Here is a 72,089-nt window from a genome sequence, read left to right as displayed (position 1 = left end):
TAAACCTTAGAAATAGAAACAGATATATGAATGTGAAAGGTTAAATGTATCTTAGACATAAGTATTATGTTTAAATATGAAAAGTCTTCAAAGATTTTTTTTGAAACTTTAGATATCGAAACATAATTATATATGTGAAAGATATTTTTATGTATTGATTATTTAGGTCATATAGTTATGAATTTGTTTTTTTCATAAGAATATGAAGTTATAATCAATATGTTACATTGTTTGAAATTTATATAATATAAAAAGATTTTATATTACAAGAATTTCCAAATAATTGTGAAATGAGTATCTTACTGCCTCGTTTCATAATGAATGCTTGTGCTCTGATAATTAATCATAGTTATGTATCTCAGTCATGAATAGAGGGGGAGTACATGAGAATGATTAATTGCTTTAATTATTTGATCATAGTTGTGTATCCCAGTCATTAATTGGGAGGGGGGGGGTACATAAGAATGATTGTTGTTATAATGATTAATCATCGTTATATTTCCTAGTCATAAAATTGAGGGGGAGATATAAGAATGAAGAATCAATTTTATAACTATGTATATTGTAAAGTACAGTTGCAAGTGTGTAAGTTTGCAAATGGTACAGTTACAATTACATTTTATGAGTGTTTACAAGTGGTACAGTTCGGGAAAGCTCATTTCGAAATTGTTTAAGAAAGATTGATCGTGGAAAAGTTAAACATTTTTGGTAACTTTATTAACTTTTCAGGTTTAAGACGAAGATCGGGGAAAAGATGAATATTTGATGGCTACAGTTTTGGTCATCATTTTGATTTTTCATATTTCCAGGAAGTTCGTAATAAACATTGATCAATTATTCAGAAACTTTGACGAAAATTGAAGTTTAAAGTGTGCAGGTGAAAATTACGACCTCGTAATTGGCAAGAGGCAGAATATGACCTCACAATTGGTCTATTCGGCCTTATGCAGATACGACCTCGTAATTGGGTGGATCGGGTTGACCCAGACCCATTCAGATCAAATGGGTATATAAACCAATTTTACCCAAACACGACCTCACATATTAAAATCAATTTCAGAGCAAATACGACCCCGATAATACTACTTTGCTACCCCGATTGTGATTTGATATATACAAGTAGATCGAGTTTTTTTGAGTGATATTTTTGTGTTCATCTCGAAAAACTAAATCTAGGTATACTATCTAATCGTAATATAGTTAACCATGCAACAAGAAAATCAAGAAAATAGAGTTCGAAATTTTTGAACTAGGTTTTCTAAGTTTCTTCGATTTTGATGTTTTCTGGTTAAAAATAAGGGTTGGGGTACTTTTGTTGTTTGAATACGAGTGTATAGAAACAACTTTCATGAGTTTTGGTTGGGTAAATCGTAAAGTCGCGTTGGGGAAGATGAACAGTGCGACGACCTCACATTTAGGGGTTTGCTAGCCCAGAAATACGACCTCGCATTTGTCAATTAATTTTGACTTTGTTGACATTCGAAATACGATGCCGATTTACGACCTGGACCAAATACGATCCCAAATTGGAAAATATGACCTCGTATTTTAGAATTTGGTTGACCATATTTTGACCTTGAAATACGACCTCGTATTTGACTTAACAAATCTTCAAAAGTTTATTTTTATGAAATATTTGAAAATTGGTTAATTTATCATTTTAACTTAATTACAGGGATAATTTAAGTTAAGTTAACAGATTTTCAAAAGTTTATCGTAATAAATATTTCAAAATGAGTTAGTTTGTGTATAACTAAATTACCGGGATAATTTAAATTATTTGTATAAGTGATTAACTAAATTACCGAGATACTTTATGTTATTTATATGTGTTTAACTTAATTACAGAGATAATTAAAGTTAATGATGTTAACTAAATTACAGAGATAATTTATGTTAATTGTATGTGTTATGAATTACAGAGATAATTTATATGTTTGACTAGATTACAGAGATAATGCTAGTTGTAAATTATGCGTGTGAGTTTTTATGTCGATTTAGGTAATTAATCATTCGTTATTAATTATAGAAATGGCAAGAAACTTCATTGGTGCGCATAATTATGTGATAAAACTTCGATGATGATCAGGATGGAACCGAATACTATCACGAGATATTCGCTTTCTTCAGAAGATCTCGAGTTCATCATGCGCTTACACATTCCTCGGTTATTTATCTAGATTATTTAAGAGACTTTTGGGCGAATGCTAATGTTGTTCGTGCCGGAGACGAACATATTTTTCATACCATTGTTGTCGGGCAACAGATACAGTTCACCGCTGCTAATCTCATTGATATATTATGTCTGGGTACAGTTGAACAAGAAGGTGGTGCAACAGGTCTCACCAAATTCAGACCGAAAGTTATTCAAGGTGCTTTCAGATGGCTGGGGTTTGCAGAAGACCTGGCCAGTAGAACGTTATTTAAGAAGGGTTATTAATGCCAACTACATTGCACCTGCTGATGAGGTCATATCAGCTTATGAAGCGCCTCAGCTAGAGGATGTTGAAGCTGCAGGGAATGTTGAGCTTCCAGAGCAGCTGCATGATGTTGTAGTTCAGGCTGATGCACCAGAAGAGCCTGAAGTTGTTGTATAGGTTGCAGATGATGTGATTAACCATCCTGGTGCCAATCCTGAGATCGTTGATGATATACTGGAGGAAGTGGTTGATCCAGATGGTGACATTGCACAAGTACAGAGGTACAATCCCAATGATGATGATCTAGTGGATGTGGACCTGAACCAGGACATAGATGATTATGTAGCTGGAGCTGCAGTTAGTTCTGAAGCAGCTAGAGCTAGTGGGCCAGGTACTAGTGAAGCTAGTGAATCAGGTGTTGGTCAGGCTAGAGGATCAGGTGTTGATGCTGAAGATAGAGGAAAGGTTGTTGCTGATGTTCAAGCAGACAGAAAGCCTTCTGTACATTCAAATGATGAATCTAGTAGTAACGGTGATGAGGATCCTTACAGATCTCATGCATTCGTCAGAATTGGATCCAGAATGGTTCCCAGATCTCCTGCTGTTACTCAAGGAAGAAGAAGAGAGAGAGAGAAACTGATGAAGATTGGGTGCCAGAGCAGCCGTTACTTAAAAGAAGTAGACTTGTCAGGGCACAAGAATCTTCTGCTGCTGCTGGTGATTCACAGAATGTTCCAAAGGTTGTTCCTGAGACTACACAACCACAACCATAGACAATTGAATAGGCTACATTGAGCCTTGCTGATCTGCAGAGACAGTTATTTGAGCAGAGTGTATAGCATGAGAAGGCTATGAATGAGATGAGAAGCCTGGTCAGTGGTTTGGCTGCTGATACGAAGGTTGTTAGTGACAAGAACAAGTTTCTTGAAGACAAATGGGCAAGGCCGAGGTGGTGGTATCCAATATGTATAAGAAGTTTTTGGCTCTAGATGAAAAGGTTGTTAGGATGGCAGATGCATTGAAAAGGGGAGTTAAGATCTCCAAAGAAAAATTGCATGAGCTCATCGACAACTATCTCAAAGTTAGAAGCTGGGAGAGACAACTTAGATTGCAGAGGTGATGAGTTGGCTAAGGCAAGGCATGATGATGATCAGAATGAAGATCCAGATGTTGCCAGGGATACTCAAGAGCTAGGAGGTGGTTCTATTTTGAGAACAGAGACTCAAGGAGAGTCTAGCCAGGCTGGTGTTGCTGGCAAGGCAACCTCAGAAGCTCCACAAGCTCAAGAACAGATGTCTACTGAGATAAACATGGTGGTTGAGCTTGAGGCACCTCAAACCAAAACCCTTACAGAAGATGTTGACGTTGATTGATTGGGTAAGGTTTTCATAGAGCAATCTGCTGCTGTTGCTCTTGATAACGAAGATGCTAGTGCTCAGGATAGTGAGTCAACCAAGATGGATTCTACTACCAATACTTCTACAGAGTCGGATTTGCACCCAGTGATCGTGCATAGACTAGAGAAGAGATTAGTTATGATCCACAGGCTCATATGAGAGCTAGAGTAGAGATCGCTGATTATTTTTATGATCCAGGATCTCTGAGGGATCAAGAGAATGAGCGGTTAAGGTTAATTCATACTCCTTCAGAGTCAGATTCAGATTTTGAGAATAAGACTAAGACTAAGGGGGAGCGGAGCAAGAGCAAGAAAAAGCAGAAGAAGTAGATTAATGACAAAGACAAAGATGAAGACATTTATTTTAATGTCTAGAAGCTATTGACAAGGGGAATTCTGTAAGTGCACGTCTATGTCAATAGCAGTCTAGATTGTTTGGGCTTATTTGTAATATGTCTTTGTCATGTGATTGTCATTAATGAACTTTGTATTATGCATAGAATACTAGATTAAGTTTAAGTATTGAATGTATGATAATATTCTGCTAAGTATGAAAAGCGACCTCGTATTTGCATGGTCAAATACGAGGCAAGCTATAGGAATACGACCCCGTATTTGCAGGGTCAAATACGAGTCCAATCTGCAATTACGACCTCGTAATTGTGATGGGCTGGGGATTAGGATTGAACATTTGTCGAATTATCAAGCTAGTATAGCAGGTTAATAGGTCAAAGGATTGTTCCACTAGCCCGAAGAAGATCTGCAAGGCAGAAGATGATCTAGGGGCTTCGTTGTGAATCACCAAGTTATATAGAGGGATTCCGCACCTCTGAATAACTGAAGCAAGCTATTGACGATCCGTTCCAGGGGTCCTACAGGTATCACAAGCCACATATGTTATCAATTAGTTACAAAGATCAAAACATGAAATGGGGGGGGGGGGTGGGTTAGGGTTGGTTTAAATTTTAGTTAATTATTAAATATTAAAATTAGTTTTCTTTATTTATTTTTAATTAAAATTTTCGGCTATTAATTAAATAAAATCAGGGTTTTGTTTAATTAATTCAACCTTATTTTTTAATAGTAAATTGAGACCCTCTAAGCAAGTTTTGATGTTATGAATTGACATGTTTATTAGATATAAATTGTATGTTTGTGTACTTTATTTATTTAAAGTTGTTAAATAAATATTAAAAATCATAAGGAATTCATGTAAAATTCGTTGTGATTATTACTGAGATATAGAGATATAAAAAGCATAGCATGATGATCCAATAATTAGGGTTAATTATTAATTGTATGACTACGTGAATTTTTCGTGTGATTTTTCTGCTTTGCGACGGTTCACTAAAAAATTCATATCTTTTAATCCGTAATGAGTTAGAGGCTGTGCTTTGAACTGTAGATGCTCAACACATAGGTCTAAAACTTTGTAGTTCTGGTAGAAAGCTGAATCGGACCAGAAACAGGTCTAAATAGGTCGTAAAGCTACTGGGAATTTTCAGTCAGCAACTATGTGCTTATGTGATAATTGATTGTTTTATATATGTTTAAGGCTTACGCAATCAAGGCAACTTGATGTATGTGGTCCTCTTTTTTGAAGGGGGAGCCGACTTAGACATATATTACAACCATAGTGACATGTTTAGGTGGCCTACCATAACTCGTTGCATGATTAATAGTTAATAGATTAGTAAGTTTATTGTTTTGCGTATTTATTGAGGTATAAATGGTGATGCAAAATAGTTTTGAGAAAATATAAACTTGATTAAACAATATCGAAATAGAGATTTTTTAATAAAATTGAATTCTTACAACCTTGAGATACACCGGCTCACCCATTTGAACAAACTCTAAGAGAGGTATAAGTCGTAGTGCGTTAGCCTTCTAAAAGGGCGGGTTTTTAATTGCGTCCATCGCAAACCTTTGCCCTTCCGCTTCTTTGTGCGTTCAAATGGAGCTACCTAGCTCTCTTGTGTTGTTAAGACTATACAAATGATTTTATTAAATATTATGTTATGAAGATTTGCATGAGTCTTCGTACATAAACTTTTGATTCACATCAAATGCATTACCCATTCAAAGTTAAGTCCTTGCCACCCACTTTGCTTAGAACACTTGCCAGGTGCTATTTGACCCTACGTGAGACCGTAGGCGGATGGTATCTCTTCAAGGTAAATTACCGACCCGTTGTGAGACCAGCGGCGAACTATACACACGTTCTTAATCGAGCGACTTAAAACGAGTTAAGACGGTCAGACCTTGACCCGTGGCATAAGATAGAACAATACATGTTTACAAAATACTTAAACACCTCTAAGTGTTGTTGTATGTTCCATAACTCTAGGAGTTGCATTAGATATGCAATTACTAATCGTTACTTACCATTTTGAATATCATCATCTCTAGCTGATCAACAGATGCGGTGATGCTATGTCAAATTGGATCCTAGCCTTAATGAAATTAAATGTTAAAAGTATTTAACATGGGTAAATTACATTTCTTAAAGAAAATTATCGAAAATACCGATAATTGAACTTGAATCTGTTTTGTAAATAGGCAACAAATCCTTCACAAAACATACACCAATCGGCTTTTAGGTCGATGCTAAAAAGGGAAAACTTTTTGAAACCAATTTCAAAGACTGTTTTGTCAATAGAGAATCGTTCTAAGAGTTGAAAAGAAAATAGATGTCCTTGAAACTTAGATGTCGCTATTCCTGATGCGAGTGTCACTTCTTTGCATAAAATACTCAGTACAACAGACATATTGAGGTTGTTTATTTGATGCTAGAAGCATGGCTGTCGAGCTTCAAAAAGCAATTCGGATTGCACAATCTGTATGATGTGATCAGAGAACTCAAGTCTATGTACGGAAAACAGGTCGGAGTTGAATTACTTAACTTAATTGAGTCACTCCATAATTTGAACATGAGTATGGGAAACCGGTGAGTGCTCATGTGCTCAAGATGAAGAGTTACTTTGAGCATTTTTGAAAGGTTAAACTATGCGTATCTTCTACCTATTGTTATTGGCATAAGGGACTTTGAGATGTTTGTGCGCAATTACAATTTGCACAACATAGTTGGACTTCATATCATGTTGATTAAGTATGAGAAAAACCTTCCTAAGAAATCTGAGACATCCCAATTCCTTATGATCAAGGGGGGGAATAGTTTAGAAAGCAAAACAACCGTAAAGCTAAGGGCAAGAACTTTGGTAAGAGAAAGCAAGGTACTTTAGTCTCAAAACCTTAAAAGACCCTTCGGCGGAAAACGAGCATACGGCAAAGACCAGGCTTGTCATCATTGTGCTAAAGTGAGACACTGGAAGAGGAATTGTTCTAAGTATCTAGGTGAGTTGAACAAGAAGAAGAAGCAAGCCGATTTAATCAGTTCTTCAAGTATCTTCTTCACTGAATTATAAGTGTTGATTAGATTCAAAATATAATTCAATAGCAAAAGAGTCAAGTTTAACTTGGACTCTACCTATTTTTGGCATTGTCATCTTGCTTAATTTTGTCAAGAAACACATTTAAAGACTTCAAAGTGAAGAGATCTTACAATCAAATGCGTATCTTCATTTGATAAATGCGTATCTTTGACATTATGGTTAGCAAGAAACGCATTAAAAGTCTTCAATGTGAAGAGATCTTACAATCAAATGATGAATCATTTGATAAATGCGTGTTTTTGGAATCGTCGTTAGCAAGAAAAGAATTGAAAGTCTTCAATGTGAAGGGATCTTACAATCAAATGATGAATCATTTGAAAAATGCATGTCTTGTGTTTTCGGCAAGATGACAAGAATACCTTTTCCGCATAAAACCGGAGAGGGTTAAGAAACTACTTGGACTAATACATACCGATGTATGTAGCCCTTTTAGACATATGTCAAGGAAAAGTTCTAGTTATTTCACCATTTTTATGAATGATTTCAGTCATTATGGTTATATTTACTTGCTGAAACATAAACATGAAAGTTTTTGAAACATTCAAAGAATTTAAAAGTGAAGTAAGAAATCAACTCAGTAAAACCATCAAGATTCTTCGGATCAAGGTGGAAAGTACTTAAGCCAAAAGTTTAAGGATTATCTAAAAGCTTGTGGATTTATCCAAGATCTTACTCTTATATAATGGTATATTTGAGAGGAGCAATCAAACCTTGTTGATCATGGTGAGATTCCTGATAAACCTTAAGACTATTCCATTTTCATTTTGGGATTATGCTCCAGAGTTTGTTGTACACATTCTTAATATGGTTCCAACCAAGAAGGTTGACAAGACACCGCATGAATGTGGTGTTAAGTGCATCTTAGTAGGACACCCAAAGGAAATGATGGGTTACTACTTCTACTTTCCTACCGGAAACACTATCAAAGTATTTTTGATTTGCTGAGCTCCTTGAAAGGAAACTCATATTTCAAGAAAACAGTAGGAGGATTGTTGACCTTGATGAGGCTCAAGAGCAAGATGTGTCAACTTCTGAAAAGACTAGCAATCATCAACTGGGGGGGGGGGGAATATTCAAAGAGATGAATCTCATGTATCTCAAGTTGAAGATAATGAAAAAGAGATTCCAATTCGTAAGTCCTCAAGGACAATACGTGCTCGTGAAAGATTAAATCTTATGATTGAGTCTGAAGAACACGTATTAGGATACCTAAATGAACCTCCTAATTTCAATGTTGCATTATCAGATACGGAGTCTGACAAATGTCTTGAAGCTACGAATGTGGTTCAACCATATGGTTTTGTCGATCTATAATATCCCAACAAAGTATGTGAGCTTCAAGGTCCATTTATGAATTGAAGCAAGCATCAAAAAGTTAGAATAAAAGGTTTGATGAGGAAATCAAGAAGTTTGGTTTTGCTTAAAATCCTTATGAGCCATATGTGTATATCGCAAAGCTAGTGGGAGTAATATTACTTGGGTTAAGTAGCATTCATTCTTGGAATCAAAATCTATATAGATAAAAGTAAACGGTTGTTTAGATTAAGTCAAAGTGCTTATATAGATAAGATCTTGAAGTTTTTCAAGATGGAGAATTCTAAGCATGGTTTTAGTTCCCATGCAAGAAGGACTTAACTTATCTAGCAAGAACGGTACTTCTACACCTTAGGAGGTGGAGCGTATGCAAAAAGTTCCTTATGCTTCGGCTGTGAGATCTATTATGTATGTGGTAAAATGGACTAGACCTGATTTTGCATTCGCGCAAAATGTAGTTAGCCACTATCAACAGAATCCTAATGAGGATTAGTGGACTAATGTTAAAAAAAATTCTTAAGTACAAGTGTGCTACTAAAGAATTATTCTTGGTGTATGGTTGAAATCCCAATCCAGAATTCAAAGTGAATAGATACTGTGATATTGGATTTCAATCTAATAAAGATGATTCAAAATATCAGTCGGGATAAGTTTCGTTTTAAATGAAGACACGGTGGAATGGTATGAGCTAAAAGCAAACCACAGTTGCTATGTATATGACAGAATCTGAGTATATTGCCGCCTCGAAGGAGCCGCCATGAAAGTTGTTTGGATTAAAAAGTTTATTTTTGGATTTTAACGTGATGCCCTCAAATAACATACCTATGGATCTGTACTGTGATAATATGGGAGCTATTATCATTGCCAATGAACTTGGAGTTCAGAAAGGTGCCAGACATTATCCTAGACGATATCACTTTGCACGTCAAAAAATCGAACTAGGAGAAATTAAGATACTCAAAGTTCACACAGATTATAACTTAGCTAATCATTTTACAAAGGCATTGGTAAAGGAAAGCTCAAATAAGCATGCCGAGGGCAAAGGTCTTAAATTAGCTAGTTATCTCATGTAAATCTGTGATTGGTATTTGGATAAGGGATGTTAAACAATTGTTATTTCAATAAATGAGTGCTTTCATTTTATAATATAATGATTGTGTCCTATATTTGCATGTTTAAATCCATGAATATTTATATATATTCTAAATGTCCATTGTCGATTAACTATATGGGAATATAGTTAAACTAAGACATATCTGAGAGATTGGTAATATTCTGGTGAATATATGAAGATGGTCCTGCCAAACTCACATGATATCCATAGAGATGCATATCGGACTTAACCCACTTAACGAATTATCATTTTATGGATCGTCTTCATTAAGTGAAATTCGTGAAATGGTTACTTTAGTTATCCTTAGACTTGAGATGCAAGTAGGTTAAATGTGTATGGATCACATTCTCTTGATTTAGTTCTACGCTATCCTGAATAAGGTAGTAATAAAGGGCTATTTCAGAAATGTGGAGAAGTAGCATGACTTGACACTTGTAGTCAAAACAGGATTTGTTCCTTCAATTTGCAATTAAAGAATGATACCATTTGGCGCCCTCATTGATTAGGTAAGATGTTTGTATGGTCATACCCAAATGAACTCCAGAGGTTGTCTCGATTAATTTGGTAATCTTAATTAGTCGCAGAAATGAGAAACAGAATCGTTAAATTATGAAATGACATTGATCCATATTCATAATTAATAAGGGTATCTGAAACAAAGGGATAATAAAGACTAAATCATTTCAAATGATACTTTAAGAAACTATACTTAAATATTTCCGGGAGCTTTGGCGTGTTGCTAGACGCTAACCAATGTTATTGCCTTTATAATAACATGCTCAAGTGAGAGTTGTTGGAATATGATCACGTTATAATAAACGCATGTTCGGAAATCAATTAAGCCTATGGGGTTACACAAAAATGACACGTAAACTCTATGTAATTAATTAATGTATTAAAGTAATATATTGATTAATTTGATCATGAAATAATTAATAAACTATTAAAAGATTAATAGTGTTTATTAATTAATTAAAAGAGAAAGATTAAAGTGTAAATTAGAAAATAACGAAGTGTCCTAATTACACTAAAAGAGGGGGTGGGCCGAATTTAGGAGAGGGTTTCCTAATCCTCTACAAACTTGGTCACCAAGAAATAAAACTCTAATTATTTATCCTATATATAGGGGTTAAGGATTAAGGGTTTTGTGTGACAATTAAAATCATAAAAACCTTAAACTTAGTTCTTCCTCTTGTTCCTCTTTGGTTTTGGTCGAACAAAAGCAAAAACCAAACTTACAATTTGGTTTAGTTTCATAGGTAAACTTATATTAATATAAGTTTAAGTCATGAAACTTTTATTACACATTATCAATAGATTTGATGTGGTTAGTGGGGTTATTTTGGTTTCGACTTCAACAAAAGGTAAAAACACACAACGGGTTTGTGAGTTCATGATCAGGTACTAGCATACATCATAGGGGTGTCAAGTGTGAGATCGTAGAGGGGTTTTAGTTTAGACCCTATAATAATAATTATTATTATTATCAATAATATTATTGGAAGCTTTACGCAAAGGTACACATGTTCTATTCATTACTTTGTTAATTAATAGTATTACATATACGTTTTTATTTCACTGCGTACTCGTGATTTGCTATGTGTTTATGTTCATATATTCGAACAGATTCATCAAACGAAAAGGCAACATGATGTCAAAATAAAAACTTTAGTTAAGTAGAACTCAAGAACAAGTAGTTGAATAGGAGATGCTTTATCCCAAATATGGCTTCTAAATAACCTTTTTTTTTAAGTCTCAATTAAGGAATTGAATTACCTAAAATACCCCTTATCCTTTATTCATTAATTTAAACATTTCTACCTAATAATATCTATAACTAGTGTTCAGGTTCGTCCATTGGACGAGTAGTTTTAAGATATATAAATCTTATAATAATTGTGAAATAAAAAATCTATGATCAATATTACAACTTAATGAATACGAAAACCAAAAAAAAATATATGAAAATTAACACCATATAAATATTGATTCCAGTTACCATTTTTTTCAACTTTAGTTAAATAAAAGATAAATAAAAAAATGTATGACCAATATCAAACTTAATCAATACGAAAGCTAAAAAGGAAAGATATGAAAATTAACTCCATATAAATATTGTTTCCAGTTTACTTCTTTTTTTCAACTTTAGTTAAATAAAAAGAAAAACAAAAAGTGTAGACCATTGTTTATTAAATAAATATTAAAAAAATAGAAGATTATTAAGAAGGGAGTATTAGGCTAAAGGAGGGGGATTAGGGGTGCCAAGTGTACCCCCAACCTCCTTCTCCATATATATATTTATTTCAGTTTACCTTTTTTTCAACTTTAGTTAAATAAAAAGAGAAACAAAAAATGTATAACCAATATCACAACTTAATCAATACAAATACTAAAGAAGAAAACATATGAAAATTAACTCCATATAAATATTGATTTCAGTTTACTTTTTTTTTCAACTTTAGTTAAATAAAAAGAAAAACAAAAAGTGTAGACCATTTTTTATTAAATAAATATTAAAAAAATAGAGGATTAATAAGGATGAGTATTAAGCTAAAGGAGGAGATTAAAGGTGCCAAGTGTAACTCAACCCCCTCTTTTAGTTATATGATAGATACCCTTAATGAAATAATTTACAACATAAATCCCTATAAATCCTTAAAATAACTACACTACCTCTTTTAACATCGATTACTTTTACATTTACCACCATTGTCGCTCCCACCACCCTTCACCACCGCCACCGTCACCCGTCGCCACCACCACCTCGGACCACTACCACCGCCGCCGCCGAATTGTGTGGGCATATGACTCGTATGAATAAAAATTAATTTTTATCAACTAATTAAGATAACTTGTAAATTAGATGTTAAAGTTATTAGCATATTTTCTTATTGTTTCAATCTGTAAGATTATGATTGTAAATGATTTCCATTGGCAAAAGTTTGAAGGAATTTTGCCAACAAAAATTATAGCAAAGTTGAAAATGATTTGATTTGGTTTAAATCCAATTTGAATCGAAACCAAATCATCTCATTTGGTTTGGCGTGTTCCTAGTTAATTTGATTCGACTTGATTTTCGGTTTGAGCTTCCGAACTTGAAAAATTAAAGTAACTATAAACAGAATGGTTGAACATTCTATTATAAACGAAGCACCCCCTAAACTTGAAATTCAAATCATACAATAAGCGTATAATTATAGACATCCATTAAAAAAGCATAAAACTTTACCATTTTGGAGGAAAAATACTATTATATTTTTTGTAGGTAAAAGGTTACCTTGGTTAGCATTTATATATCACCAATAAAACAAACGTATTGACTGAAAATCAATACCGCTAAGTACAAGAATAATTTCAAAAAAGACAATAGCCTATCTCATGAAATGTGACATGCACTTCCATGACTAACCCCCAAAGTACTTAGACTTAATGAAGAAAAAAGCCAGAGACCTATAATAATAATAAAAAAATACTATTATATTTCTAACTGATAATATTTAACTTATTGCATTGATAGTTTTGAACACACAGTTAGAAAAGTGACGATGTAACCCTTCGAATCACTATACGAAGGACATAACAATGAAGCATCACTTGAAGAGCATAAGCACGAAGGTGCTTAACTTGATCGAATTAACAAAAGAATTAATATAATTCCTTTCCAAAGATAAATACAATCTCTTGCCTAGTCCAGAATATTCTAGGATATCCTCCTAAGGAAACTAGATCGGATAAACATGGTAAATAGAGTTTGATTCAAAGAAGGAATAGGGAAAACCCTAACCTTGACCTCCAAGGAACCTCCTCCTATAAAAGGAGGAGGATCCCTCTAAATTCAAGATCATCACCATCATATTCGATATACAATATTGGCACACAACATTCATATGATCATCGATCAAACACAAAAACCCTAATCGAAGTCGAACACGATTCGACGAACAAACCAAACAACCTTAGTTGGCGTAAAGGAGCACCGCTCCTACCTTCGGGGAATCGCCAACAAAGCCTAAAAATCCTTTAGGGTTTATCCTCAAAATACCTTCAGGCTAAAAAACCTCTCGATGATTGTGGTACCGAGGCTAGGGTTCCCTCCATTACCCTTTAAAAACCTCTCGACGCGCTTTGGTGCACAATCATTTGGTGCCATCTGTGGGACGTCACAAGAAACCCACCATCAAGCCACCACATCGATTCAGCAAAATCACGTCGAACGCAGGCCCAGACACCCCACTTAGCGCAACCGTCTCTCAAGCGGCAAGAGTCTCATCCCCATCATTCAGTACTCCGGCGAATGAGGTTCAAAGCCAACCCGAGTTCGCGACGGCCTCCCAATCGCCGTTCAGTCTGAACCATACTTACCGACCAGATCCTTCCATACAATATCAAAGGCGAAACAATAGGGCAAAATCCTCAAGGCAAAAAGAACCAATAAACGAAGAACAACTCTTGGGAAACAAAGATTTACTTGAAGAAGCCCTAAGGTATATCAACAAAAAGAGGGTAGCAAGAAGGACGCTAAACTTTAGAAGCGATACTGACAAAGAATGGAAGGTAGAGGACCAAGATGGGAGACCAACAGGGAATAATGCACGCAATATCTGAAGCCCAGAGGTTACTCCTCAATCACAACGAAGGGCTCAGGAATTCGCGAATGATGCACACTTTAACTTCCCTGATCTGACAAGGATCCCTAGGTCTAGGGCAGGAATTAGGGACACTCCCGGAGCTCCTATCGTTACGGATTCTACGATAACTACCCTTCAAGGAATCCCTCATCCATTCGATTACTATCCATATTAGGGAATGCCACCTCCGATGCCTTCAAGGTATGACCCAAGACCTCCGGGGTACCCGCAAATTTATCCAACGACTCTAACTCGACTCTCTGAGCCCCAACTCTCACATGCAATGGCTGGATTGGGACCTCACCCATTTTACCCGTCGTGGTATGCACACTATGAATGATATCCTTGGAAACCAACGTCACTCCAGCAGCAACACTTAACACGGGGGGAGCAAACATGAATCAAGAATAGCTTTTCCCCCTCGAAGATGAATCCAATATCTCACCTTTAGTCGAATGGATAAAGAAGTACCCATTACCCAAGAATATGAAGTTTCCATCCCACTTAGGGACATACGAAGGAAAAACTGATCCTAACAACTTCCTACAGCTATTCCGAGGAGCAGCAGCTATGCAACAATGGAACGACCTCGTAGCCTACAGAGCCTTCAGTTGGGTGCTCAAAAGCGATGCTAGAGAATGGTTGAACAATCTTCCAAAAGGATCAGCAACTAGTTTTACAGATTGAAAGAGAAATTCCGAGCACACTTTAGCCAACAAAAGAAACATAAAAAGACCCATATTGCAACTCTTAATATCAAACAGGGAGCAGAGAAGACAAGGATAGGTGAATTAAGTACTCCCTGTACAACAAAGAAGATAAGGGTAAGGAAAGGCAGATCCTCCCAGAACTTACCAAGACCCCAAGGGCGATTTTAGCAACAGAAAAGATAGCAAAGACCTTCGCACCACCTCCGAAGCTCAGTAACAAAAACAAAAAGAACTATGATGAGTACTGCGAATTCCATAGTGACCACAGTCATGACACCAATGATTGCATCAACCTAAGGAAAGAAATAAGCAAAGCTATAAAGAAGGGAGAGCTAGGTCACCTACTAGTGGAAATTCGGCAAAATACCAAAGTAAAGGATGAAGAAGGAAGCCAAGAGAAGAACAAAGCTCCGGAACATACAATCTTCATGATTTACAAAGAAAATAAAGAATTTTCAGGAATCAAAGGTTCCCAAGAGAGCGAAGAATCAATCTCAAACCTATCGAAGCTTCCAAAGACTTGTGACCATGAGGAATCCACCGGATCCTTTGGAATCAAGGAGGATGATGAATAAAGAAAAGGCACAATGTGCCCGGATTACTTAGTAGCCTTTATTTTTTCACAAAAAGTGATAAATGTAACAGGTTACATCCTTTAGATGAATAAATAGCAATCATATTAGGAATTTATGTAATCACACAGTGATCTTCTATATATAGGAAGGGTTTCTCCTTATCATATTACTATTTTTACCACATACATACAAATCAATCAATTAAAGACATGCTACTAAGGCCAAAAATGTATGTTCAAAAGGACGCCTACATAATATAAGACCCTAATCGTAATTAAACTTTTACTACGAAGCATGCATGAAAACAAAAATAAGACATGGAAACTACGGAAGACATCACCTTCGTAACCATGCACAAAATGTGAGACACAGAAAAATCAAATGGGAATACCCTCGACACTGTGCTAATAAAAGAAAAATCATACAAAGGTCACATGAACCTTTAAGAAAAATTTGACCTTTGCAAAGGTCACACTCGTTACAAAAACCAAAAAATAAAGTGCCATGGCCAATACAAATCATGATACATTTATAGAATCTGCATAGAATGCAGGATCAAAAGCAGTAAAGCTATCCAGGCCACAAAGTTCAAAATACAAATACAAACTATTTTGAGGCCCAACACAACAGTTTCATTAAGGAATCAAGTAGGAACAACTATATGAGCAGTCGAGGTTTCCGGATGAGAAGGTGAAGCAGGGGCTACCACAGGAGGGACACATGAATCCATGTTTACAGAAGAGGCAGGATCAATCTTGTTAGGAACAATGTGCATCAAAGATTGGTACGAAGCAACAGGATTGGAGGTCAGCTTATCGATAAATGAGAAATCAGCATTCTTATAGTCAGCTACAGCCTGAGCAATAGCCTCAGCCGAGTTAGCGTTGAAATCAGAACAAGAAGCTAAATCCACCTTCCCATCATCACTCAACTTCTTCAAAACAAGAGACCTCTCATTATCCTTGTTCGCCGTAATCACTGCTGCCACAAGCTTCCCAAACTCATCACTGTCTACCAAGGCCGTGCAAGCATAAGGAATCACATCGGTTATTATCCCAGCACACTCTGAAGTATACTTCTGCACCTGCTTCGCCAACCCAGATGACACCTCTCTCTCCAAATTAAGGTTCAAGACAGAATTGGTCAACTTTTGCTTCAAATCGGCAATTTCATCCTCCCGAATCTTGAAACCAACCTCGGCCTCCCTCAGCTTCCTTTCCAATGCCGAAACCCCACTTGATTGATTTTTGACACCCTTAGCAGACTTCTTCAATCTTTCATGTAAGTCCCCTTGATACGGATCGTTAATAGTTTGCTCCAGTTATCTAGAGGTGCAGAATCCCTCTCTATAACTTGGTGATTCACAACGAAGCCCCTAGATCATCTGCTGCCTCGCAGATCTTCTTCGAGCTAGCGAAACAATCCTTTGACGACCAACCCTGCAATATATGCTTGATAATTCGACAAATGTTCAACCCTAATCTCTGTTAGGGTTCAGTATTTATAGGAAACACCCGACATAGGCTTCAGCGAGTCGGCCTCGCAAATCCATGCCCAGCCCGTCACAATTACGAGGTCGTAATTATTGATTGGCCTCGTATTTGACCCTGCAAATACGGGGTCGTATTCCTATAGCTTGCCTCGTAATTGACCCTGCAATTACGAGGTCACATTTCACTTAGCAGATTGTTATTATACATTCAATACTTAAACTTAATCTAGTATTCTATGCATAATACGAAGTTCATTAATGACAAACACATTACAAAAACATATTACAATATAAGACCAAACAATCTAGACTGCTATTGACATAGACGTGCACTTAAAGACTCCCCCTTGGCAATAGCTTCTAGATGTTAAAATAAATGTCTTCATCTTGTCTTTGTCATCAATCTACTTCTTCTCTCACAGTTTCTGTTGTCTTAGAAGATTCTACTATACTAGATGCAATCTCAGTCAAAGACTCTATTGTCTTGATCAATTCTTCTTTATGAGTATTACCCTTATCCTTTGCTGCATCCAGTTCTTGATTCGAATCATCATCTTTCTTTTTCGACAGCTCATCACCCTTACAGCCTACATCTGGTAATAACTGCTTCTCAACCAGAAACTTCTCAACCAACTTATTTAAATCTGATTGCATCACACTATCTAGAATGACATCAGCAATCTTTGTCATTTGTTCAGCCACTCTAACTACACCTTTATTAGCTCTAGTAGCCGAACTCTCAGCCTTTGTAGCCTCCCGACGAACCATGTCAAAGTTGGACATGAGAGTGTTACTAAAGTCTTGATGACTCTTCCTCTCATCATCAAGAGTTTTCTTTAACATCCCAACTTCCTTTTGCTTTTTCTGCATCTCTTTCTCATGGTTCTTCTTTTGTTTCTCCAACTCATGAAACAAACCTATAACTCTAGCCTCTAACACCGTCATCTTCCCTTTCATGTCAGCCATACCAAACACTTGTGGTAACATAGGAACTTGACGTGTAGTCGCTTTAGTTCTTGGTTCGGGATTAGGCACTGAATCCCTCATTCAGATGGCCTCTCAAGATTAACAGTCATCTTTTGAGATCTTCTTGGTATCACTGTCTCTGCATGTAATTCAACTGATCTCCTAGACCTCTGTTTCGGAAATTATGCTTGATGCTTCTGGAGCTTTAACAGTTTCATCTACTCCACTAGCAACAACTTTCTCTCTTACTTTCAAACTAATAACATTTTTCTTCTTCGGAGCTGGTACCTCCTCAACCTCTGGTACCTCGGATTCCATAGAAGCCTATGTTCTCTTTCTTTTCCGACCTGAATCAGATGGAACTTTCTTTGAAGCATTCTCATAAGTACTAGCAGCATGATCAACAACATCTTCATGTGCTTTTGCTCCTTTTTCAAGAACCACATCATCTTTTTCAATCCTCACCCTTTCTGTGCTCTAAGCCTGTGGTTCATCAATGTCGCGCATTGGCTCATATGGCATCACCATCTGTAGAGGAACTGGATTAATAACCGGCTGATGTGGTACGATTTCAGTTCTGAATCTGGCAAACTCTTCAGCGGTAGGTGGATTGAAATTAATATCTACTATAGCTCTGAACAAGGCCACATCTTGAGCTCCTGGATTACTATCAAAACGACTCTTGAGCTCATCATATGCCCTCTTCACTATAGATGTCACTTTCAGAATTGACTTGGTGGCGGGCAGATTAGGAATATGATGATTATCAATCATCATAACGAATCTAGGATAGATCATAAACCTATGCCCTTGTCTGGCAGTTGTTTGCTTCCATAATTTGTTGAAGAAATACTTAGAAAAACTATACGGTTTGTTGTATACTAGACCAACCATCTGAGCTTGAGATTCTTGATTAAGTGTATCCCATCCGGGTCTTCTATTACACAGACTAACCAACAATACATGTGCTGAGTATCTCCACCTTCCAAAGAATCCGCGCTTCTTCAACGTACCCACATTCAAATAATCATCATAACCCATGCTTGTAAATCCTCCAACAACAACCTCTCTACTGAAAGTAGTAGGTCCGTTCTCTCCTCCTCCTTGATCAAATGTACCTAACTTCAGGATATCAATAAGATCACGAGCTGAGAACGTGATAGTCTTGCTAGCAACCACTATCTCTATCACTTCCTGAGTAGCAGTCTTCTTATGCCTTGCATTTTCCCAAAACTCTACCAGGTATGACTCATACAGAAGCGGTGAATGAGTAAGAATATGATGAATTCTTGACCACTTCAAAAATCTGAATATCTCATGATAGTACTCGGATCCATCTTGATTCTCGTCCAAGTTAATTAGAAAGTTATGACCTGATACAAATTCTCTTGCCATTAACAAACAATTAATTACCTAAATTGACATAAAAATTCATAAACAACTAGCATTATCTCTATAATCTAGTCAACACACAAATTATCCCGGTAATTTGGTCAAAAATGTATAAATTATCCCTGTAATTAACATAAATTATTGTAAGTCCCAACTTAAAGATGGTACTAACCGAAGACACCTCTATGTCAATGGTGAGATTTCTTTGCAATATAAACACTGAACTGGAGACGACCAGTTACAGTGAATGTATACCAAGTCCTTGGTTAGATTACTTAAATTGTGACAATAAGTAAATGACAATGCAATAAGTAAATACAAAAAAGTAAATATGGTGAGACCAAGTTGTAATTTTCAAATGTATTTTCTTTATTGATGTTAAATAAAATACAAGGTTGTTGCGGAACCAATAATACATAAATGTAAATATCCTAACAACCTATGAAATACAAATGATTTATACTTGGAAATTCTCTTTCACAATCGAAACACTTAAAGTTGTGAAGTGTCCCTTTTACGATTGAGAGAATATTGCACAAGTTCACCAAGAATATTGCAAAAGTCTGAATATGCAAAGTTATATTCTTCTTGTGCAAAGACCTCTATTTATAGACAAAGTTGGCATTGGAATTCCAACTTTATTGTATAGATATGGTCGACAGCATTTAAGGAAACTAGTTGAATTCCTTTGAAATGCTTGATAAGGTAAGTCAAGATGTTACTTTATCCAACCTGCTTTATGCACTTTTGCACTTTAATCATAGACAAATGATATTGCCTTGTATAAAGCTGCATAAAGCAAAAAGGTCTTCCTCGTAATCAGTGTGAAGCATTGTAAAGGCTTTAAACTGATGCTCTCCAGTTTCTGACTGAATAGAATGTCAACTAGGCTTCGCTGCCATTGTCATTCTCTATCTTCCATTTTTTTTCTTCGACTTCAATTGGAACGTCTTCAGGTTTGATTAGATCTTAACTGGAGGAAGTCTTCAGTTGCATTAACTGTACATCATAACTAGACTTCAATATATTTCTGGACAAATCTTCTGGTCTCCAGATGCGACTGGAGACTGGCCAGTTTCAGTCGAAACTGGTCCTAGCAAATTCCCCTTATTTGTCCTGAAATATTGCCAAGTCTTTTCAAGTTCTTGTATCTATACAAGTATGAACTTGAAGGACATGTTTGACTGAATCTAATCTAATTTTCCAAGGCATTTTTATAGATTTAATCAAATTCCCCTTGGGTTTTCTTTTAAGTTTGTTAGATTTAATCTGTTATCTATCTTGTAGTTACAATCTGGCAAATTGTATATACATCAAACAACTTACAAAAGTTACAAGAAAGTAAATGAAAATACAAGTAGACAACTGAAGACGAACTTAAGCAGATGGCCCTTCACCAGTTCTTCTTCTCTTGGTAACTGAAGAGATGGGTTGTTTGTCTTCATCAACAACGTTCAGTCTTGTTTCAACTTCTTTTTTGACTTTGATCAGATTTTGCAAGATGTGAACCCAACACTTCTCCAGCTTACTCTTTGGTGACTTTGCCTCCAGCACATTCAACATGTCCACCTGTTCAGCATGTCCATAGTTATGCACATCAGGGTCTTCAGTAATACGCAATGGCCCATTTGCATATTTGACCCCAACACTGAAGAACTTGTTGCCAGGTTTGATGTTAACCTGAACCTCAGTAATCTTACCAGGGTGATATCTCCGCTGCATTAATTCTTGATAGAACGTTCTGGCTTCAGTTTCATTTGCCAGTTTGATCTGGCCAGTACTTAGCTTTTGTACAGCAGCTTTGATGTCACTTTCAGTAACACTTTGTGGTTCTACCCAAGTCCTTAGGTCTGAATCTCTTGGAAGTTCTTTTCTTTTTGTTCCCTTGGACTTAGGTGGATTAAGCACCCTCTTTTAACAACCTTCAAAACATTCTCCAGTCTCCTTTGTATCCCACTGGCTCTATTCTCCTTTGCCTTCTCCACTGATATGTTAAGACATCTGGCATCATGTTCAGCTTCATCATTAAGATAGTCTTTGTCAAGATTGATTTCAATCATTTCATTCACCATTCCCACTATCCTTGGGTCACTCTTGACCTTCTTGTATTTCTCTAGTGTAATGCCCAACAGATTGGCATCATTTACATCCAGTATGCCTAATCCTTGCAACTGAACCCTTGAAACCAGTCAATTGGCTTTCCTTTGTTTCTTTCTTTCCTTTATAGCATCACCAACTCTAGCCAGTCTCTTGCTATCAGATTCAGTCACTGGAGGAAGTTGATCAGGATTTCCAGTTTCAAGCAAAAGTACATCAGTGGCCGACTGGGCAGATTCATCAGTTGCAATTGCCTTGCCCTTATCAATATTCCCCCTATCACCAACATCATCAAACTCTTCAATTCTTGGCTCACCAACATCAGTACTGGCAGCAACTACCAACTCTTTCTTTATAACTGGAGTTTCAATAACAGTTCGGGGTGTAAGAACAGATCTTTCCCCCTTGGCAGCATCTAGTCCTTTTCTGATAGCTTCGAAATCACTGTGACTAGATGGCAAGCGATCTAGAGGCTGCCATGATTGCATGTTCTTGCATTCCTTGAAGACTCCACACACCATGCGAACTGTTCTCCATAGATGATTGATTTCCTGAGACTGAGTCAAAACATTGCCAGTTTTTGCATTTTGACTAGTCTGAATTGCTTTAAGTATGGCTATATCATCTGGAGAAAGGCCAGTTGCAACAAATTCTTTCTCCTTAACAACCTCCTTCTCTTTCTCCTTACCAACTTCAGTTGCCAGTTTCTCGATTGCAGTGGAATGATCAGAGACCTTGCTGGCTAATGTGTCCAGACTGCTCCTCAACTGGTGAATTTCAGATGTAATGGGGGCTAGATCAACCTGAGGAGAAGCAATCTTGGTGATCTCAGACATCACCCTTTCAATCAATTGTTGTTCTCTTGCAGCCAAGGTTTCTTCAATCTTTTGGCCAACTGAAGTGGCTAATTGCTGGCCAAGCTCAGTCACATTTCTCAACAAGTTCTTTAACCTGCTTCTCAATCTCCTTCAGATCCAGTTCAGAAGTTCTGACAGTTGTACCAAACAGACTGGAGATAGAGGTAGTGACTTTGGTCTGAGTAAGGTCAAAAGCTTCCTTCAAGGTATTAGCCAGTGTATTACAGCTAGTGACCAACTCATTAAGCTTTTTGAATACCAAGTATTCATTGTCAGTAAACTTGTTAATCCCCAGATCAACCACTTTAATATTGGTCAGATAATCTTTGTGGTATCTGGAGATTGACTTGGCATTTTTGTCCAGTGTCTTTTGAATATCCTCCACCCTCGTGAGAAGGTTTTGGATATCGGCCTAGAAAGACACAAACTGGCTGTCCAGTGATGGAGGGGAAGGTATCACTGGACCAGCTCTGAATGCTACAGAGGCAACTGGAGGAGGTAAAGCAAGTGTATAGACGCAACAACCATGGTAAAACTGAATGCTAAGGTGGTATTTCAGTGAGCGTATCAGAACATGGTAAAACTGAAACTTGTGGTTCTAGGGGCTGACCAAAGAAAAAAGGGAGTTGATCGTGTATAGACGCAACAACCATTTCTTGGTCAGATTGTGTTCCTTCTGAATCCGAAGACTCCAGTTGGAACTCATCCTCATTTATGCCTAGATCCATAAATGATAGGGATGGTTCAACATCAGGTTCAGACTCCCGATGATCAGTTCCAGTTGCCTGGATGGTTTCATCAGTTGGAGGATCCATTGCCGAAGCATCTTCTCCCTGGAAAGAGGTCACTGGTGCCTCAACCACAACTGCTAGATCCTCAGCTGTAGTATCATAGGCCGTATTGTCTGGAACCTCAATCTCTGGCTGTGACTGGCCAGAAACTTCATCAGTTCGTGCTACAAGAGTGTCAGAAATATGGCTCTGCAAGTTGAGTGCTGACACGGACTCTAAGTTGGGCTGGGCTGACCCAATATTATCTTCACCACTTCCACCTATAGAAATTTCGGAAGTGGTTGCCTGGTGTTCATCCCTTTGACTATCTCCAGTTTCTTGTTGGGAAGAAACTAGAGGGCTGGCTGGGGTACTAACGTCAGTGGCAATGTCTGACTGTTTCCTAAGGCGCTTCTTTGTTGTACGCTTTGCCTTTGGAATCACCTGGACACCTGTTGGGAGGTCTCCAGGGTAAGTAGGTGGAAGAACTGACAAGCTGGAGCTAGTGGGGATAGACTGCTGCCCAGGTTCGGCAACTGTCACATTACCAGCAGATGAACTGGTGGGTCCCTCACTATTTTGAGGCCCGCCCAGTTGTCTTTCTGAATCACCTTGGACTGGCACTTCAGTTTTAGTGAATGCCAGCAGCATTCGTTGGGGAATTTGGACTTCATTTACATCAGACACCAAAGTGTCCAAATTCCTAAGTAACTCCGGCATAGAGTAAGTGATTGTGTATTCTTGTAATCTTCTCTGCCCAAAATTAACTTAAAACATAAAGATAGAAATCGCGAAAATGGGATACAAGGTCCCCTGGTGCCTTCCAACTTAAATACAAGGCTTCTAAATAAGATATTAGCAAAATCTACCCTCAAGCCATTCCACAGGCAGTATGCCATCTCTGCCCGGAATGAATTAATCTGGTCCAAACCACCAGAACTCCCTCCCATACTTTCCACGAGGTGAATGAAGAGATACCTCTAGGATGGTGAGAGGCCCTTCAAGGTCATCGCACGCTTTGTCTTTAATACACCACCCTCCAAACACTCCTGGTTACCCATATCAAGAAGGACCTGGCGAAATTAAACTTTGAGAGATGACAACCGGAGACTCATCCTGTCTCCAGTAGTTAAGGTGAAGAGCGTCCCTTAACGTGTCCGCTGTTATGGCACACTCGACTGTCCCATTTTTAAGGGTGAAAGAAATGGAGGAACAGTCGTTGGAAAGCTGGGCAGTGTACCAGAATTCAAACAAGTAATCGTGGTATATCTTGTGTGGATTGAGTGAAAAAGTCTCACCAATGGAAGAATCACGAAGAAATTGTTGGATTCTCCCAATAAGAGTATTGGCGGCTTGAGTCCCTTTCAAACTTGTCATGGGATTATTGGGATTTAATTTAATTAATTTTGGATCTAGGGCACTATGGGCACGTTTGACATTAGGGTATGGATGGTATACAACAGTGAGCAGATTTATATCTCTGTTACGAGAAGATTTGGGAGCCATTTGATTTAAGAAAGAAATTGAAATTAAGAATTTTGGAATTAGGGTTTTTTGATTTAAGAAGCAGAGAGAGAAATGAAGCAATTGTTGATGATTGGAATTGAATAAAGGAATATAAAACGAAAGTAAATATGTTCGGAGTAAATAAGGGGTATATATAAGCTGGATTCACAATCCCAAAGAATAACCAAGAATATTTAATTACCAAAACTCAAAAATTAAAAGATATTTATAAATATTACTTTGAATTTTGAAGCAAAAATTAAGATAAAAAGCCACCACTCCCGGCATTAATATTAAAGTACAAAACTTTGTTTTTTAAAAATAATATAATAGATCACCCAAAACAAATCTCCTTTGTAATAAATCATAGCTTCATCGTCTTTAATCTATAATAATCTAACAAGTACGGGTAGTTAAAATTTTTGGATCTCGAAAATTACATGACAGGTGCCGAAGGTTTCTTTGAAGGTTGGCGCTGAGCACCGGCCATCCCCCTACTAGCTCCGCCACTGAGCACATGCGTCGTGGATGTTATATAGGATACTAAATGATCTCATATGATAAGCAACTTAAATTGAAATCAACCAAACATTGAATAGGAATCCAAATAACAAAAATAATTTGAGTCCACTCCCAGGGATCAAAAGTCAAGCATAATGCCATGCTATCGCATAAGAAGAGCATAAAGCAATTAAAGCAGCAACGATGAAACCTAAAGACCAAAGTTTGCTAAAAGGATCCATGTTACAATCATTAGCCACGTCTAACTTGTGCACCTGAAAGGAATACTTGAAAGTGTCAACACAGAGATTGGTGAGTTCATATGCTTGTTTAATAGGTTATCAGCTTAACTCATGCATTCAAATGTTTACTCAAGGTTACGAATAATCACAAGGTTGCCAATAATCACAAGGTTGACAATGTTTACTCAGGGTTGACGGCACTTACGTTACCGGGCTAAGGTTGACTAGGAAGAGACTTAGAGTTCAAAAACCAGCCGTGCTCAACAATAGGAAGGGACTTACGATATAACAATCAGCCATACACAACCATATGTATTCATAACATATTCAATGTATCTTGGACTTATGGTTAAACAACCCGTCAATGCATTTTTTTATTAAGTCCATTAAGTTCTAACAAACAAGACTTCATTGAATTTTACGAATTTTACATACACTACAATGTATAAGTATTAGAAGAAATTATTTATCACTATTGCGCGGACATACTTCTAACATAATAACTAGATTTAGTCTGTGTCAGATACACGAGAAGTTAACGACATTTTTAAAATAAAATGAGAATGAGTTATCAGATAGATACAAATAAAAAAAACTCTATAGATTTAAATTTAAAAATACCAGAAAAACAAACTCGTAATATGATATTTACAAAAAAAAAAAAAACCCGGATATTTTGATATATTATTAATATATTTATAATATATTTTGTATTTTTTAGGATGTCGATATAAATTATAATGTGAATTGGATTGCAATCGTCAATTGAAATATAGATAAGCTTAGAGTTTTTGTAAAGATATGTTCCTAATGATTTATTTATTAGTAATAATCAAAAAACTAAAAAGTGTTAATTATAAATTTAAATTAAATATTTTGTAAGATTTATTCTTTTATGAAAAGTTAAAAAGAGTAAATTAGTGATGAAAAACATGAAACCCGTAAATCAATGAGGCTTTTTTTATAATTAATAATCTTCGATACAAAACATTTTTTAATAATTAATTATATCGTCATATTTGAGTATGTCTTACCTACAACTACTAATTATGTTATTATGAAAACTTAATATGTTTATCTCACATATTATGGAGGAAAATAATCTACTTATTAATATAATTAATAAATAAGTTTTTTGTAGGCTCGTATATTTGGTTTATAATTATAATAGAAAAAGTTAAAATTAAAAGCAAAAGTCAATTTTAAAAAATCAAAAGAGTTATCATTGGTTGATAAATCATTAATACAAATATTATTAATAGTATATAAAAGAATATTCAAAACGTAATAAAAAGAAGAAAAGGATCTTACTGAATTTGCATTTATCAACTTAAGTTCCATAGATCTTTTGAGTTCATCAACATCTTGAACCATTTCTGAATGTTGAGTCTCATCCACCTTTCAAAATATAATATTTTTGTAAATAAAAATTATAATAAGAAAAATTATTCTTGTGTGAGAAAACACAACATAATTATAACTTTTTAATAATAAAAGGATCCTACCGAATTTTCACGAGTCAACTTATGTTCCATCGATTCCTCTACTTCATCGGCAATATGCATCATATTTAAAGGATGTAATTGCTTCTCCTTTATGAAAAAACATGGTGAAAGAATAAGGACATTAAAAAGTTTGAACAAATGTCTAAGTAGAGTATCTATATATAATATATATATATATATATATATATATATATATATTGTAAAGATAGACTACTTTTTTAAATTTTAAGGAATTAAAAAAATGCATCAGTTTTTTTTAAAATAACATGGACTTATACCCGTACAATGCGGTGGCGGTGGGGGTAGTGATGGAGGAGATGGTGTTGGTGATGGTGGTGGGGGCGTCAGTGTGGACGGTGATGGGAGTGACGATGGTGGTGAATGTAAAACTAATTCATGTTAAACGTGGTATTGTAGTTATTTTAAGTGTTGGGGTATCAATACGGTAATTTATTTCATTAAGGGTATTATAGATATATTAGATGAAGATGTTTAAAATTAATGAATAAAGGAGAAAGATATTTTTGGTTTTTCAAAGCTAGAAAAATTAAGGAGAAAAAGGGTGAATTGTTTTATTAGAGAGTATAAATAAATAATTTGATCATTTAAAAATATTTGTTCAAACGTCATCATATCATATACATTACAAGAAGTTTTATATACCTAGATATAATTAATTTATTTCTCAAATATCTTTTGATCTATTGTTTCTTTTATGAATACATATTACTTGTTTTTTTGGTACAGATGATATGAAAGGAAGAGAGTGTTTGCATAACTTGTATGAGAACTAACCTGGAGTTCGAGTGCCTCCTTAAGTTGTTTTAAAACTTCTTTTGCAGCTGGTCGTTTTGCTCTATCGTCATGTAAGCACCGGTAGGCAATTATTTGAAATGTAGTCAATGCTTTCGGTACGATCTTTTTCTTTAGAGCCTCAAACACCAAGTCCTCATGTTTCCCTTTTTCAAAGCTCTCTTTGATGAAACCTGGTAGATACTGACCTTTATGGTTAAAGATCTCATACGTTGATTTGCCACACATCATTTCAAACAATACTACCCCAAATGAATAAATATCAGATTCTTTGGTTAAGAAACCCGATTTCAAGTAAACGGGGTCAAGGTAGCCTCCTGTGCCACACACATGATCAATGACATAGTCTGTTTCTTGATTAATTGGACTTATCAAGGAAAGCCCGAAATCAGCAAGCATTGCATTCCACTCATCATTTAGTAGAATATTCGCAGTTTTGATGTCCCTATGTATCACTATTGCTTGTTTTCCAGCTCCCCCATGAAGGAAAGCCAACGCAGTTGCTACATCAATACATATATTAAGTCGCTTCACCCATGTAAGATGAACATCGTCCTTTAGATACCTATCAAGACTTCCTCGAGAAGCATACTCGTAAACAATGATCTGTTCGTTCTTTTCATGATCATCACAATATCCCACAATAGGGATAAGATTCTCGTGTTTATATTCAAACAAAATTTGGAGCTCAGTCCTAAACTGATGTTCTCCTTGACCATGCTTTGTATCCAATCGCTTTGCAACAATGGTCTTGAACCCTTCACCTTGTGGAAGTTTTCCTTTATAAACATTCCCAAATCCTCCTCTACCAATACAATTCTTATCATGAAAGTTTTCTGTGGCCAGTTTAATGTCCTCAAGTGACATTATGAGGTCGTCCTTGTTTTCCATCTGTTATTCACGAGACATCAAAATATACACATACATTATTGATAACGATATTTTGATGAAAATGAATACATATTTAAATATTGACTTACATTAAAGACTAAGGCTTCGTGAAGCTCCTTGGCGACCACTTTCATTGTTGGACGTTGGTCTTGGGTTTCTGCAATACACTTGAGTGCAATTTTTACAAATTTATCTAAAGAAGCTTTGTTAGGTCCCTTTTTTAAAATAAGGCTTTTTTCATCGGTTACTTCCATTAATATCGGATCTATCATTCCCATTAGTGTTCCATCTGGGAAGCAACGTCGTGCCACAAACGCCAACCCTTGGTTACTCTCTTTTAAGTATATTTTGTCGTTGGCTAACCTCCCACATAGGACTTCAAACAGAAGTACTCCAAAACTATATACATCTGATTCTCTTGTTAGCTTACCAGTCTCTATATATTTTGGATCCATGTGAACATCTGTTTTGTCATAGAGAGCTTCATCATCTTTATTTGAAGGTTGGAATACCGAGTACCCAAAGTTAACAATCTTCGCCCCCAAATCCTTGTCCAATGCAATGTTGTTGATCCGTATATCACGGTGTACAACACTTTGTCCGTCCTCCATCTCATAATGAAGGTAATTTAGTGCATTTGAAACATCAAGGCAGATTTTCAAACGTTGTGCCCATGTAAGATTGGGCCTGCTTCTATAAATCAAAAAATCATAAAGGTATTCATTAGAAAGATACTCAACGACAAGGATCATCTCAGAATCTTCATTACAGAATCCAAGTAGTTTCACTATGCTTGGATGCTTGCAAGTGACAAGAATTTTAAATTCCTTATCGAACATTTGAGCTTGACTTGGAAGGAAGCGGTTGATAATGACGCGTCTCCTGGGTAGTTTACCTTTATTCTTCCCTTCTTTGACGGATGGATTTTCTTCATCAGAAAGCTCGAGTTTTGCATTGTATAAGTTATAGTATCCGGGATGCCTTATCTGGAATTCCTTAGAAAAGTTTTGGGTGGCCAACTTTATATCACTAAGGGGGATCTTTAGATGCTCCAATTTATCTATCTGTAACAATTTGAAAAAAAAAAAATCGAGTGGGATGGTTCTAGCATTACAATTTGAAAAAAAAATTGAGTGGTATGGTTCTAGCATTATAACTAGATTTAGTCAACTGTTAATACACGGGAAGTTAACGAAAAATAAAATGAATTATGAAATAGATATATATAAAAAAACTTTATAAATTTATATTTAAAGTTATAAGAAAAACAGACCGGTAATTTGATATTTACAAAAGAAAACACATATTTTAATATATTATCAACATATTAATAATATACTTTGGATTTTTTAGGATGTCGATATAAATTATAATGTGAATTGGATTGCCATCATCAATTGAAACATAGATTAGTTTAGATTTTTTGTAAAGATATGTTTTAATGATTTATTTATTAATAATAATGAAAAGTTAAAAAGTGTTAATTATGAATTTAAATTAAATATTTTGTAAGATTTATTCTTCTATGAAAAGTTAAAAAGCGTATATTAGTGATGGAAAAATAAAAAGGGTAAATCAATGAGACTTTTTCTATAATTAATAATCTTCGATACAAAACATGTTTTTAATAATTATTATATCGTCATATTTGAGTTTGTCTTACCTATGACTACTAATCATGTTATTATCAAAATTTAATATGTTTATCTCTTGTAAAAGAAAATAATCTAGTTATTAACATAAGGATAAATTACAAATTTCATCCATGTGTTTGGTTTAAAATTGCAGGTTTTGTACGCTTTTTGTCCCTGACTTTGGACCTTTATCCACACTCTTGGTCCAAAAGTGTTGGCTTTTGACCAAAAGTTGTTCACTTTGGACTAAAAGTGTGGACGGAGATCCAAAGTCAGGAATGAAAAATGTAATTTTTAAAAGTTAGGGATAAAATTTGCAATTTTAGGTTGAACACATGGACAAAAATTGTAATTTATCATTAATATAATTAATAATGAAGTTTTTTGTGGGCTCATATTCTTAATTTATAATCATAATAGTATAATTCAAAATTAAAAATAAAAGTCAATTTAAAAAAGTCGAGAGCTGTGATTGGTTGATAAATCATAAGAATATATATTTAACAGTATATAAAAAGATACTCAAAACATAATAATAAGAACAAAAGAATCTTACGGTATTTCCATTTATCAACTTAAGTTCCATAGAACTTTTGAGTTCATCGACATCTTGAACCATCTTTGAATGTTGAGTCTCATCCTCCTTTTAAAATATAATATTTTCTTTAAGAAATAATTATGATAAGGAAAAAAATTATTGTACGAGAAAACACATAATAATTATAACTTTTTAATAATACAAGTATCCTACTAAATTTTCACATGTCAATTTATGTTCCATCAATTCCTCTACTTCATCTACAACATGCACCATATTTAAAGGTTGTAATTGCTTCTCCTTTATGAAATACAGGTGATGAAAAAAGTAGGACATTAAAAAGTTTGAACAAATATACAAGTAAAGTATTTTGTGACAATAGACTAGGTTTTTTAAATTTTAAAGTTTTAAAGAATCAAAAAAGATGAATAAGTGTTTTATAAAAGAACATAGATAATTTGGTCATGTAAAAATATTTGTTCAAACATCATCATATACATTTCAAGAAATTTTATATACCTAGATATATAATTAATTTGTTTCTCGAATATCTTTTGGCCTATTGTTTCTTTGATGAATACATATTACCTAACTACCTGTTTTTGTATAGATGATACGAAAGGAAGACAACGTTTGGAGAATTATGTATGAGAACTTACCTGGAGTTCCAGTGCCTCCTTAAGTTGTTTTAGAACTTCTTTTGCAGTTGGCCGTTTTTCTCTATCGTCATGTAAGCATCGGTAGGCAATTGCTTGAAATGCAGTCAATGCTTTCGGTACGATCTTTTTCTTTAGAACCTCAAACACCAAGTCCTCATGTTTCCGTTTTTCAAAGCTCTCTTTGATGAAACCTGGTAGATACTGACCTTTATGGTTAAAAATCTCATACGTTGATTCGCCACACATCATCTCAAACAATACCACCCCAAATGAATAAATATCAGATTCTTTGGTTAAGAAACCCGATTTCAAGTAAACGGGGTCCAAGTAGCCTCTTGTGCCACACACGTGATCAATGACATAGTCTGTTTCTTGATTAATTGGACTTATCAAGGAAAGCCCGAAATCAGCAAGCATTGCATTCCACTCATCATTTAGTAGAATATTCGCAGTTTTGATGTCCCTATGTATCACTATTGCTTGTTTTCCAGCTCCCCCATGAAGAAAAGCCAACGCAGTTGCTACATCAATACATATATTAAGTCGCTTCACCCATGTAAGATGAACATCGTCCTTCAGATAACTATCAAGACTTCCTCGAGAAGCATACTCGTAAACAATGATTTGTTCGTTCTTTTCATCACAATATCCCACAATAGGGATAAGATTCTCGTGTTTATATTCAAACAAAATTTGGAGCTCAGTCCTAAACTGATGTTCTCCTTGACCATGCTTTGTATCCAATCGCTTTGCAACAATGGTCTTGAACCCTTCACCTTGTGGAAGTTTTCCTTTATAAACATTCCCAAATCCTCCTCTGCCAATACAATTCTTATCATGAAAGTTTTCTGTGGCCAGTTTAATGTCATCAAGTGACATTATGAGGTCGTCCTTGTTTTCCATCTGTTATTCACGAGACATCAAAATATATACATACGTTATTGATAACAAAATTTTAATATTTAAATATTGACTTACATTAAAGACTAAGGCTTCGTGAAGCTCCTTGGCGACCACTTTCATTGTTGGACGTTGGTCTTGGGTTTCTGCAATACACTTGAGTGCAATTTTTACAAATTTATCTAAAGAAGCTTTGTTAGGTCCCTTTTTTAAAATAAGGCTTTTTTCATCGGTTACATCCATTAATATATGATCTATCATTCCCATTAGTGTTCCCTCTCGGAAGCGACGTTGTGCCACAAACGCCAACCCTTTGTTACTCTCTTTTAAGTATATTTTGTCGTTGGCTAACCTCCCACATAAGACTTCGAACAAAAGTACACCAAAACTATATACATCTGATTCTCTTGTCAGCTTACGAGTCTCTATATATTTTGGATCCATGTGAACATCTGTTTCGTCATAGAGAGCTTCATCATCTTGATTTGAAGGTTGGAATAACGAGTACCCAAAGTTAACAATCTTCGCCCCCCAATCCTTGTCTAATGCAATGTTGTTGATCCGTATATCACGGTGTACTACACTTTGTCCATCCTCCATCTCATAATGAAGGTAATTCAGTGCATTTGAAACATCAAGGCAGATTTTCAAACGTTGTGCCCATGTAAGATTGGGCCTGTTGGTATAAATCAAATAATCATAAAGGTATTCATTAGAAAGATACTCAACGACAAGGATCATCTCAGAATCTTCATTACAGAATCCAATTAGTTTGACTATGTTTGGATGCTTGCAAGTGACAAGAATTTTAAATTCCTTTTCGAACATTTGAGCTTGACTTGGAAGAAAGCGGTTGATAATGACCCGTCTCCTGGGTAGTTTACCTTTATTCTTCCCTTCTTTGATGGATGAATTTTCTTCATCAGAAAGCTCGAGTTTTGCATTGTATAAGTTATAGTATCCGGGATGCCTTATTAGGAATTCCTCAGAAAAGTTTTGGGTGGCCAACTTAATATCACTCAAGGGGATCTTTAGATGCTCCAATTTTTTTATCTATAACAATTTGAAAAAGAAAAAAATGCATTCATTTTTTAGAGTAACATTTTAAAATTTGAAACTTTTAAGTAATTATAAATTTATAGTTTTGTTTGTAATTCCAAATTTGAGAAACAATCAAATTAGGGTTTAAAGATTTGGGGTGATTCATTAGCGTTTGAAAAGTTTGGGGGATTTGGGGGTTTGAATATTGATGAACCTAAAGTGTCAATATATACAGTTATACACCCATAAACAAACGTGACCTTTTTTTAATGACATAGAATACCATGACGACACATAACAGGAGACTTAACGCCCAAACTAATCATGTCACCCTTATTGTTTACAATTTGAAAACATAATCTTTTTAATAATCAAAACAAAAGTAAGATACTTTATTAAGAATTTTGGGAAAATAAGTTAATTTTTTTTGCATTTAAACCTACATTATAAAGCATATGATTAGTCTATTAATATTTAAATTATAATTTATTATTGAGTTACTAATAGAAGGGCCCATCTTTTATTTTTAAGTCTGGTCTCAAATAAATTTTAAATTCTCAAAGACAGCACTTATTGGTGAGTATAAAAGTGGCGGTCGTGAGGCTAGATGTTGGCCACAATCACCTTTTTATCACGTACTAAATGAACATTACGAATTTTATGTACACTACATTTTAAAATTTTACAGTTTTTGAAGAAATCATTCATCATTCCGCATTACGCATATATACTTCTAGTATAATAATATCCAAAACTAGATAAAAAGAAGAAAAGGATCTTACTGAATTTGCATTTATGAACTTAATTTCCATGGATTTCTTGAGTTCATCCACATCTTGAACCATGTTTGGACGTTGAGTCTCATCTTCCTTTTAAGAGATAATATTTTTTTATTAAATAATATAATAGGAAAAAAAAATTATTGTGTGAGAAAACACAAAATAGTTATAACTTTTACCAATTTTTGGCGTGTTAACGTAAGTTCTATGGATTCCTCAACTTTATCGCCAGCATGCACCATTTCTAAAGGCTGTAACTGCTCCTCCTTTATGAAGAAGAAAAATATGGTTAAAGAAAAAGGAAATTAAAAAGTTTGGACAAATGCCCAAGTAAAGTATATATTTTGTGAGGATAGACTTGTCTTTTTAAATTATAGAGTTAATTTCACAAATCGTCTATGTGGTTTTACCAAAAAATCAGGTTTCATCCTTTAAACTTCAAAATGACATAGGTAGGCCTTTATACGCGGATAATAGTCACGTTTCGTCCTTTAATCTAACGGATGATGGTCACATTTCGTCCTTTAATCTAACAGGTGATGTTCATGTTTCGTCCTTTATACGGTCGACTAAAGGACGAAACGTGACCATTATCCGCGTATAAAGGACTACCAGTGTCATTTCGAAGTTTAAAAGATGAAACATGATTTTTTGGTAAAACCACAAGGACGATATTTGAAATTAACTCTAAATTATAAATTAAGAAAGATGCATAAATGTTTTACAACAGAATATATATAACTAGGCCATGTAAACATATTTGCAAAAGTCTTTTCTCATTCAAAATGTATCCTAAGTTATAGGCGTTTCTTTTAAAGGAAAAATAAATAATCTAAAAATATTATACAAAAAAAAAAAAAAAAAAATTATAAATAAGATTTGCTAACTTGTGTCGGACAGTATAAGACGGTATTAGCTTCACTGAGTTGTAATTTCTGTAGTATGTATCATCAATATCAAAAGAAGAAATATAAAAAAAAAATTATACTAGCCTTTAATCGACTTATATGAGCTTTTTTTATATAAAATTGCGTTCTCTCTTATTTTCAACCACCTTAATCAAGTAGTCTATTTCTCTTCCAACAGTTTACTATATAATTAATCAACAATTTCTTAACTAAAAAATCTCTTCAAAACGAACAATACCTTGTTTTTCAAACAATTAATGCTAACCCCTTTTTTTCCTTTACTATCAAAACTTATTTCTCATGCATTTTTTAAACTAAAATATCTTTACTACTAAAATTATACATAAAGACAATGTATAAAAAAAGATTTACCTGACTGAATAAGGCTTTTTGAAGCTCTCGGACGACCACTTTCATTGTTGGACGTTGGTCTTGAGTTTCGGCTATGCATTTGTATGCAATTTTTACAAATTTCTCCAAAGAATATCGGTTGACTCCTTTTTTTAGAATAAAGTTATTTTCACCACTTTCTTCCTTTAATATTGGATCTATCATTTCTAGTGGTAGTTTTCCATCTTGGAAGTGTCGTCGTGCCACAAACCCCAACCCTAAGTTATGCTCCTTACGGTATATTGTATCATGGGCTAACCTCCCACATAGAAATTCAAACAGAATTACCCCGAAACTATATACATCTGATTCTCTTTTGAAAAATCGACGATCTGACATAATCACAGGGTCCTCGTAACAAAAAAATCCCAAACGATACTCACGAGCTTCATAAATTTGATTTAAAGGCACTAATACTGAGATCGGAAAGTCAATGAATTTTGCCACCCAGTTCTCGTCCAAAGCAATGCAGTTGCTATTAACATCACGATGTAATATCATCTTTTGGTCATGCATTTCAGTGTGTAGGTAATTCAATGCATTTGCAACATCTAGACAGATTTTCAAACGTTTTTCCCAAGTAAGAATAGGCATGTGGCTGATGTGTGTCCAATAATCGTAAAGATAACCATTAGCAAGATGCTCAACGACAAGGATCATCTCCGAAATTTCATCACAGAATCCAAGTACTTTGACTATATTTGGATGCTTGGAAGTGTGAAGCATTTTAATTTCTGTATAGAACACTTCTTCACCTCGTTCGTCTTCTCTTGGGAGGAGGCGTTTTATAACCACAATGCTACGTCTCCGGGGAAATTCACGTTTATTCTTCCCCTCTTTGATGGAAGGACTGTTTTCTTCATCAAAATGCTCGAGTTTTGCTCTGTAAAAGTTATAGTAATTGTTGACCTTTATATGGCATGCCTTGGAAAAATTTTTGGTGGCCAACGTTATATCACTGAGAGGAATCTTCAGGTGCTCCAATTTGTTTATTATCTGTAACAAATTTTTGGTGGCCAACATTATATCACTGAGGGAAATTTGTAAAAGTATCCTCTATATGATACGTCTTTTATGATATCTAAATCATGAAATCATCATATAACAACATATGAAAAGGAATATATATATTATACAAACCCCGGTTAATAGATAAACCATCAATGTAAATTTAATTTACGCTTAAAGTATAAATTGAAAAGTTATTTTCTTATTACTTATTTTTGTACCATTGTGGCTATAGACTAGTGGTATTTCAAATCCCTTAGTGAAGACTTACTCTGGGTGACCCAAGCTAGAATCTAAGCGGACGAATGTTTTGTTTCTAATTAGTTGTCGTATCTTTTGTCATGGTCTCAGGAGTTTTCTCTGTAATCTTTGCGCTAACATTCGTCTCAAAATGGACATAGGACCATTAAGGATTAATAGTTCTGCTATCGAATAGTTAAAAATTATATATTCTTGTTCCTTTTGGTACTTAGCATATATTAAAAGTAAACTATTAGAATTTAAACTATCAAATATAAATGCAATATTTTTGTTATGTATGCTTCACGACTTTTTCTAAAAAATTGAACTTTTATAAATTTGGTATTTATTGATTTCTTTTGAATAGTTAGACGAGAATCAACATTTAGGGAACACCAGATTAGGGATGAGCAAAAGACCCGCCGATCTGTGCCCGACCCGGAACCGGCCCGCCCGAAGCCCTAACATGCCGGGTCACGGGTCACGTTTTTAGGGCATTCGCAGGTCACGAGTTGGAAGGGTCGAGTTGGGCCGGGTGAAGGCAAAAACCAAAAATTTGTGAAGGAAACCCGCAACCCGCCCATGACCTGCCCGAACCCGACCCGAACCTTCACGGGCCGGGTCACGGGTCACGTTTTCATGCCCTCGCGGGTCGGACCAGGTTTCGACCCGTGCACATCCCTTCACCAGATAATATAATAGACCGGTCCATCATAACACTCCAACTCACTAGAGATTTAGAAGCTGGCATTCAAAGGAAAAAACCCACGAGCTTAGTGTCGTTAAAAAAAAGTTGAACTTAAGACCGGTAGGAATAGCAAATGTATCTACCAACTGGCTTCATTTGAAAATTTAGTATTTGATAGTAAAGCCAGTGAACTAACATTAATTTAATTAATGAATATTTCTAAATATACAACTATTTAAAATTTTCAAATGCGACTAAAGGGGTGTTTGAGATTGATTATGTAAATTATATTTTGAGTTTAAAGACTTCATTTTAAAAAAGTATGTATCAACGTGCTTTTTCAAAACTGCGTTTTGTCTATGTGAAAACGTAGATAATCACCTTTTTGGCCAAACACTTTTTATCATTAACTGCATTATATAAACGCAATAATCAGATAATCATTTTAAAACTCAATTACAAACACCCTCTAATTACGACATGGATTAGACGAGGCAATAAAAATGGCATTAAGCTATAATCAATTTCATGTTGGATAGTGGCGCAGTTTGTTGCTCGTTTACCCATTATTCAGATGTAACTTGGTTTTTACTTAATAAGTTATAATCAATATATTTGCTATTATTATCTTAGTAATTACTAGACTAAAATATGCAACCAATTTGTTTAGTTTGCTACCAATTTATAAATTGATTATTTAATCCAGTTGTGTTCGCCTATTAAAGGATTATAAATTTACAATGAATTAAAAGATGTCCAAATCGGAGCTCGGATGAAAATATCAATGTTTAAAATTGTGTTGTGAGTTAAGCTTGATTAATTAAAGTGATGTTTAGTAATGTAGAGCTATCACATTGCTAGTTAAAGACATTTTGATGTTTGAATTAAAACTAAAAGTCAACATTCAAATTGAGAAACCTAAAGAATTCTCATCCTTACTATAGACACTTGCATAGATAAAATTATAAAAGATACACATATAGATATACGAGATAGGTACTTGCACAATGCAGCGGTGGTGGTAACAACGGGTGGTGTTAGTGGCGTAAATGGTATTGTAGTTATTTTATGGTTAAGGGATGAATCTTTTGTAAATAATCTTATTAAGAATATTATAGAGATATTAGATGGAAATATTTAAATTAATTAATAAAGGAGATAAATAATTTGGATAAATATGAGTATAAAATAATTTAGAGATATATTGGGTAGATTTAGTGTGTGGTTAAGGGATGAATCTTTTGTAAATAACCTTATTAAGAATATTATAAAGATATTTGATGAAAATATTTAAATTAATTAATAAATGAGATAAATAGTTTTGATAAATATGAGTATAAAATAATTTAGAGATATATTGGATAGATTTAGTGTGAGAGTTAGAAATGTGTTGAAAATTAAGGTTATTTTAAGTATTTTAAAGGCAGTGAGTTAAAAAGAAGGAGGGTAGTTTGTTTATTAATATAACTAGCCTTGTACCCGCGCGATGCGGCGTGGCATAAGAATAAAACACCGGTTAAGATGCGGTACCGTGTTATTACATAAATGTATGATTTAACTCAAGTGTTTCTTAGTCCGGTAGAAAGTGCAAACCGCCGTTGTTGTTTTAGGTGAGTGTAATTGTTTTGATCGATTATTAAATTCAGTAACGCATGTGTGTTCTTTTGGTATAGTATGTGAACAACTTCAGGGAAGGGAATGAACAAGCGTAAGGTTTTTTTGAAGGTATTTTTGGAATTTCAAGGATAAAGTTTTGATGGTAGTATAGATTAAAAGGGTAAATTAGAGATTTTAAAGGTAGAGTGTTAAATTTTAGGGGGATGGTTTGTTTATATAGATAAGGGTATTTTTGAAATTTCAGGGATAAAGTTTTGATGGTAGTATAGATTAAAAGGGTAAATTAGAGATTTTAAAGGTAGAATGTTAAATTTTAAGGAGATGGTTTGTTTATATAGATAGTATAGATATAGATATAGATTTAACATAGTATGATAAAATTATGAGGAAAGAAAAAGGAAAGACAGAGGATCGAGGTCTTACAAAATTCTCAAGTTCCAGTAGTTTCTCAAGTTCAACGACAATATCGTTCATTTGTGGACGTTCAAGTCTGTTCTCGTTTAAGCAAGAATATGCCGCTTCAGAGAACCGTGTGAGTGATCTCCGCGACATTTGATACCGTAGATCCAGAGGGATTATATCATTCAGTGATTTTTTTCCATAATGATTCCTGAACAATGGAGCTACAAATCTATCATCCACATCAGGATTATATGCTGTCCTCCCACATAATATTTCACATAAAACCACTCCAAATGAATAAATATCTGACTTGTGACTTACACCCCCTTTCTTTAAAATTTCCGGGTCCATATACCCTTTTGTCCCAATAGCTTCCGAAAGGACAACCAAGTCCATTCGATCTACCGATTGCTTGATGGAATACTCGAATCCGGATAATTTTGCTTCCAAATTATCATCTAATAAAATTGTGAAGCTATTTATATTACGATGTACGATACTATAACCTCTTCCGCCACCGTTATGAATGTAATCCAACGCGCGCGCAACCCCAATACATATCTTCAATCTTTGAATCCATGTGAGGCGTGTTGGATTGTTAAGATACATAGAGAGACTTCCCTTGGTGGCCTCATCCTTGGTTATAATGATGTTCTCACCATTTTCATCACAAAACCCAATCAGAGAAATTATGTTTTCATGCTTGAGGCTAGCAAGCATAGAAATCTCGGTCCAAAACTCGACACTTCCTTGTCGATGTTTTCGGTCTAATCTCCTAGCAGCAATATTCACCGTCTCTCCGGACAGCGAAAGTTGTCCTCTATAAACCTTTCCGAAATCGCCACCTCCGATGAGATAATTCTCATCGAAGTTGTTAGTGGCCCTTACTACATCTTCAAGTGAGATTTGCAAGTGTTTAAGGGGTTCTATTGTGGATGCCATATTTTAATATAATAAAACACTAAAGTTGTATGTATTAAAACATTATCAAAGTTACAGATATCAAAAACTCTAAAATTAATAACAAACAATTTGAACACTAAATTAGCCCTAAATCTTACTCTTCACAAGTTAAAGATGAGTACTGGTGATGGTTTTGGATCTAATAGAAAGGAAGGGGTTGGGGTCTGAGGTAATAATTGAGAGTGAAAAATTTAGATCTGATGTACAGTGTATGAAAAACTCAAAAAAGAGATCAAATAGTTAACAACCAAAAATGAAAAGAATAAAGACATGCCAATATAAACTGGGTCCTCAAAAAAGAGAATCAAATAGTTACCACATCCTTTCAAAAAAAATAGTTACCACATCTTTAATCTTTTGTAGTTTACCGGTTGTTATACTAATTCCAGTTTTGTTGTAGTGTTTCTGTTTTATCAAGTAGTAAAAAGAAATGAAAACTCTAGCATAGCAATGGGTTAAGGGATTGAAGTTTTTGGTAAGATATGTATACGTATTAATGCAAGCTGGCTTTGAGCTACTATTATATTCCTAGAGTGTTTCGAAGTTCAAAACATGTGACATTACATTTTCGCCTTTTTATATTGTCAAGTTGATATTGATATATGATCTCAAAAAACTTTTACATTGAACTTGAAAAAATGTATACATCGAATAACTTGTATGTTTTATAGCATATATACTTTGGATGTTTTAAAAGATCAATCAAGAATTATACTTATGTCTTTTTAAATAATTTAAAATACCAAAAATATAAATTTCCTTTATATTTTGTTTAGTAACATGTAATTTAGTTTATATATATATATATATATATATAGTATATATATATATTATTTTTATTTTAAAAATCTCATAAACATCCTGAGAACTCTTAAATTATGTAACACATGTCACTAAACATATTTTGAGAGTGCACATGTAGATTACATTTTTTGTGAGGGGTTTTTTGAAGAAAAAAATTCTCTACAACATACTTTTTTATATCATTTCACATGTGAATGAACAAGAAAAACTTATGATCCAATATATAATTTAAAAATTCTCATAGTTCTTAAAACAACGGTTTTAAAAATAAGGAATATATATATGTAGGATAAAGTTATTTTGAGAATTTTTTTTTGCGAGAACTTTTCAAATCAAGTCCAATCGATGATTGTTCTTTACATGAAAATTGTTTTTTGAATAACCTATGTGTAATTTTGAAGTTTATAATTGTGTGGAGCATGGATTATCATCCGTTATACAATTATGTGGAGATTTGGATTCTTGATCACATGTGCACGAATATTGTTATGATCACATGTATGCAAGTCGATCACATGTAATAATTCCATATAAATACTGATTTGAGAACTAAATAAGAAACATATGAAAATTAACTCCATATAAATATTGATTCTAGTTTACTTTTTTTTCAATTTTAGTTAAATAAAAATAAAAACAAAAAGTGTACGACCAATATCACAATTTAATCCATACGAAAACTAAAGAAGAAACATATGAAAAATAATTTCATATAAATATTGATTCCAGTTTACTTTTTTTTTCAACTTGAGTTAAATAAAAATAGAAACAAAAAGTATAGAGTATATAGTTTAAAAAATACATATCAATTCATCAACAAAGACTATCTTGAAAGATTTTTTTATAAGATTTTTTTATTAAAGATCAGTCATTTTTTTATTAAATAAATATTAAAAAAAATAGAAGATTAATAAGGAGGGAGTATTAGCCTAAAGGAGAGGATTAGGGGTGCCAAGTATACCTCAATCCCCTCTTTTAATTATATTATAGATATATATAGCCAATGTACTTTTTTCGTCCCTGTGGTTTTTCGAATATGCACTTTTCATACTCACCGTTAACTTTTGGCTAAAATCATCCATGTGGCTAAAAGAATTAAGTACACCTTAATCTACTAACTTTTAGAATGTAGGTGTACTTAATTTTTTTTAAAAGGTGTGGATCATATGATCGCAATAGGGGATCTAGATTACATTATCTTAATCGGGTCCGCGCTAGAGAGTCCCCACTTCCTCAATATTATTAGGGTGTACTTAATAACAATCCATTTTTCCGTTCTTAAACACACTTAGCAAATCCCTAATAGTTGCTTTATAGCCGTCGACTCCCAAAAAGAAAAGAAAATAAAAATAAAATAAAAGAAGCCCATGCACCACTAGGTTTCGAAGTAAAGGGAAGGATCTTTGTTTGTCGTGGGGGATAAAAGACAAAAGATTAATTGATTTTGGTGAATTTCTCCTACTCCTTGTCAGCTTTTTTTTTTTTTTTTTTTTTTGTCAGCCAATATCTGAAATTAGAGTAAGGAATAATTGTCTTTTCTATGTAAACTGTTTCTACATATAGTAATAACTAATAAATATATAACAAAGTTTCGGAATTCTTACAATAAATACATTTGTGCCAAATTTTTAAACCCAATTTATAGAAAAGACAACAAAACAATTAACAATAATAAAAATAACATATAAGAACAATCTGACGAGGTGATGTAATATATTGTCTTGATTTAAATGTTCTATCAATGTAAGATATAATGATACAAAACTTTATAAGAAAAAAAAACTTTATAAGATAAAAATGAAAAGAGACAACACTTAAAAGATGTTATACAATTCATACACATAAAGTTAGATTATATTACTATGTAGCAGTCAAAGTTAAAAAATAAATATTTTAGTGAACCAAATGAAAAGAGACAAAACTTAAAAGATGTTATACAATTCATACACATAAAGTTAGATTATATTACTATGTAGCAGTCAAAGTTAAAAGATAAATATTTTAGTGAACCACTTGGTTTTAGATTAGGGATCGAATCTCAATTCTCAATGGTTTCGGGCATTTACCTCTTTAGATGCGTGCGGGCTGTGTTATTGCACCCTTGGTTTCCAGGGGTGCCTTCGGGTTCCAACCACTAGCATACTGCCCGCTTGGATGTCATGATAGGGTTCGAATCACTAAACAACTAACACGCCGTTCTAAAAAAGAAAAAAAAAAACATTAGTGGGTATTAATACAAATTGATAAAAGAAAAACAACATTTAAAAAATTATAATATACTAATTGTTTTAAGAGTTGTAAAAAGCATATTGTTTTTTAGTATATAGATGGATAGATAATATAAAGGTGGAGGTCAAGTTAGAAACATCTTGTCCCTTTAATGAAAAACAATGTGATTTTTGAATTTTAACTTTTGATTTTTATTTAAGAGACAAGATTTTCGGAACTTGACTCAAGTTGGGGAATTAACTTGAGAGAATCCTCACCCGTAATAATATGTATAAAGAGTGTTGTTATTGTCTCTAGATTGAAATAATCGTAGAAGCTGATTGTGTTATTGGTGAGAGGGCTCTGTCAACTTTGACGAATATATCCGCGACATAGTTGGCTCAGCTTTCACTTCTTGTCATTAGATTGTCCAAAGGGATATTTACCTCTTTGGTCAAATTAGAGAGGTGTGGTCTTGCTATAGACAACTTATAAAAAAAAAGGACCAATTTGGTTAAAAAAAGCCGTGGCCAATAGCATAATATCACACGGATTCAGACCAGCCAATAAGAACTATACACGTGGCCACTTATTCTCTCCCCTCCCCTCTTTTTCCACTCTTTCCCTCGCTCCATTATTCTGCTCCTCTCTTCCAATCTTTAGTAAAAAGAAAAACCCTAACTATTCTAATCTTCATCAATCATAATCCTATTTCACATAGTTACAAAACCCTAAAGACCATAATGCTCCTCTAACGACCATAATGCTGCTCATGCTGTAACTTTTTTCACAAAACCCTAAAAATCTAGCAATTTTAGGGTTTTTTTCAATACTTTAATGGCGGGATACGACAATATGATTTAAAAGGTATGTGTTTTGTTGCTTTTCTGATTACTAATCTATATTCTAGTATATATTACCGATTTTTTTTTTTCAGGCTAGTAGCTATTAAAATTAAATAATAATAATAATAATAATAATAATAATAATAATAATAATAATAATAATAATAATAATAATAATAATAATAAGGGAACAACATGGAGCCAGGTGCAAATGAGGTAATATTCCCAAATTGTTTTATTCTTTTAAATAACATCATAATATATAGTCAATATACGAAAACGACAAGTTTGAATTTTATATACCCTAACAAAAAGATATAAAAAGCACATGTTTAACTTTGAAAATGTTATTTTTGTTTTTTTTTTTTTTTTGGTGCTTATATTTTCATATGTCTTTGCTTTGAAATGTATATACGAAATGCAATATGACCCAGCGTTGTTACGTTTTGTCAACACAGTTTTATGAAGCTATTTATCGATTAGGAGTAAGATGGGTTTTCTTACCCTTATAAAGCGTAAATTGAGCGAGAATGCAAACAGAGATACAATGTTTAGACTGGGCATCGGTTGAATATCCCGTATACGGATAATGAACCCGGTTTAGTAAACCTGATTCTTCAGACTCAAATCCCTGTTGACCAGAATCTTCATGAGGAACTCCACCCGTTGGTGTACAATGTTCGTGGCTTTGAACTTGAGTTTGGCCGTGAGCAATTCTGTTTAATTACTGGTCTGCTCTTTTAGTCAAGACTGTCGGTTTCGGCACAAAGACTAGAAAAACATGGTTGAATCATAGCACGGTTTGTTGCAGGCAGATTTTTGAGTAATCCTTCAATTCTCTCCATGGAAATAATGAGACAAGCCTTGGCTATCCCTTGCTCAAACTGCACACCCAGATCTTTCCAACAACTCTTGCTCAGTGCAATGTTTCCCTCAATTTGAAGTTGTGCCTTCCTTATCTTATGCATCTCTGCATTGTCGCTCTCCAATGGTGCTTTCTCTTGGGTCTCAGTATTAGCTTTCTCTTGTTCCAAAAGCAACCGTAATTCAGCCATAAGATTTCATGTTGATGGGATGCCCTGGATTGGGTCTCAGTATTAGCTTTCTCTTGTTCCAAAAGCAACCGTAATTCAGCCATAAGATTTCGTGTTGATGGGATACCCTGGATTGTTATAATCACCTGCATGATTTTAAAGAGTTTTAAACTTATAGGATACATAAATAGACTCGTCAAACCAAAAGGCTACAAGATATGAAAACAACTCAAGAGCAAGTAATTGAATATCGAACAGAGATTTATTCCAAATATTGGGTCTCAGTATTAGCTTTCTCTTGTTCCAAAAGCAACCATAATTCAGCCATAAGATTTCGTGTTGATGGGATGCCCTGGATTGTTATAATCTCCTGCATGATTTTAAAGAGTTTTAAACTTATAGGATACATAAATAGACTCATCAAACCAAAAGGCTACAAGATGTGAAAACAACTCAAGAGCAAGTAATTGAATATCGAACAGAGTTTTATTCCAAATATACCACAGCTGACTCAAATTTGGAAAAACTAAAAAAATGGAATACATACCATATATCCCATTTTAGGCATTACAATGAAAATTACAAGATCAAAAACAGCAGTGAAGGATGAAAATATGTCACCAGATTGAGACTTCACAGATGACAACAGCTGATATAACTTTGGTTGAAAGTTAACATAAGGATCTAACTTGCGTTTAATTCTTGCCATAATTACCTTTTAATTCTAGAGCAATATATAGGATGCATAATGCATATGAATATATATACTTGAAAGTGTAGTAGTTTACATACCTCACGGGAGAAAATTGTTTAAGGTGGCCCCTGGTGAACTATCCAACAAATAGCTTTTTACCTCAGTAGACAAACTGACCTTCCCTTTTGGAAGGCCCCTTGTCTCCCACTCAGAAAGCTTTTTTGCGAAAATAGTTAAACTCTTTAAATTAACAAACGGAGAAGGTTGATGAGAGATTAGTTCAACGGATTAAGAAAGAAACTGCAGAATACATTACAGGTGTAAATTATACGTACAAAACAAAAAAGCTTGTGTAACAAACATAATAACGTGTTAAGGTTTGCAAGGGAGCGATTGATCAGAGATTCAGAGGTTATGAAACATGATCAGGAATAACAAATATAATAAAAAATAGTGGTTGGTGCATAATAATGTAACAACGAAATTTGGTTGGTGGATGTGTGAAACTATAGCAGTCGTAAAGTGTTCGAGATGATGAGTCTGGGATGGCATGATCGTCTCTCTCAGCCCAAATCTAAACTGTTTAGTTGATCATGTCAAAAAGTTACTCAAAACTAACCCTTTTAATAAACAAGTGGTCATATTGACCCGGTAATACCTTTAGAATTAACAATTAGGTATCGAACTCATTAAAATAGCCATGTTATAACCATTAAGGGTAGTGAATTTCAAAAGCCAATCCGATTCCCATTATAAATCCAAATCCATAGTGATTCCATAGTAGAAAATAGGGGTGTTCAGTATTGAATTTAAGTCAAACATACCAAAAATCAAACCAAATGAAAGTCGATTTATTTAAAGTGATTTAAAAATTTAATTATGTAATTTGGTCAAGCAAAGCAACTTAGCAATTTTGTGTATGATTTGATTTTTGAAATGTTGATTTCTCAAGACGAATCAAATCAAAAACCAATTTCAGTTTTAAATATATATATATAATATTAATATAAAAAGGGTAATGGGGGGAACCCTAGCCCCGATACCACAACTGGATACTCATCGACTCACCCCTTAAGAGTCATATGATGCCGGTACAATACCTCCATCCTAATCCCCACATGATCTGGGCACCCTAAAGGATTGAACCCGCATCTTTAAAACTTCACGTGTGGGTCTAGTCTTCAATGGTAATGGGTACCTTAAAGGAATTGTATTTTGTGCCAAGCAAGGATTGAACATGAGACCTTAAGGTCACCAAGTGTTTCCCTCCCCTCTAGGCCAACTCGTTGGTGGTGAATAATATTTATGAATATCTACTATAATAACTTGTAATATACAATTAATGTTAAATATTAACATACATTATGATGGCAAATGTATTCCATAGGTGAAAATTTGGGAAGGAATTTTGCCAAAAAAAAATCCTACAAAAGTTGAAAATGATTTGGTTTGGTTTAAATCGAACTTGAATCAAATTATCAAAACTAAATCATCTTAATTCATTTGGCTTATTCATAATTGAAATGATTTGATTTGATTTGATTTATGTTTGAGCTTCCAAAATTAAAAACTAAAGAGACTATAAATCCAATCATTGAACAACCTAGTATAAACCAAACACCCCCTATATTTAAAAATCTGAAGCACACAGTAACTAATACGCTTATACGCGTATAATTATAAAAATCAATTGGAAAAGCATAAAACGTACTATTAAATTTTTTTTTTATTTTTTAGAACTGCAAGGGCCGGGCCACGGGTATCCGGGCTGGTTACCGTGGACCTAAGACCCGTTTCCCTCCCCTCTGCCCGCCCCACCCGGTAAATGCTCCACGAAGGCCCAAGAAACCTAAAGCCTATAAATCTCACGTCCAAGAGTATCGAACCTGAGACCTCACGGACAAATGTCCAGGTGTCCAACCACTGAGGTAACCAGTGAAGGACGTACTATTAATTTTTTAATTTATATAATATTAAACTTTTTTCATTGATAGCTTTAAACACATTAAGAAAATCAATTCATCTATTTAACATGTTACCCATGTAAGTAATCGTCACTCAATATACCTCTTCTACCTCATCTTGCTTTTAATGTTTTTGTTGCTTTTAGAATACTAGAGTATGTAATAATTAAAATGCAGATGAAAAACATGAAGATATAACAATTTAAGTGTAAGAATTATGCACATGACAAACATGAAGATATACCTCAATAATTTCCAAGTTAAGTGTAAGAAACTTGACATTGTAGAGGTGTTGAAGTAGAGAAACCATCTGATAAGCATCATCAACACCTAGATCTATAACCCAAATATCCGCCTCCTTTAAACAATGGAAACCATTTGTGGATAGGTGCATAGGAAAGTAACTTCTATAAGCCAAGGAGGCAAGATTAGGTGCAGAAATCTCATGCTTCCGCCTAATATTGCCGTGGGATCTGATAGTGAGTTTCTCGAGTTGAGGTGCAACCACATTAACAACCTTTCCACCACCGTAGCGCGCAAAATCAATTTTGAGATTCGTTAGTCCAGAATGGCAGATACTCAAACTACTCAATCCCTCTGTTTTACAGTTGTAATCTAAGGTGAGATTCTTCAAATTTGCACACTTTGATAAAAGGCCAGTGTGACCATCACTACAGAAAGAAACACCTTGGAGATATAATGTTGTTAAAGTTGGGAGCTCCAAACTTGATGTCACTTTAAGGCCGGCATAATGGTTATATCCCCTTTTCAAACTGAGATGTTTGAGAGACTGGCCACCAGAACTGAATAATGATAGGGGAAATTCAATGTCAAACTGAGAGAAACATACAATATCAAGTCGTTGGACATTGTGAGAGAGTGCATAGTCCTTAACTTTTTTTACAGATGGTGGTGGAGCAACCTTTCCAATAAAACTGAGCTTGAGAGAAAACGCGTCTATTTGACTATTGCGGCGTTTAAGATACTGTGTGATGAACTTGGAAAATTTCTGCAACTTAGGAAAATCCTGAGTTGAGAAATTAAGGTAAGGCATAGTAGTCCAGATAAACCTATATCTAGTTGACCAAACAGTGGTTCTGACAGTTTCTTTAGTGCTAATAAAAGAGAGGATTTTCTGAATCAGATCATTCGGTAACATGCTTAATCTATCCACATCATTATCACTCATTCTCCTCTTCTTTTTACCATCCCTAAAATCCATTTTCTTCCTCCACTCACTATAGTTTCAAGCAAAGTGTATATATATATATATATATATTGGAAAATGAACGGGGATCTGATGCAGGAATCAAGAAAGAAAGAAAAAGTAAAGGAGATCTACTGTACCTTAGGGTGCGCCTCTTACAACAGATTAAATGAAATCTAAATTCCAATAATAATAGAAATTAAATCCATGGGATACAAGAAGTAATGGTGAAAGTATCATACCCTAAATTAGCTTATTACTTGATTACGTTTGGGATACTAGGAGATTTATTCAATTTGGTTTTTTTGGTCTTAATTGGATATTATGAAAGTAAAACTTTGCATGTAATCCATAAGATGTTATGATTATGAAAAAAAAACCCACCTACTTGTCACTCGAGTTAAATCCAAGGCCTCAAAGAAAAACCAAAGATACATCTGTAAGTTGAGCTAATTTTATTTACATTCAGTTTGAGTTTACCTATAACCAATTACTTGTTAAATTACCTTTTAAAAAACCCAATAAATGACTTTGACATGGGATTAAAATGTTCTCAACTTCTTCCAACTTAACTAAAAAATATAAAAAAATGTTACGTCCGATAAAAAATTCTTTTCAAAAAATGAAATAAGAAGCATAGAACACAAATAAAATAATACAGATATAATAATAACTAGAAAAATGGACGATCAAATTTTATATTTGAAGACACTTTTATATTTTTTTGATGTATTAATAAAGGATGACATTTTGTCTGAAGAATCAAGTTGGATCCTAATCATAGCTTTTCCTTAAAATTTTTGATATCGGTAATTTCTTTGCCTATATACCCATATAATTTGGGCATCTAGTTAAGCATTTTAAAATATATTGGTCTTTTATACTTTCCTTTTTTACATCTAATATCGCATAAAAGTGTTTTAATGGAAGAATTACTGAGCATGAACATGGTTGGGAAGTGATTCAGATTATGATCATGTATCTATAAATAAGATTGAGCGTTGTAAGGATGCGACGGGATAATCATGGCAAAACAATTTAGTTCATAATTTACTGTTAAAGTTTAACTAATTACTATCGTGTTTTAGACTAGAACTAGATTTTAGACCCGTGTCCAACACTGGACACGAGTTTACGATATTATCAAAATTAAATCTTCATAAATTTAAGTCATAAAAACTTATAATTTTGAAGATATAGTACAATAATCATAGGTTCATCACTGTCATTATTAACTAAGACATTTTGATGGAATTGTTTGTCATAGTCATTCTATAAGGCACATGATATAATAATTTCTTTATAATAGAATTTTTTAAAACCAGTTGTGCTCAATTAAGAATTAGTACTTGACATTCAAGTATATGTACTTGATCATGATGTGAAGTTGTGAACCAGAACATGCATAGATTTATTTTCAATCACTTGTCCTATGATACTTGTATATAGAATTGTTTTCATATTCTTTGATAACAATTAGGACTCTTGATTTGAGTGACAATTGTAACTTCAAACATTAATACACAAAACTAATATATAAAAAAAATTATGTACATTTTTAATTGAGAGATAGAATGAATCTTGAATAGAGTTCATATTGATTTGGATTTAGTATTCAAGTAACCTTCTGTTGTAAATCGTGTTTTGTTTTGTGATCGTCTCATGTTCTGTGATTCCTATTGTGTTTAGGATAATAATGTTGTATATCATCATTTGTTATTACGTTTGAGATATGTATCTACAATTCAAGTTGTATTTATGTTAAATATTAAACTAAATATTAAGATTTATAATTTATAAAAATCTAATCTAATATTTGGAATATTTGTTAATAAGTCATTAGGTTTTAAAATAGTTTTTTATATACAATATTTCATATGTTGATTTTTTTAAAAATAATTAAATGATTGTAAATTTTAAAAAATTCTCTCAAGTTATGGCTAAAAATAAATATAAATAAAGTATTCAGGGTTAAAAGGTGTCAATTATTGATGGAAAACAAAAAAGTGTAAATTAATGAGACTTTTTATACAAATTAATATAAATACCAATATAATAATATATTTGGATAATGATTATTATGATTTTTAATTTATAGTTAATCTAAATGATGACATAAGCGAAAGTCAATTTGATGAAATTGAGCAATTTGATTGGTTAATAAGTCATTAGTTCAACTGTCTTATAGTATATATTAAGATTCAATATTGAAAATCAATAGGTTTTTTTTTTTTGAAAAGTAAACTTCTATTCATATATGTCCCGGCAAAAACGCCGACGACCTGTATTTACAAGTATTTACATAACATTGAAATTACACCAATCGTTCCAAGATAAATTCCTATGGTTTGTCCTATACTTGAACCAAAGAAACCCCAAAGTCTTAATACTTTGAGTGATTTCTATGGTATTGACTTCCTTATTTTCAAAGATCTTCGCGTTTCTGGCTTTCCAAATGCACTAACAACTAATGATGATGATACCTTTGATAGCCATGATCTTTGTCTTCCCTCTTCCACGCTGTTTATGTATCTCCAGTAAGTCTGCCAAATTGAATACGAAGAACGGAGCAGAGTTGGTCTAGCAGCTAATAAAGTGCCAAACCCGAGCATAAACCACGCATTCACAAAAAATGTGTTGCGTGCTCTCCGACCCCTCCCCACATAGGGAACAACTGGTATCTCCATTCCAACAATCCCGAGTCTTCAATGCATCTTTAGTTGGGATTCTATCCATCACAGCTCTCCAAACAAACACGTTACACTTCTTTGGTGCCCAATTGCACCAATCCATAATATACCTATTCCAATAATCTTTCTTTTTTTCCAAGAACTTCCTTACGTCTTTAATCGAAAAGACGTTCTCTTTTCCTCCTTGCCACTTCCATTTATCTGGCCTATCCACCAATCTTACACCATTTAGTAATGCCATCAGGTCCACCCTTTCACTCTCTTCCTGGCTCGACATCGTGCTTCTCATCCAATTCCATTTATCACTGAAACAACCAGTCCCCCAATTATAACGATCTACTACCTTAATCTTTTTCTCCTTTTCGAGTTTGAAAATGAGTGGAAATCTCTCTTTCAATGACAAGCTGCACACCCATCTATCCAGCCAAAAACTAATATCCTCCCCATTACCAAGTTCTCCTTTCAGCAGCTCCTTTACACCTAATCCTGCCACTTTTATCGATAGTTTTAACCTTAGAATCAATAGTTTTAACCTTAGAATCACAACTTATGACGGTGTTCTTATTGGATCCTTAAGTAGGTAACAACAATTAATAAGCATGTCTGATATTAGATGTGTCACAATGAGCAGGTTAGGTAATCCCTCCAAATTGTATTTTGTACAAGATTTTGGGTTAGCCGAGTCCACCTGAAAACATTTTTGGTATGTTATATTATGAGAGGTTAGTTAGATATTGATACCTTTAATATGATTAAGAAATTTAAATGCTAATCTAATACTTTAAAAACACGATATAGAAAGTTAAATGTACTTTGAGAATACCTTTTGGGTAACTTTTGGCCCGTACAACCCAATTCTATTTAACAACTTTTTTGAAATTTCACACATTTAATCATGAAGAGTTAAAAGCAAAAACTATAGGAGGCACTTGTAGTGTTTTTATCAATAAAAAAGAATAGAATCCAACTCTACATGTGGCACTTATAAGGTGTGTTTGGTAGGGAAAAATTCAAAAAAATGAAATGATCAGAGGAATGAAATAAAGAGAAGAGAAATTGGTGGAGAAATAAAATGCATTTCATTGTTTAGTATTCACAAAAAATTAACATGAGAAATCTAAAAGAAATCATTGTGTTTGGTAACAAACCAAAGCCAGAGAAATGAAAATGGGTTTTCATCACAAAACTATGCTAAAATAAAAATCAAACCATGAAAACATTGCAATCATATTACACCAACCAACCAATCATTTTACACTACTGTTATCAATTTCAAAGTTGAAGGCAGAATCATATGGTGAGACATTTAAAAAGAAGCAAAGTTGACCGGTACCAGTTGCAATTTGCAAATACATCGGGGGTGGGGTGGGTGGGTGGTTCAAAGGATTCATGGGCAAAAAAACTAGTCACGAAGGTTGAAAAACAAATAAGAAGACCGTGGATGGTACTGAGGATGATGGCTAGGGAAGGGATTAAGAGAACATCAAAACAAACCATTAGGAGAGTCTACGGTTTGAATTGTTTTTGATTTGGGGCTTTTGGGGGGAAATGTGCTTGTCACGTGATATTTAATTTATACCCCTATTTTTTAAGGATTGAACCATTTCTCTTAAGAAATGACACGGAGAAATTTACTACACAAAAACCATTTCCACACAAAATGCAAAGAAATGAAAATGTAAAGGAAGCATTTCTCTGAGAATTTTACATTTCTCCTGTTCTTTTTCTCAGATCAACCAAACGAGGGAAATGAAATCATTTCAATTTCTCCTTGTCCATTTCCTTCTACCAAACACATCTCGTGTCTTTTATCAATCAAAAAAGAAAAAAATCCAACCTTAAATACCGTTCACTTGAGTGGTATCTTAGACCATCTCTAATGGGATGTTTTTAGCGTTGTGCGTTATGATATATGATCAATGTCATCTGTGTGCATCATAGCAGCAAAAAAATGATATGCTTTACTGCTTGAGTCAACATCTTCTAGGAGTTTATAACTTTGCCGTTCCAACTTGTACAAATAGGCTGCTCGCTATTGCATTAGGGTAATAACAAAAAAACATCATACCTGAAATCAAAACAAAAGGATAAAATGGCACCAACAGTCAACATTTTGAGTATAGTTCTCATGGGCATAAGAGAAATTAAGAACTTACAATTTGCTAAGAAGATGGTTCCGTTGTTGTACTTGTATCAAGTTCATGAAAATAGACACTTGTACGGCTTTGATTCTCATCACACTGCATCTTCATGCAATCTTTTATTTTACTCAAGACGGTGTCAGTTTTGGCACAAAGACTAGAAAAACATTGAATCATAGCACGGTTTGTTGCGGGCAGATTTTTGACTAACCCTTTAATTCTCTCCAACATGGAAATAATGAGACAAGCCTTGGCTATCCCTTGCTCAAACTGCACACTCAGATCTTTCCAACAACTCTTGCTCCGTCCAATGTTTCCCCCAATTTGAAGTTGTGCCTCCCTTTTCTTATGCATCTTTGCATTGTCGCTCTCCATTGGTGCTTTCTCTTGGGTCTCGGTATTAGCTTTTCCTTGTTCCAGAAGCACCCGTAATTACGGATGTGCATGGTCCGGTTTGGACGATGTTAGTCAAAAATCTCAACCAAACCAATACATACAGTTTCACGATTTTACAAACCAAACCGTCCAAACTGTTATGTCAAACCAAACCAACTAAAACCAATTAATCCGGTTTGGTTTGGACGGTTAAACGGTTTTTTGATTTTTTTTTTTTTTTGAAATTAAATGTATACTACTAAAAAATAATACGTAGAATTTAAGATTCGATATCATGACATAACAAAATATCCATAAGTCTTATTAGACAAAACAAACCTAACAATTTAAGATTCGATATCATGTCTACAACTTTGACAAATAAGTATATATATATATGATTTACATTATTAACTATTAATATAAATATAAACTTACAATTATTATAACTAAATGGTCCGGTTTGGTTTTACCGGATTGTATAATATCTAAAACCAAACCATACAAATGGTTTACGGAAAAAACAAATCAATGGTTCAAAATTTTGATTTAAAACCAACCAATCCTTCCAAATACCTCGGTTTAAATGGTTTAACCGGTTTGGACCAAACCGTGCACATCCCTACCCGTAATTCAGCCATAAGATTTCATGTTGATGAGATGCCTTCGATTGCTATAATCTCCTGCATGATCTTAAAGAGTTTCAGACTTTATAGGATACATAAATAGACTCATCAAACCAAAAAGCTACAAGATGTGAAAACAACTCAAGAGCAAGTAATTGAATATAGTAAATGCTTTATTCAAAAAATACCACAGCTGACTCAAATTTGGAAAAACTAAAAAAATGGAACACATACCATATATCCCATTTTAGGCATTACAATGAAAATTAGAAGATCGAAAACAACAGTGATGAATGCAAATATGTCACCAGATTGAGACTTCCCAGATGACAACAGCTGATATACCTTTGATTGAAAGTTAACATGAGGATCTAACTTATGCTTAATTCTTGCCATAATTACCTTTAGATTCTAGAGCGATAAGTAGGATGCATAATGCATATGAATATATATATATATATACTTCCAAGTGTAGTAGTTTACATACCTCACGGGAAAACATTGTTAAGGTGGCCCCTGGTGAACCATCCAGCAAATATCTTTTTACTTCAGTCGACAAATTGACTTTCCCTTTTGGCAGGCCCTTTGTCTCCCACCCCAAAATCTTTTTTGGAAAAATAGTTAAACTCTTTAAGTTAACAAACGTAGAAGGTTGTTGAGAGATTAGTTCAACGGATGAAGAAAGAAGCTGCAGAATATTTTACAAGGGTAAATTATACGTACAAAACAAAAAGGCTTGTGTAACATTCATAATAACGTGTTCAGGTTTGCAAGGGAGTGATTGATCGGAGATTCAAAGGTTATGAAACATGATCAGGAATGACAAATATAATGAAAATTAGTGGGTGGTGCATAATAATGTAATAATCAATATGGTTGGTGGGCGTGTGAAACTATAGCAGTCGTAAAGTGTTCGAGATGATGGGTCTGGGATGGCATGATCGTCTCTCTCAAAAATGCAACCCGTTTAGTTGATCTTGTCAAAAAGTTACTCAAACTAACCCTTTTAATAAACGACTGGTCATATTCACCCGTTTATAGCATTAGAATTAACAATTAGGTATCAAACCCATTAAAATAGTCATATTATACCCACTGAGGGTGGTAAATTTCAAAATCCAATCCCATTTCCATTATAAATCCAAATCCATAGTGATTCCATAGTAGAAAATAGGGGTGTTCAGTATTTGGATTCAAGTCAAACAGACCGGAAATCAAACCAAATGAAAGTCGATTCTTTATAGTGAATTGAATTTTTGATAATGTAATTTAGTCAACCAAATCAATTTAGCAATTTTGTGTATGATTTGATTTACGTAATGTTGATTTTTCAAAACCAATCCAATCGAAAACCGATTTCAGTTTTAAAAATATATGATTAATATTAATGTATATCTACTAACTAAGATAACTTGTAATATACAATTAATGTTAAATATTAACATATTGTTTTTTTTTTTTACACTCTGTGATATTATGCTGGTAAATGTTTTCCATAGGTGAAAATTTGGGAAGGAATTTTACCAAAAAAAATTCCTACAAAAGTTGAAAATGATTTGGTTTTGTTAGAATCGAATTTGTATCGAATTATCGAAACCAAATCATCTTAAATGTTTTGGCTTATTCGTAGTTAATATGATTTGATTTGATTTATGTTTAAGCTTCCAAATTTAAAAACTAAAGAAACCATAAATCCAATCATTGAACAACCTAACATAAACCAAACACCCCCTAAATTTGAAAGTCTGAATCACATAGTAAGTAATACGCTTATACACGTATAATTATAAACATCAACTAGAAAAGCATAAAACTTTTAACATTTGGGAAGAAAAATAATATTGTTTTTTTAATTTTTATAATATTTAACTTTTAGCATTGATAGTTTTAAACATATTAAGAAAGCCAATTCCACTATTTAACATGTTACCTATGTAAGTAATCGTCACTCAATATACCTCTTCTATCTCATCTTGCTTTTAATGCTTTTGTTGCTTTTAGAATACTAGGGTATGTAATAATTAACAGTATTCCTTCGGCTGATAAATACGAGTAACAGTTTAAGATGCACATGACAAACATGAAGATATACCTCAATAATTTCCAAGTTAAGTGTAAGAAATCTGACATTGCGGAGCAGTTGAAGCAGACAAACCATCTGATGAGCATCATCAACATCTGGATCTATAACCCAAATATCTGCCTCGTTTAAACAATGGAAACCATCTGTAGATAGGTACAAAGGAGAGTAACTTCTATAAGCCAAGGAGGCAAGATTAGGTGCAGAAATCACATACATCCGCCTACTATTGCCGTGGGATCTGATAGTGAGATTCTCGAGTTGAGGTGCAACCACATTAACAACATTTACACCACTGAAGCGCCCTACATCAATCGTGAGATTCGCTAGTCCAGAATGGAAAATACTCAATTCCTCTGTTTTACAGTTGTAATCTAAGGTGAGATTCTTCAAGTTTGCACACTTTGATAAAAGGCCAGTATGGTCATTACTACAGAAAGCGACACCTCGGAGATACAATGTTGTTAAAGCGGGGAGCTCCAAAGTTGATTTGGCTTTAAGGACATATCTAAAGGATCCATTTTTCAAACTGAGATGTTTGAGAGACCGGCAGCCGGAAGTGAATACTGAGAGGGGAAATTCAATGTCTTTCTGATATAAACATTCAATATTAAGTTGTTGGAGACTGTGAGAGAACGCATAGTCCATAAGTTTCTTAACAGATGGTGGTAGGGCAACCTTTCCGGTATATCTAAGCTCGAGAAAACACACGTCTATCTGACTATTGCGACGTTTCAGAAACTGTGTAACAAACTTGGAAAATTTCCGCATCTCAGGAAAATCATAAGTTGAGAAATTGAAGTATGGCATTGTAGTCCAGATAAACCTATACCTAGATGACCAAGCACTAGTTCTGACAGTTTCTTTAGAGCTAATAAAAGAAAGGATTTTGTGAATCAGATCATCTGGTAACATGCTTAATCTATCCAAATCATTATCACTCTTTCCCATCTTCTTTTTACCATCCCTAAAATCCATTTTCTTCCCCCAATTATTACTCTACCTTCAAGCAAAGTGTATATATATATATACAATATGAACAGTAAATTGACATGCAGATCGGAGGGAGATTGAGGTGATATGATGCAAGAATCAAGGAAGAAATACTGTATGTAAAAGAAGAAACAAAACCTTACCTGCCGGAAAAAATGAGAATATGAACAGAAATAGGAAATAGGGAGACTGGTAAAAGGGGGTTTGGTAGGTGTTGGAGGGTTCTTTTATTAGTAGCACACTAGCACTAATAAAAACTAAAGTGCGGTTCATATGTAAGAATGGGTAAAGGAATACGAAAATGGAATATAAAGGAATGCTTAGTAACACTATCATTATGTAAAAGTTCTTTGGTTATTATAAGGAATCAATTGTGTTGTTTTTTTTAATTGGATTTCAATCTACTCCTAGTACTAAATTACACGTATATTTGAGTTGAAACCTAGAACATTTGAAAAATCCCTATTAAACCACCCCACAAATATAAGAAGCGGAACTCGAACAAAGACTCCAAGGTCAAAGACCTTACCAATGGGTCACCAACCCCATTGACAATCAATTGTGTTGTTAATTCTTCACATATATATATATATATATATAACAATGACATAAATAAAATATACATCCTCCGTAGAATATAGTTTCTGTTTATGTTGGGTTCAAAAAGATGATTCTCATCATTAATATTACAACCAGTCAACCACGTCCACTCCACAATTTCATTGTTTGTTATCTTTTCCTTGAAAGCACACCATCTCATAACCACCCACCGTAAAGAATCTTCGGCCACCATCACTATATTTTCTCCAGCTACAATACACACATACACATACATACATACATACATACATGACACACACACACACATATTATATATATATATATATATATAATTCCACGCATACATCCATATTTACTGAAATCATGACCATCTGTAGCGTAGTTGATGATTGTCGATCGGTGGTGGTGCTTGCTTTCCGAAGGAGGATGGGTAGTGGGGTTGTTAAGGAGGATGGGTGGTGGCGGCTGTTGAAGGAGATGGCGGTTTTCGGATTGTTGGAGGAAATGGCAATTGTCGGAGGTGATGTCGGCTGGCGGTTATCGGAGGTTATGTCTGATGTCTCCTGTTGGAGGTGTTGTCCGGTGGCAGTGGTGGCTTTCAACATTGATGGATAGAGAATGGAGAAAGGAAGGAAAAATAAGATATTTATAAGGAATGATTATCTTACCCTTCAATTTATTGAGTAACGCTCCATTGTCCATTTCTAAGTATTTGATACATCGCTTAGTACAATCAGTGTCGGCTTAAGCTTTCCAGGGGCTTTAAACGATATTAATTTTAGGGGTCTAGTTGATTAACATACAAATTAAAGTAAACACAAATAGCAGAAAAAAAGTTCATCCTATATACTAGCATGTTATGCGAATAGAACGCAAAGAAGAAAAATTCTAAACCATTTTTAAGAGAACGTCTTTCATATAATAAATATTTAATCACTAACTCGTTGGAAATCAGAGTGAAAATCGGTTGTCGAAATTTTCAATTTCTTAATACCAGTAATTAGTTTTTTTTTTTCTTCTTTTTCTCCTTGAAGGTTGTAACTTCGTTTGTGTTGTGCCTTTTTTTTTTCTAAAGGTCAATCATGAGGCCATGAAGTTAATTTGTCTATTTGTTTTCTTGGGTATTCTTGTCACCCTTAAATAGTAAAAACATATAACACAAAAGTCTAAAGTCTAAAACACTAATCCAAAAATATACGGAGGCCAATGATGGTCATTTCTACTAAGTTGTCGATTTTACCTAAGGTTTTAAGTTCGATCTTCAAGGATGACAAGCCTTAAAGGTTTTTCCTTTTTGATACTTGTAACCACTAATGGTCAATATCTCGTTATCTAATGTTCGTTCAAGACTTCATCATTATAAAGTGAAATTACCCTAATGTTGTATCTCGGCTAAATATTTGGAAAAAAAAAACTAGCCAGATTTAAATGTATATATTAATTGTGTGACTAAATCATAAATCATAAATTATATTTCAATTTAGCAAATATGTGACATCAGTCTTTTGTCATCAAACTTTTCTTAGTTCTCACTTCCTTCTTTGTTTAATTATTATTATTATTATTATTATTATTATTATATTATTATTATTATTATTATTATTATTATTATTATTATTATTATTATTAAATGTAGATTTATTTTTGTAAATGTTATTTTCTAACTAAGGTTTTATTTTAATTTAACCTAAAATCCAATGATATGTTATATGTTAAATCAGTGATGACTTGTGTAGTGGTTTGTGTTTGGGGTAGAATTTCTACTACTAGGATCCTAAATACAATTTACACTTTAGTCCTTCCATAATAAACATTTGATATTGTGCAGTATTGGAGGATCCTTGATCCCACTTAGTTCAGTGCTCCAGGTCACGTTGCATTATTATCCTGATACAATGGAATCTTGATATCTTCAAGATCTATGATTTTACTAACGAAAAAATGCCCAGTATAGTAGATATTATTTGCAGGACTGAAGTCAAAGACGTGTTACACAAAGAAAACGTGGTACAACGGATAGTTTACCATTTCATCCACAAGAATCGGGATTGATAAGAGATTTATCATGTGAAGAATAGCTCTTAACGGTCATCTAAACCATTTCTCCAGCGTAAAGAGCAAGTTCAGGGAGATCCCAGATTTTTCGGAGATATAGTTCAACATCTAGCTCTATAAATAGAGGAAGCTCTCGTTCAGAAAGAGAGACATGATTATCACATTCAGAATACACATACACTCCATACAAGCATTCAGTCACTCAACAACAACAATTTATTTACTTAGCAATTATTCATTCATTCATTCGTTCGTTCATTTGTTCATTCATTTCATTGTAATCATTCATAAACAAAGATAATAATAAGAGAACAGCTAAAGGGTGGATTGCATCCTCCTGGGGTTTTTTTTTTACCTAAAATCACTTAATTGGATCAAGGGTTTTTTCTCGTCAACAAAATTCTGGTGTCATTATTCTTACAGCTTTTCTTTAAGATCTTAGTGTTAATTTACATTGCTTTATATTATCTTCAACAGTTTTCTTAATTACACAAAGTATTTCTGTCTCAAAGGCTTTCTCAAAACTCTTTTTAGTCAAAACTCTTAGTTTTAATTATTTTTGTTAAGAAAACTTTCCTTTTAATTGAAGATCCTTGAACACCAAACCCCACTTACAAATTTTCAGTTCTTGAGTTGTCTAAAATCCTTTCTAAAATTATCTTAGGTAATTTTTGACCGAAACAGTTTGTAGTTCCCATAGTAACTTATAGGTCCTAGGTTCTAATCCTCATTCAGTCAACTTTGAAAAATATAGGTAGTTCTTCTATGAAAGTTTAGTTTAGGTATACCCACGTTCAAGTCTAAGAGACAGGGTTTACCCGTAATAATCGTCGTGTTTTCTGGCGTATTAGTATAATGCATTATTGTTTATTCTATGAATATTATATATTCTTATAATTTATAAATATTATGTTTAATTAGTTATGATTTAAAAGATTTAAAATTTTCATAAATCATAATCTTATTAATTTGTATTAGTTATAATTTGACAGTTTTTTTTTATAATATCATTAACAACAACAACAACAATAATTATAATAATAATAAATTCATGGTTGCGATACAAAAGCGATGTTTTGAAAAGAAAAAAAAAAGAAAAATGAACGGATGGTCAAAATGTTAAACCCTAAACTAAACTCTATCTTACTTAAGGCTTCAATTTTGAGCTTCAATGAACGACGTGAATAATGAGATGAATATTTCCTTAAGTTACTTCCCTAACATTGAGTAAAGTTTAAAAAGTTTGATTTTTAAATATTGGCCCTCAATTATAATCTAAAGGTCATGATTCAATGATTATTTTTTTATATTGGCTTTAATTATAATCTAAAAGTCACGATTTTTTAACTCCATCAAGTTTAAAACAAAGAGAAAATATCACAAATGGTCCATGTGGTTTGTCACTTTAGCGTTTTGCCCCCTGTGTTTTTTTTCCATTGCAAATGGTCCCTGACTTTTTCATTTTCGTTGCCAGAAGTCCCTGACACTAACCTCTGTTAGTTTTGGCTGTTTAAACTCATCACGTGCACAAAAACATGAGGTTATTTTTGTACTTTTACCAAATCTAGGGACCTTTTGTAATAAAAAACAAAATGACTAATAATTATATGTATTTCTTCAACCTGTATCTATCTATATATTTATCTCTATATATAATGTATATAAATCTGCATATATCAAATTTATATATTCAAAACTATCACTATTATAAAATAGAAATGCAAATAGATCGATTAAATTCACACACTATGAGCCCTTCCACCGCTTATCTATCTCTTCAATCTATATCTTAAAACCATCACTTTCCACCAATCATCATCATCATAACCCCCACCATATACAATATATATATATATATATATATATAGAGAGAGAGAGTTAAGTTATTATGAGAACTAATAAAATGTCAAGAACTGCGAGAACTAATCAAGACCATCAGATTAATTAAATCAATGGTTAAAAGGAGTTGATGGCATTTATGTAATAATGTTGAATACAAATTAATTTAATAATAAATAACAATTAGTTAAGGGCATAATAGGAATATGAAAAAGTAAAAAAAATGAAAACGGAACACACGTTTAGTTAGTTCGAAAATCATGGAACTCACATTTTAAAAGTTTGTCTAACTTCTTCTTAACTTCATATTATATTAATTAATATTAATAATTATTGATGCATATATTTTTTTCAAAATTTTTTTTGTTTTACAAATTATTTATTATATTAATCAAGAAAAATATAAATAATATTTTAATTGAAAAAAATTTTATTTTTTAGTTGGTACACATGTGAGTGTTAGCTTGTACACCTGTGAATGACCAATTTCACAAGTATTGTACACATGTGAATTACCCTATTCAGTTAAATTTTTTTTATTATAACAATGTATATCTTTTATTTCGTACACATGTGAATAATCCAATTTATAAGGGTATAAGTATTCTTTTTATTGTAAAAAAAATATACATTTTAGTTGGTACATATGCAAACGTTAGCGTGTACACATGTGAATAACCAAATTCATAATTGGTACACATGTGAATGACCCTATTTACAAGTCTATAAATATAAAAAAAAATATCTTAAAAATCATAAAAAGTCCATTTGCTTCGTTATTTATTTTAGAAAACCATTTATTATTTATGCATATTAATTATTATTATTATTATTTGAACCATATGATATATGCTAGTTATTAACTATTATTTATTTAAATTAAATCATTTATGAACTACTCTGTATATTGTATTCCATGTATATTTACATTAAAGGCAATTTGTATCTTATACTTGCCATGAACCATGATGTATATGAAATATGCATAAGAATACTTAATTAACGGATGTTTTGAATTAGAAACCGTTAGATCCATAATTCTAGGACTTGTTTTTAGGATTAATTTAAATATTAATTGTTAAAGTACAATGATACCCTTATTCACAATTAATAAAATATGGTTCTCGTAGTTCTCGACATTTTTTTAGTTCTCATTTTATCTTTTTACTATATATATATACTAGCTAATTAAACCCGGGTTCAACCCGGGTTTTTGAAATTAAATCGAAACTGACCCAGACATTTTCCGTTCAGATCAATATTAGAACAATATTAGAAGAAAAAAGTTGAAAAGTTCAAAATTTTTTGAAAAAACCCGTAAAAGGTTTAATGTTAATGTTGATTACTATTTGTTTATCATTGTATATATGTTTTAAAAATTATTTTTATGAGGATAGAAAAATGGATGAAAGTTTAAGATAACTAAAGGAATTAAACATGTTTAAGGTAAAAAAAAAAGCAATAAGAAAATAAAAATACAAAGATTATGATATCATATCTATTTAAATATTGGGTTAGTAAAATATGAGGGTTTGTCATGTTATTCTTTTTCTAAATATAGTTTTTGAAAACAATTTTGCTTTATTAATATAAGAGATATATACACACACACACATGAGATATAACTTGTGAGCAAAGATGTGCTTTAATCTTTCTCAACAAAAACACAATTATCATGCCACAATTTGAATCAAGATTTAGTTACCACCACCACCAAGATCCGGCTGCCACCACAAAATCACGCTAACCCCTCACAAAAGGATTTTGATAGAAAAATGGGAATGATGAAACTGGAAAGAGGTTGATACGGTAGTGATAATACGATGGTGGTGGTGATAACAATCAACCACCGTCGTTGTAGCCTTCAACCACCAGTCCATCACTTTTTCTCGCATTTGACCACCACTCCTTTCATTTCACTCCCACTTTTTTTTTTCCCGGTAAGATCTAAAGAACACATTCTACTACTTGTTATAATAATAATAAGAATATCAATAATAATAGTAATAACTCTTTTTAGTATACCAAATCATTTAGTTTGCGAGTGGGTGTCGATCCAAACAATAAAGAAAGGAGGTAGGTGGATCACTAAATCTTGATATACAGTTTTTCAAATTACCTCTAAATTGGTCTTTAATTCTTGGTTGTTACATACCGTTCCTTGTAATCAACACGATTTCCTCAACCAAATTCACATCAACAATGGCATTTGGTTAGTGTGTGTGTTCTTGGTGTTTGTGTGTGTTTTGAGAGAGAATTGGGATTAAGAGTGTGATTTTCAGGTGTGTTGTATGAAGAATGTGTTGTTCATCTTTCAAGTTGTTATTGTGTGTTATAATTTCTAAGGAATTGAGGGCTATTTATGGTCTAACCTATCTAACTATGCTAATTAACACTATTAGCCCCTCAACCTTAGAAATTATCAACTCATGACTTAACAACAAGTAAGTCCATAACTTAAATTACAATGTATCACTATTTTTGGATTTCTAACATTCCTCTTCCCAAATATATGTTTGAAAAATGATTTATTTTAGGAAAAAATGATATTAGAGATAAGTTTGAGATGATAAACATGATATATGAATGACACATATATTATATATTCAGTTGTATTTTGGTTGAATGTTACTTTAGATCAGTAAATATATGGACTGTTTAGAATGAATCAAAAGATCCGGAAAAAAAGAAAATCATGTTTGGCCGGATTTTGGTGGTGGTGGTGGTGGCTGGAAGAAGGAAGAAGATTGAGAAGGAAGGAGAAAGAAGAGGGGTGTGTTTTTATGTAAGTGGACGATTATACCCTCACTATCGGGCCCAAACTATATGTTTGAAAAATGATTTATTTTAGGAAAAAATGATATTAGAGATAAGTTTGAGATGATAAACATGATATATGAATGACACATATATTATATATTCAGTTGTATTTTGGTTGAATGTTACTTTAGATCAGTAAATATATGGACTGTTTAGAATGAATCAAAAGATCCGGAAAAAAAGAAAATCATGTTTGGCCGGATTTTGGTGGTGGTGGTGGTGGCTGGAAGAAGGAAGAAGATTGAGAAGGAAGGAGAAAGAAGAGGGGTGTGTTTTTATGTAAGTGGACGATTATACCCTCACTATCGGGCCCAAACTAACAGAAGTTAGTGCCAGGGGTTTCTGGTAACAAAAATGAAAAATCCAGGGACCATTTGCAACGAAAAAAAGCACAGAAAGCAAAACGCTAAAGTAAAAAACCATAGGGACCATTTGTGACATTTTCTCTAAAACAAATCTTCATCCATTGAGGGTTGGATTATGTTGGTTATTAATAACGGATAAAGATTCTCTAAAGTTAAAACTAACTTTACCAATAAAGTTGGAGTCATTTTGACCTTTGGATTAAAATCAAAGGTCAAAATCTAAAAATTGATTTTTGATCTTTATCATTAATTTTAATCCAAAGGTCAAAATTCATAACTTTACTAATAAAGTTACTTACAACCTTAGAGGATCTTAATCTATTAATTAAAAAAAAAAAAAAGAAAAAACGACCATAAAGGGAAAAGATGCGGATTATTATTATTATTATTTTAAATTTTTTTTTTTTTTCAGATAGGAAGCTTCGAACACAAAGAAAAGAATAATAAAAATAAAAGCTACGCTGGCCTGGTCATCCAACGAATGAGTCCATGTTAGGCATACCTTTTTCCCAACGCCCATAACCTAACCTTTTTTTCTTTAAAAAAAAAACCCAAAAATTCCTCACCATTTCCCCCAATTCTTCCCACAAACCCTAACAAATCAATCACCAATTTCCCCGAATTCTCCCTATTTACTTCATTCATTCATTCATTCTTATTATTAATCACATAATAATAATAACAAATATTGATTCTGGGCGATAGCTTCCTATCCAGGAAGCAAACGCCAATAAAATCCAAATCAAATCAAATCAAAAATGTCAAAAAAACCACAATCACCATCCCGATTTCTCATCCTAACAATCCTCACAATCACAATCGCCGTCACCGTCACCGCCTCACCAAATCCAGATTACATCCTCTTACCTTCCGATGAATTATCCTCGTCTCTCTGTCCTGTTTCCTTAACCCCAGGTTCTTGTCCTGTAAAATGCTTCAGACCGTCTCCGGTATGCGGTATCGATAATGTGACGTATTGGTGTGGGTGTCCTGAAGCCGTTTGCGCCGGTGTGTCTGTTGTTAAGTTAGGTTATTGTGATCATCAGAATGGAAGTGGTGGGCCTGTTTCAGGTCAGGCGCTTTTATTGGTTCATATTGTTTGGCTTATTTTGCTCGGATTCTTTGTTTTGTTCGGACTTTTGTGATTGTTGTATGTGTTGAGAATTGAGGATTGCTTTTTTTATACATACATAGATATATATGTATGTATGTATATGTAGGTTTTTATTGTATTGTATTGTTTCATTTGTATATGTAGAGGACTAATTGATTCTTTGGATGCTTTGTATCGTTTTCTGAAATCGATTAATTCAAACAGTTTATTAATTGTTTGTGTTGTTTGTTGAATTTGTTTCGTATTATTCTTTTCGAGGTTAAGGAGTGGAAGAGAAGTCTCTTAAAGGGTAGGGAGGATTTTAAATTGTGTTATCAGATTGCTTTCATAAAAGAAAAATTGCGGGTAGGATTGTGCAGTTTGTTCTCATTTAGACGAGCACTTCACATTTAGACGGAGTTTACGCGGTCTCTCTAGTAGTGGCTCTTATTGATGTAGATTTTACTAAAGCTAGATACCAAATCGAGTAGATATGGCGGAGTTAGCCACTTTCATCTCCCATGTATTCATTAGCTAGCCATAATCGTTGACCCACATACAGGCTAACCATAAACTTTACCTGTTCATAGCACTCCCTCACTTTACCTGTTCATACCCACTGTCGGGCTAGCCTTAATCCTTACTTAAACTTGGAGTTAGGTTCTGATTTTGTAGAATCGAGAACAGGAAAAAAACACCAATTTTTATTGAATAAACACTTTTCAGCCAATTGAGTTGTAGGATGAGGATGACAAACATTGACCCATGATTGACTTGGCCAAGACTTGAGTTACCAGGCCCATGTCCCATTCTGTTTCTACCGCACCAGGATCATTTTGACACAAAGCCACCGAATAAATGCGTTCTTTTATGACTCTTTTGGGCATCCACTCGTAGCCTTTCAATCTAATCTTATCAAAAGTACTTATACTATTGGTCAACGGCCTAGCTGGGTATCTTGATCAATGGCTCATAGTTTCCAGGCCCACTTCCTGATTTCGCATATCTGTTACGACCACACCAGGATCACTTTGAAACAAAAGCCACCAAAAAAATTCGCCCATTTTAATCTTTTGGGAATACACTCGTAGCCTTTTAATCTAATCTTATTAAAAGTACCTATACTATCTATCGGGTTGGCATGGTAAACTGGCCAGCTGGGTTATCATAAAAATTGGGTTGGTTACATCAACCTGGTGCAAATGGGTCAGCTTGTCAAAAGGTTCAGCAGGTATAAAGGATGCTAATCTATTGCTAGTGCATTAGAAGGGTGTAGACATGTAGTTGTGAGCTTCTATGCTTTGTGTGATTGTGTCTATGAGAGGATGTATACGCCAGTGCCTATGAGAGGATCGGAACATCTCTACATGACTACATGCCTCCGGGTTGTTCCGGATATAAACATGAGAGCTAAGTGTATCATACAAAAGCCAAATAATGTTACTGTCAACATACATATTGCAGCCGCAGGAATAAAGTGAGCCAATAGAAGACCAGAAGCTATTTACCAGGACCCTTCCACATATTTGTTTCTATAGCAGCAGGATCAATTTGACACAAAAGCTACTGAATAAATTTGTTTGGCTCGATTGAGATTCCAATAGTAGCCTTTTAATCCAATCTTGTCAAATGTACATATACTTTCCACTAGGTTGGCATGGTCAATGGACCAGGTGAGTATCATGATCAATGGGTCATAGTTACCTGGCATGTTCCCCATATCTGTTACCACCGCACCAGGATCACTTTGACACAAAAGCTACCAGATACATGCGTCCGTTTTCACTCTTTTGGGAATCCACGTGTAGCCTTATAATCTAATCTTATCAAATGTACCTATACTATCCGCTGGGTTGGCATGGTCAATGGGCTAGCCAGGATATCATGATCATTTGGTCGGTTACATTAACATGGCTAATGGTTGTCAAAAGGTTCAGCAGGCAATCCAAGTTTTTTTTTTTCTTTTTTTTTTTTTTTTTTTTTTTTTTTTTAACATTAAATACTGGTATTTTATTGATAAGAGGAGCTAGCAAGGAGCTAGATTACAAACGGGAGTGTAAAGAAAACATAAGATCAGGGATACATAAATAAAACATAACTGAGATTTCAGAAAATCAAAAATTAAAGTTGCACCATTTAAGCCAATCAAGGTCCAGGTTCGATAATCGATTAGATATCCATTGGAGGCTTGTTCTTTTAACGTCAATCATGGCAAAACGCAGGATGGGAGCTTTGTTCAGGAAGATACACTCGTTTCTGTATTTCCAAATTACCCAGCAAAAGACGAGTGTAATGAGGTGGACGTAGTTTCTTTTTGTGGGATTGTCGATGACCGATTCATGTAGCTCAAAGAGTTCTCTTGGACTGGATGGATTGGAGAACGGGAGATTGTGCACCAATCTAATATAAGTGACCAGAGTGCACTCGAGAAAGAGCAGTGAATAAAGATGTGGTTGGTCGTCTCATTGTGGCAGCGACACAAAGGGCATACTTGGGTGGTTAATTGGATACTTCTTTTTTGTAACTGGTCAGCAGTAGCCAGACAATCCCTCTCGAGCCTCCAACCCATGACATTTACTTTTATTGGTGCCATTTTATTCCAGGGAAATTGCCAATTATGGGGGCGATGAGCAGATGATTGAAGTTTGCTCTTCATGGATTTAACAGAAGAGTCATGGTTCCACAACCATGAATCTGGTGAGGTGGTGAGGTTGATGTTCGAGATCATGGTGAGCAGGTCTTGGAATTGATAAAGCTCTCACGGTGTATGTGGAGGGCGAGTCTATTCCCATTCCCATTGAGAGTATAAAGACTGCTAATTTATTGTTGTTTAATTACAAGGGTAATCCAAGTATAAAGCCTGCTAATCTATTGTTGATTAATTACAAGGGTATAGTTGTGAACTTCTATATTTACTTTCTATTCCTTCAACACAGTAATATCATAAATTGTATTTTCACCTTTTATTTTCGATCCCTTTTTTCAAAGATCAAGAAATAAAAGATGCAACTCCTTTCTTTAGCTTATCTTAATTTCTCTTCCTTCCCATTAAAAAAACTCTTCTGAGACGTTTTTGATGCACCACAAATGTGAATAAGGCACTAGATTAGTGTCAACAACAAATTTCTTAAAACACTTATTGTTATCCTAGAATTTTCGAACCTCACCATGTGTACAGTTCATAGATGCAAAAGCAACATTTGTTTATTTTCTAGGTTCATTCGGAATTAGTTATATATATAAATTTTTATCAGATAAAGGAGGGTGAGCTCTTGATAGTTTTATAAAATATTGAAACAAAATTACAAATTACAATACATGATTGGATCCACACCCTGAAAAATTTGTTGAACTTTCAGAGAAGCCTTATCAGTCACTAATACCCAAAAACTAAACCAAAAACCCCAAGTATCTCCATTAGCCATACAAGCTCTCCCCGTTGTGACGTACCTGTTTAGGTTGCGTCATAGTGACAGACATCATTAGCTAAATTGACAATGTTGCATCACAGTGACGAATGTCTGCGTTGCAAATAGAGACCATTTGAAAATTCCCTCCAGCTATAAGCTACTGAATTGTTATATCAACCCATATTATCCAACTGACTTTCCAAGATCTCAGCAATCTTTGAACATTAGACGTATTCTTGAACTTGATAGCAGAAGACTCGAGTAGTCGAGTGAAACAACTTACTTAATTTCCTTAAACCAGTTGTTGATGTGTTCGTTTTACCCTTTTTTAACACTCTTATCTTGTTCTTGCCAAATAAAATATATTGATACTCCTTAGTCTTAATATGAATGAATGTTGCCACTATGCTTCAGGTTGCATTGGCTTCACTCCTCGATATAAAGATATGTTAGAATCTCATCCCTTGGCATCACAAAAAACCTTCAATTATTGTTCAATCTCTTTAAAATAAATTTTGGAAAAATGAATGCATATGACCAGTAAACCTTAATAGAGGATTAAAACACACACAATTAGTTGCACCCATGCATCTTGCAAAGAAAAGGAATTTGTTCTTCCAATCATTGACGAATTTCTTACAGACGGTTGTCGAAAGTGCATAACTTTCTGTTGATGTGTGTGGTTAATGTCGAACACATGTAGCTTATATAAATGTTGAATTCTCGTGTATTCAGCCCAAAAGCTCTTTTATGCAAACAATTAAACATAGTATATGTGCATTCTTAACTTCTTACATAGGATATAGTTTTAGCTGTCTATGTTTTTGGTCAGTTGTTGCTTTTGCTTCTTTCTTTACGCAAGTATGAGGTGAAGTTTTTGTTTACATATTTTGCATATGCATCCTGCAGAAATTTATTCGGATGAAAAGATTTAATTAGAAGAGGAAAATTGCTGATTAATACACCATAATGTTTCACAAAAGTAAAGTGATTTGGGATTACCACTAAATCTACAAAATTTTCACATATATTGGCCGAGCACCATGTGCAGAAATAACAGCAACAATATTTTAGATACTGGTCGAAGTCATGTTGGCAGTTCGTGTAAGGGATGTATGAATTCTGGGATAATGTAGTAATCACATCTCCTAAACAAGAAAGTGATTGTTTATATTTGATTGTTTATATATAATAATATATTGAGCTTCTTTCTATGACTTCTCACTTATCCATACTTTCACTTATCCACATCCCTTCTGTGTACAGGCAATATGCTGAAAAATTACATCACATATATCTGCTACATATCTTTTAGCAGAAACGAAATCTCAACCCATTTACTTATCAAACAATAATGTTTTGGGTCAACCAGACAAGAACCATTTTGACATAACAAAAATGGCCTGGTTTTGACCCATTATCCAACCCGCCCATGTTTCTACCACTAGTTAGAAAATAAAGAAACATAAACCTTTGGGAACGACTTCTTTGGTTGTTCAGTGTGGTTGAACTAAAGCATGGATCTAAATATTACATTGATCAAACATTGTCTATGGAAAGAATGTCTTCAAACATAGCAACCATATTTACTTGTGTTTCCGTATAACTACTTCGATTAGTTTTTGATGACGTACCTGCTGCCCAGGGTAAGCCCCACTCTGGGAAGGATGTAGATTAAGAAGTTACCAAGGGTGTTGCGTAGCCTGGGTAAAAGGAGATAAGAACAAAGTAGATATCGTTATATCATTTCCCTAAATACGGGAGGTCGTTGCTAAAGATAGGAGGCGGAAAACGCGTGTGAAGACTTACCCTTCACGAAACATCATTATAAAAGGGGGAAAACCCTAATAGAAAAGGGATCCAACTTTTAGAAGAGA

At 34.0% G+C, this 72,089-nt stretch overlaps 3 protein-coding genes across 8 annotated transcripts; all 3 read right to left on the bottom strand.

Annotated features, from left to right (window-relative positions):
• Positions 1-25,023: 25,023 nt before the first annotated feature.
• LOC122599677 lies at positions 25,024-40,625 on the bottom strand. 3 transcript variants are annotated; one of them, XM_043772225.1, is made up of 12 exons: positions 39,467-40,625; positions 35,473-36,486; positions 34,372-34,458; positions 34,196-34,282; positions 32,451-33,425; positions 31,473-32,375; positions 30,832-30,918; positions 28,731-29,705; positions 27,733-28,641; positions 26,938-27,024; positions 26,744-26,830; positions 25,024-25,477 (listed from the first exon to the last, which is right to left on the bottom strand). In XM_043772225.1, the coding sequence occupies exons 1-12, from the start codon at positions 40,385-40,387 to the stop codon at positions 25,337-25,339; spliced, it is 6,273 nt and encodes a 2,090-aa protein (XP_043628160.1). In that variant the 5' UTR covers positions 40,388-40,625; the 3' UTR covers positions 25,024-25,336. The 3 variants fall into 3 exon arrangements, with proteins under 3 accessions (XP_043628160.1, XP_043628168.1, XP_043628177.1); XM_043772233.1 differs by having other exon boundaries at positions 34,372-34,455; XM_043772242.1 differs by having other exon boundaries at positions 25,024-25,465; positions 39,467-40,624.
• Positions 40,626-44,723: 4,098 nt separating this feature from the next.
• On the bottom strand, positions 44,724-49,374 carry LOC122585951 (F-box/FBD/LRR-repeat protein At1g16930-like). 3 transcript variants are annotated; one of them, XR_006321830.1, is made up of 4 exons: positions 49,305-49,374; positions 48,202-48,984; positions 46,092-46,293; positions 44,724-45,669 (listed from the first exon to the last, which is right to left on the bottom strand). XR_006321830.1 is itself a non-coding variant. In XM_043758066.1 (4 exons), exons 1-2 carry the CDS (start codon positions 49,177-49,179, stop codon positions 46,282-46,284), a joined length of 990 nt encoding a protein of 329 aa, XP_043614001.1. In that variant the 5' UTR covers positions 49,180-49,359; the 3' UTR covers positions 44,724-45,445; positions 45,556-45,669; positions 46,092-46,281. The 3 variants fall into 3 exon arrangements, 2 of the variants coding, with proteins under 2 accessions (XP_043614001.1, XP_043614000.1); XM_043758066.1 differs by having other exon boundaries at positions 44,724-45,445; positions 45,556-45,669; positions 48,202-49,359; XM_043758065.1 differs by having other exon boundaries at positions 48,202-49,359.
• Positions 49,375-53,525: 4,151 nt separating this feature from the next.
• LOC122586591 (F-box/LRR-repeat protein At1g55660-like) lies at positions 53,526-58,321 on the bottom strand. Of its 2 annotated transcripts, none has more exons than XM_043758604.1 (4): positions 57,089-58,321; positions 55,484-55,684; positions 54,011-55,062; positions 53,526-53,922 (listed from the first exon to the last, which is right to left on the bottom strand). In XM_043758604.1, the coding sequence occupies exons 1-3, from the start codon at positions 58,052-58,054 to the stop codon at positions 55,018-55,020; spliced, it is 1,212 nt and encodes a 403-aa protein (XP_043614539.1). In that variant the 5' UTR covers positions 58,055-58,321; the 3' UTR covers positions 53,526-53,922; positions 54,011-55,017. The 2 variants fall into 2 exon arrangements, with proteins under 2 accessions (XP_043614539.1, XP_043614600.1); XM_043758665.1 differs by having other exon boundaries at positions 54,011-55,053; positions 57,089-58,320.
• Between the last annotated feature and the right edge of the window lie 13,768 nt (positions 58,322-72,089).

Source organism: Erigeron canadensis, chromosome 1, assembly GCF_010389155.1.
Source record: "Erigeron canadensis isolate Cc75 chromosome 1, C_canadensis_v1, whole genome shotgun sequence".
NCBI lineage: Eukaryota > Viridiplantae > Streptophyta > Magnoliopsida > Asterales > Asteraceae > Erigeron > Erigeron canadensis.
The sequence above is the reverse complement of the archived record's forward strand: the minus strand, read 5'-3'. Positions and strand labels throughout refer to the sequence as shown.

Bases quoted from the DNA above. Each gene is read 5' to 3' on its own strand.
- LOC122599677 (XM_043772225.1), bottom strand. From the start codon at position 40,387: ATGGCATCCACAATAGAACCCCTTAAACACTTGCAAATCTCACTTGAA. The intron at 34,459-35,472 runs GTAAATCTTTTT...TTCTTCATAAAG, and splicing joins AAAAAGCCTTATTCAGTCAG to GAGGAGCAGTTACAGCCTTT. The intron at 32,376-32,450 runs GTAAGTCAATAT...CGTGAATAACAG, and splicing joins ACGAAGCCTTAGTCTTTAAT to ATGGAAAACAAGGACGACCT.
- LOC122585951 (XM_043758065.1), bottom strand. From the start codon at position 49,179: ATGGATTTTAGGGATGGTAAAAAGAAGAGGAGAATGAGTGATAATGAT.
- LOC122586591 (XM_043758604.1), bottom strand. From the start codon at position 58,054: ATGGATTTTAGGGATGGTAAAAAGAAGATGGGAAAGAGTGATAATGAT. The intron at 55,685-57,088 runs GTATATCTTCAT...AATATTCTGCAG, and splicing joins TTAACTTGGAAATTATTGAG to CTTCTTTCTTCATCCGTTGA. The intron at 55,063-55,483 runs GTATGTAAACTA...AAACTCTTTAAG, and splicing joins TAACAATGTTTTCCCGTGAG to ATCATGCAGGAGATTATAGC.